Source organism: Salmo salar, unplaced genomic scaffold (genome assembly GCF_905237065.1).
Source record: "Salmo salar unplaced genomic scaffold, Ssal_v3.1, whole genome shotgun sequence".
NCBI classification, from domain to species: domain Eukaryota; kingdom Metazoa; phylum Chordata; class Actinopteri; order Salmoniformes; family Salmonidae; genus Salmo; species Salmo salar.
In genome coordinates, this window is record NW_025549738.1 from 45,144 (window position 1) to 114,775 (window position 69,632).

Below are 69,632 nucleotides of genomic sequence, written 5' to 3' on the forward strand. Positions count from 1 at the left end.
AGGCCTGTACTCTGGAGAGGGATCGATTTGGAGGTGGAAGGTCCGTCATGGTCTGGAGTGGTGTGTCACAGCATCATCGGACTGAGCTTGTTGTCACTGCAGGCAATCTCAATGCTGTGCGTTACAGGGAAGACGTCCTCCTACATCATGTGGTGCCCTTCCTGCAGGCTCATACTTACATGACCCTCCAGCATGACAATGCCACCAGCCATACTGCTCGTTCTGTGCGTGATTTCCTTCAAGACAGGAATGTCAGTGTTCTGCCATGGCCAGCGAAGAGCCTGGATCTCAATCCCATTGAGCATGTCTGGGACCTGTTGGATTAGAGGGTGAGGGCTAGGGCCATTCCCCCCAGAAATGTCAGGGAACTTGCAGGTGCCTTGGTGGAAGAGTGGGGTAACATCTCACAGCATGAACTGGCAAATCTGGTGCAGTCCGTGAGGAGGAGATGCACTGCAGTACTTAATGCAGCTGGTGGCCACACCAGATACTGACTGTTACTTTTGATGTTGACCCCCCTTTGTTCAGGGAAACATTATTCCATTTATGTTAGTCACATGTCTGTGGAACATGTTCAGTTTATGTCTGTTGTTGAATCTTATGTTCGCTGAAAATAAATGCACTTGACAGTGAGAGAACATTTCTTTTTTTAATGAGTTTATATAGATGGGCAAAAGAACACAGACACTGGATAGAAGAACTCTGCCTAGGTCAGCATCCCGGAGTTGCCTCTTCACTGTTGACGTTGAGACTAATTATATATATATATATATATATATATATATATATATATATATATATATATTATATGACATTGAGACCATTTACAGTTGAAGTCGGAAGTTTACATACACCTCAGCCAAATAGTCGTGGCCAAAAGTTTTGAGAATGACACAAATATTATTTTTCACAAAGTCTGCTGCCTCAGTTTATATGATGGCAATTTGCATATACTCCAGAATGTTATGAAGAGTGAACAGATGAATTGCAATTAATTGCAAAGTCCCTCTTTGCCATGCAAATGAACTGAATTCCCCCAAAAAAAACATTTCAGCCCTACCACAAAAGGCCAGCTGACATCATGTCAGTAATTTTCTCGCTAACACAGGTATGAGTGCTGACGAGGACAAGGCTGGAGATCACTCTGTCATGCTGATTGAGTTCAAATAACAGACCAGAAGCTTCAAAAGGAGGGTGGGTGCTTGGAATCATTGTTCTTCCTCTGTCAACCATGTTTACCTGCAAGGAAACACGTGCCGTCATCATTGCTTTGCACAAAAAGCGCTTCACAGGCAAGGATATTGCTGCCAGTAAGATTGCACCTAAATCAACCATTTATCGGATCATCAAGAACTTCAAGGAGAGCGGTTCAATTGTTGTGAAGAAGGCTTCAGGGCGCCCAAGAAAGTCCAGCAAGCGCCAGGACCGTCTCCTAAAGTTGATTCAACTGCGGGATCGGGGCACCACAAGTACAGAGCTTGCTCAGGAATGGCAGCAGGCAGGTGTGAGTGCATCTGCACGCACAGTGAGGCGAACACTTTTGGAGGATGGCCTGGTGTCAAGAATGGCAGCAAAGAAGCCACTTCTCTCCAGGAAAAACATCAGGGACAGACTGATATTCTGCAAAAGGTACAGGGATTGGACTGCTGAGGACTGGGGTAAAGTCATTTTCTCTGATGAATCCCCTTTCCGATTGTTTGGGGAATCCAGAAAAAAGCTTGTCCGGAGAAGACAAGGTGAGCGCTACCATCAGTCCTGTGTCATGCCAACATTAAAGCATCCTGAGACCATTCATGTGTGGGGTTGCTTCTCAGCCAAGGGAGTGGGCTCACTCACAATGTTGCCTAAGAACACAGCCATGAATAAAGAATGGTATCAACACATCCTCCAAGAGCAACTTCTCCCAACCATCCAGGAACAGTTTGGTGACGAACAATGCCTTTTCCAGCATGATGGAGCACCTTGCCATAAGGCAAAAGTGATAACTAAGTGGCTCAGGGAACAAAACATCAATATTTTGGGTCCATGGCCAGGAAACTCCCCAGACCTTAATCCCATTGAGAACGTGTGGTCAATCCTCAAGAGGCGGGTGGACAAACAAAAACCCACAAATTCTGACAAACTCTAAGCATTGATTATGCAAGAATGGGCTGCCATCAGTCAGGATGGGCACAGAAGTATTGACTCTTTGCATCAACTTCATGTAATTGTCAATAAAATCCTTTGACACTTATGAAATGCTTATAATTGTACTTCAGTATTCCATAGTAACATCTGACAAAAATATCTAAAGACACTGAGGCAGCAAATTCTGTGGAAATTAATATTTGTGTCATTCTCAAAACTTTTGGCCACGAATGTACATTTAAACTCAGTTTTTCACAATTCCTGAAATGTAATTCTAGTAACAATTCCCTGTCTTAGGTCAGTTAGGATTCACCACTTTATTTTAAGAATGCAAAAAGGTCAGAATGATAGTAGAGAGAATGATTTATTTGAGCTTTTATTTCTTTCATCACATTCCCAGTGGGTCAGAAGTTTACATACACTCAATTAGTATTTGGTAGCATTGCCTTTAAGCAAGGCCTTGAAATACACCCACAGGTACACCTCCAATTGACTCAAATGATGTCAATTAGCCCATCAAAAGCTTCTAAAACAATGACATCATTTTCTGGAATTTTCTAAGCTCTTTAAAGGCGCAGTCAACTTAGTGTATGTAAACTTCTGACCCACTGGAATTGTGATACAGTGAATGATAAGTGAAATAATCTGTCTGTAAACAATTGTTGGAAAAATGACTTGTGTCATGCACAAAGTAGATGTCCTAACCGACTTGCCAAAACTATAGTTTGTTAAAAAGACATTTGTGGAGTGGTTGAAAACATTGTTTTAATGAAGTTTATGTAAACTTCCGACTTCAACTGTATATATAGTCTCAACGTCAACAGTGAAGAGGCGACTCCGGGATGCTGACCTTCCAGGCAGAGTTCCTCTATCCAGTGTCTGTGTTCTTTTGCCCATCTTAATCATTTATTTTTATTGGCCAGTCTGAGATATAGCTTTTTCTTTGCAACTCTGCCTAGAAGGCCAGCATCCCGGAGTTGCCTCTTCACTGTTCACTTTGAGACTGGTGTTTTGATTTGATGACAACATTTGTTATTTGAAGATAAACAATGTAGACAGCATTTGATGAGAATCTGTGCCTCCATGTCTTAATGATGGTTCCATCACAACTTTCAGAAATTAACAACAATTACACATAAAAATTATAATGAAGATGCAGGACAATTTATTGATCAACACCAAAACCCATTGTCACATACAGGGCGATTTCGGCTTGGGCTTGAGACTGTGTCATCCCTAGTCTCTCTATACAGACTGGTTGATTCAGGCAATGTACCAATACTCCAGTTTAACATGTGTGTAGATGTTCCTGCCTCAGTTGGGACAAAGGTGACAAGTCTGAAATGGGAAGCACATCATCGGTAACGTCGCTGCCGGATCCGCTTCTTGCCCTAGCTAAACATGAGCAGAATTCTTGCCTGCATTTTGACCCCTGCCTATCCAAACTCTTGATTTGTTGAGAGTTATCTGTCTGAAGAAGATCCTCCCCTAAAATCATATGTTTTCCACATTTCGAAATGTCAGAGAGCAGCCGACATCCTCCCCAGACCTTCTGCCGTTACCTAGTTTACGTTGCCTGACGAATTTCTACTGCTCTATCTATTGCAACATACATTCTACATTCAGTCTCAACCTGCTATCCTAGAAGTCATTTTGAATATGAGCCTTACAAACTAAAGCTGTCACACCCTAAAAAATGACAGCCTAAAAAAAAACTAACATGTTCCCTTCGTCTAGCAGGTACACCAGAATTGCACACTTTACATCCATGGCATCGTTCCTTATTAGCCAAGAAGGCTCTGATTTGAACAATTAGACGGGTTGAGTCAGCCATCCCTCTCAGGGAGCATGTAGAAGTTCAGAAGTGATACATGTTGCTGGTTAGAAAGTTGAACAAAATCATTTGTTTTTAGATCAACTATTGTATTGATCACTTTTGGGCATAGTGCCCAGCTAAAGGGCACAATCTTCAAAAGCTACTGCTCCATTTTTTCCCAAGCTCAATGAACATAAGTTAGCGTTGGTTGAAAGGTATTTCTGTAGCTGTATTGAGACCACACATTCAAGGATCTTTGATAGAAAGAGCAGGTTGAAAATTAGTCTGTAATTGCGTTGGGTGTTGGGGTCAAGTCCAGGTTTTTTCAAGGTTGGTGTAATGGAGACAGTTTTCAGGGAATTAGGCACAGTACCTGAATTAAGATAGTAATTTATGATTTTGGTTATAGTTGGACTGAGAAGAGTGAGGCTGGATTTAATAAGTACTGTGGGACAGAGATGGGCATGAGTAATTTGAGTACTCGAACTAAAGTCAAAACTCCATCTAAAACCAGAGATCACATTTTCTTAAAATACTGTTAAACTATTTGGTCTAAATTTGCTTCGACTGTAGTGTTTCATTTGTAAAATATACCAAGCCAAGCCTCCCACTGTTCTGCTCCCTAAATTCCCTTTCCCCTCAGCACTAGCGGTTCTGGAGGGGGGGGGGGGCCGCAGTGCCCCTGTGAAAACAATTTTGGACCCCCTTGTGGCCCCCCCTAAATGTGGAGTATGAAATAATTTTTACATAACAAATTTTTGCTATCGTTCTTTTTTACATCCGTTATTAGACAGTGGCAACGCGGAAATCATTTAACCCACACATTTTCTAGAGGGATGGCTTTAGGCGGAACACAACAGTATCGTACCACATGCAAAACGATATGACAACAATAAAGTCTAATGTAACTGGCCCCTCTAACACTGGCCCCAGCTTGCCCCCCCAGTGTCCCACTCAATTGAGTGGGACACTGGGGGCAACCGCCACTGCCCCTCAGTGTCCCACTCAATTGAATTTCAACAAGCTACATTCCTTGCCAAATAATGACCGTTTTATCACACATTCTAAATGGACTGGTTCACTGAAGTAGAGAAATATGTGTTCTAACAATGAGCTACAGTTTTGGATTGATTGCGTCATTTTCCGCGTAGGCTACTTTGCGGTTGTCACTAGTTAACACAGCCATAAAGTCAAAATTGGCTATACCTTAATAAACATTAAATTAGCTTTTTGTTCTTAATTTAAGGTTAGGCTTAAGGTTAACAGTCTAGTTAAGGTTATGGTAAAAGTGGAACTGACAGAATTTTTGCAAAATTAAATCTTATTAAAATCTGTTCATATACCCACCCCCAGAAAGAATATGACATTTCTTTTTACATTTGCTGACAAGCACTTAGATATGGTAATTTTCACGTTTTCATAAATTCTTAGAATGTTTGCAAATTACGTATACTAAAGCATTTGTGAAAATTCTATAGCAATATAGAGTGGGAAAGGGGCTGTGCGTTTGGACAAATAATAGACCCTGAGGTAAAAAAAACCTAATAAAACATCTGTCTTTTCCAGGACCAGACTCTATGCAGACCAGTGCGCCATAGCCAATCAGAGCTATGGTAAGCCATTATGCAAACAAGCCATTTGCCACACAGGCCTGCCATCATTCACTTTGAACTGGACTGTGTGTTTACAGGCAGTTGCAACAGCGCGACTGATCCAAAAATCACAAAATACACCTGAATGGAGTTCCGCAAATATGTCAAATACCATGGGAGTCCTCTTACATTTGGACTTTACAATCTTATTGATCAAACCAACATGAAAAGCTAGGCTCTCTCTCCCTCAATTATGCACATCAACAGCCAGATCAACAACTAATGTCAGCCAGAGCAAGATGAGCTAGATAAACCTTCTTAAACTTTTTCAGCAGTTGACTGTCAAAATTGCACTAATAAACAGTGGGGAATAGTAGCCTACTCGTCCTTCTGCAGCTTGCCTTGTCCCAACAAAGCACCCAAGCCAACTGGCTAAAGTTGGCTAGCTTGCTATCTAGCGACTTCCAGGCACAAATCAGAGAACACCTCACTGACCATTTTACTCGCCCTAGCAGAGCTGGTTAGGCTGTTTACATGTTATCCAGAGCGTTCGTGACAACTATTCCTTTTTTTGCCTACGTTTATTGACTAGAGGTCGACCGATTATGATTTTTCACCGCCGATACCAATACCGATTATTGGGGGCCCAAAAGCCGATACCGATTAATCGGCCGATTTATTTATTTATTTGTAATAATGACAATTACAACAATACTGAATGAACACTTATTTTAACTTAATACATCAATGAAATCAATCTAGCCTCAAATACATGTCACCCCGCTCCTCCGCTCTCTCCACTGGCTTCCAGTTGAAGCTCGCATCCGCTACAAGACCATGGTGATTGCCTACGGAGCTGTGAAGGGAACGGCACCTCCATACCTTCAGGCTCTGATCAGGCCCTACACCCAAACAAGGGCACTGCGTTCATCCACCACTGGCCTGCTGGCCCCCCTACCTCTGAGGAAGCACAGTTCCCGCTCAGCCCAGTCAAAACTGTTCGCTGCTCTGGCACCCCAATGGTGGAACAAGCTCCCTCACGACGCCAGGACAGCGGAGTCAATCACCACCTTCCGGAGACACCTGAAACCCCACCTCTTTAAGGAATACCTAGGATAGGATAAAGTAATCCTTCTAACCCCCCCCCTTAAAAGATTTAGATGCACTATTGTAAAGTGGTTGTTCCACTGGATATCATAAGGTGAATGCACCATTTTGTAAGTCGCTCTGGATAAGAGCGTCTGCTAAATGACTTAAATGTAAATGTTAAATGTAAATGTAAATAAATAATGAAACATGTTCAGTTTGGTTTAAATAATGCAAAAACAAAGTGTTGGAGAAGAAAGTAAAAGTGCAATATGTGCCATGTAAAAAAGCTAACGTTTAAGTTCCTTGCTCAGAACATGAGAACATATGAAAGCTGGTGGTTCCTTTTAACATGAGTCTTCAATATTCCCAGGTAAGATGTTTTAGGTTGTAGTTATTATAGGAATTATAGGACTATTTCTCTCTATACGATTTGTATTTCATATACCTTTGACTATTGGATGTTCTTATAGGCACTTTAGTATTGCCAGTGTAACAGTATAGCTTCCGTCCCGAGCCTCGCTCCTACCTGGGCTCGAACCAGGAACACATCGACAACAGCCACCCTCGAAGCAGCGTTACCCATGAGAGGAAAGGGAACAACTACTCCAAGTCTCAGAGCGAGTGACGTTTGAAACGCTATTAGCGCGCACCCGCTAACTAGCTAGCCATTTCACATCGGTTACACCAGCCTAATCTTGGGAGTTGAAGGCTTGAAGTCATAAACAGCGCAATGCATTGCGAAGGGCTGTTTGAATGAATGCTTACGAGCGTGCTGCTGCCTACCATCGCTCAGTCAGACTGCTCTATCAAATCATAGACTTAATTATAACATAATAACACACAGAAATACAAGCCTTAGGTCATTAATATGGTCGAATCCGGAAACTATCATCTCGAAAACAAAACATTATTCCTGTTACATTGCACAACCTTCAATGTTATGTCATAATTACGTAAAATTCTGGCTAATTAGTTCGCAATGAGCCAGGCGGCCAAAACTGTTGCATATACCCTGACTGCATGCAATGAATGCAAAATGACACAATTTCACCTGGTTAATATTGCCTGCTAACCTGGATTTCTTTTAGCTAAATATGCAGGTTTAAAAATATATACTTCTGTGTATTGATTTTAAGAAAGGCATTGATGTTTATGGTTAGGTACAGTCGTGCAACGATTGTGCTTTTTTCACAAATGCGCTTTTGTTAAATCATCACCCGTTTGGCGAAGTCGGCTGTATTTGTTAGGAAGAAATAGTCTTCACAGTTCGCAACGAGCCAAGCGGCCCAAACTGCTGCATATACCCTGACTCTGTTTGCAAGAGAAGTGACACATTTTCCCTAGTTAAAAGAAATTCATGTTAGCAGGCAATATTAACTAAATATGCAGGTTTAAAGATATATACTTGTGTATTGATTTTAAGAAAGGCATTGATGTTTATGGTTGGAGCAACGTGTACCTAAGCGATTATATGCAACACAGGACAGGCTAGATAAACTAGTAATATCATCAACCATGTGTAGTTAACTAGTGATTATGATTGATTGATTGTTTTTTATAAGATAAGTTTAATGCTAGCTAGCAACTTACCTTGGCTTCTTACTGCATTCGTGTAACAGGCAGGCTCCACGTGGAGTGCAATGTAAAGCAGGTGGTTAGAGCGTTGGACTAGTTAACCGTAAGGTTGCAAGATTGAATCCCTGAGCTGACAAGGTAAAAATCTGTCGTTCTGCCCCTGAACAAGGCAGTTAACCCACCGTTCCTAGGCCGTCATTGAAAATAAGAATGTGTTCTTAACTGACTTGCCTAGGTAAATAAAGGTCAAAAAATATATATATATAATAAAAATAATAATAATAAATAAAAATCGGCCAAATCGGCGTCCAAAAAGATCAATTTCCGATAGTTATGAAAACTTGAAATCGGCCCTAATTAATCGCCCATTCCGATTTAATCGGTCGACCTCTATTGTTGACACCGGCCATATTCAGCAAATGTTGTGCGTTTGCTGAATTTGCGAAAGCAAGAGATATGCTAACTGTATAACAGTCATTCAAGTTCTTGCTAGCTAACCAAATGACACTTGCATCGCTAGTGGTGTACAGCCACCGAAAAATGATATTAGGGAAAAGTCAGTCACTCATCCTCCAAGCACCTACGTAGCTAACGTTAGGATCTGTGTTTTTAGCTTGTCACTTAAATAGATACACTAGCCTATTAGCCACATTATGACTGACTTGTGATCATTGCCCTTGCTAGTTTGATTGTATTGACATTCCCCGCCTTAGTTGCATTAATCCAGGTTTGTCCAAAATATTGAGTCATTGAAACAGAAACAGTGCATCCCAAATGGAGTCAGCAAACAATGTATCAGGCCAGCTGTGATTTACAACCTGATAGCAATATTTTTTGGACTAACAAGAAATGTATTGGTGAATTTTATGAATCATTCATTGAACTGCATCCATCTATTTGTGCCAACAATGCCTTAGTGTACGTCATGGAATGTTGAGTCATATAGAACCTATTTATAAACCTCTTATGAAGTTTGTTTTGTAGCATGAACTAGGAATTGTATATTTTTTTACTGATATTATGATTTTTCTGTTTGTTTCATATCTGCAAAGTATTTAAAAACGCTGCCAGTTCCACGGGTTAGGTTTGGTTTATAATCTGATTTTAAGGAGCAAAATTGCAGAAACAGGCAGGGTTTATGACTTTGTGACTGTGGCAACTAATGTTATGATGATCATACTTTGCAAACTGCCAGTGGCATTTAAAGTTAGCCTAGGTTATTACCCCCTAAACATAGACAGGACCCACACTGAAAATATACTAATACATCAGTTTGATGATGACAAAGAGCGTATTTTCATCAGGATCATTAAGCTTATGGCGACTCCCCAAACAGATGTTGTGGCCATAACTAATCCCCATGCGGTGTTCACTGTAGAATTGTTAATCAGTTTCCAAAAGGAACAAGCAAATTAAATTGAACGTCTGTATATCGAAAAGAAGACACATTTCAAATGAAATCAAATTGTATTAGTCACATGTAAAATAACAATAGCGAGACTATATACAGGGGGTACCAGTACAGGTCAATGTGCGGGGGCACCGGTTAGTCGAGGTAATTGAGGTAATATGGACATGTAGGTAGAGTTATTAAAGTGACTATGCATAGTTAATAACAGAGAGTAGCAGCAGCGTAAAAGAGGGGGTGGGGGGGTGGGCAATGCAAATAGTCTGGGTAGCCATATGATTAGATATTCAGGAGTCTTATGGCTTGGGGGTAGAAGCTGTTTAGAAGCATCTTGGACCGAGATTAGGCGCTCCGGTACCGCTTGTCGTACGGTAGCAGAGAGAACAGTCTATGACTAAGGTGGCTGGAGTCTTTGACAATTTTTAGGGCCTTCCTCTGACACCGCCTGGTATAGAGGTGCTGGATTGCAGGAAGCTTGGCCCCAGTGATGTCCTGGGACCCTCTGAAGTGTCTTGTAGTCAGAGGCCAAACAGTTGCCATACCAGGCAGTGCTGCAACCAGTCAGGATGCTCTCGATGGTGCAGCTGTAGAACCTTTTGAAGATCTGAGGAACAAAAAAACAAATCTTTTCAGTCTCTTGACGGGGAAATGGTTTTGTTGTGCCCTCTTCACGACTGTCTTGGTGTGCTTGGACCATGTTAGTTTGTTGGTGATGTGGATACCTAGGAACTTGAAGCTCTCAACATGCTCCACTACAGCCCCGTCGATGAGAATGGGGGCTTGCTCCGTCCTCCTTTTCCTGTAGTCCACAATCATCTCCTTTGTCTTGATCACGCTGAGGGAGAGGTCGTTGTCCTGGCACCACACGGCAGGGTCTCTGACCTCCTCGCTATAGGCTGTCTCGTCGTTGTCGGTGATCAGGCCTACCATTGTTGTGTCATCGGAAAACTTAACCTCTCTGGGCTAGGCGGGACGAAATCGTCCCACCAACGCAACAGCCAGTGTAATCCCTTGGCGCGATTTTCAAATACCTTAGAAATGCTATTACTTCAATTTCTCAAACATATGACTATTTTACACCAAGACAAGACTCTCGTTAATCTAACCACACTGTCTGATTTCAAAAAGGCTTTACAACGAAAGCAAAACATTAGATTATGTCAGCAGAGTACCCAGCCAGAAATAATCAGACACCCATTTTTCAAGCTAGCATATAATGTCACAAAAACCCAGAAGACAGCTAAATGCAGCACTAACCTTTGATGATCTTCATCAGATGACACACCTAGGACATTATGTTATACAATACATGCATGTTTTGTTCAATCAAGTTCATATTTATATCAAAAACCAGCTTTTTACATTAGCATGTGACGTTCAGAACTAGCATACCCCCCGCAAACCTCCGGTGAATTTGCTAAATTACTCACGATAAACGTTCACAAAAAACATAACAATCATTTTAAGAATTATAGATACAGAACTCCTCTATGCACTCGATATGTCCGATTTTAAAATAGGTTTTCGGTGAAAACACATTTTGCAATATTCTCAGTAGATAGCCCAGCCATCACGGCTAGCTATTTAGACACCCACCAAGTTTAGCCCTGACCAAAGTCAGATTTACTATTACAAAAGTTTGATTACCTTTGATGTTCTTCGTCAGAATGCACTCCCAGGACTGCTACTTCAATAACAAATGTTGGTTTGGTCCAAAATAATCCATCGTTATATCCAAATAGCGGTGTTTTGTTCGTGCGTTCAAGACACTATCCGAAGTGTAAATAAGGGTCACGAGCATGGCGCAATTCGTGACAAAAAAATTCTAAATATTCCATTACCGTACTTCGAAGCATGTCAACCGCTGTTTAAAATCAATTTTTATGCCATTTTTCTCGTAAAAAAGCGATAATATTCCGACCGGGAATCTGCGTTTAGGTAAACAGAGGAAAGAAAACAAAGCATTCGGTCGACGCGGGCACGCGCCTGAGTCTCCCAGTACTGTGACCAGCCACTACCCAAACGCGCTACTTTTTTTCAGCCAGAGCCTGCAAAGCCACGATTCAGCTTTTTGCCGCCTTCTGGGAGCCCATGGGAGCCGTAGGAAGTGTCACGTTATAGCAGAGATCCTCAGTCTTCAATAAACAGAGGCAAGAAGAACGACACCTTGTCAGACAGGCCACTTCCTGCATGAAATCTTCTCAGGTTTTTGCCTGCCATATGAGTTCTGTTATACTCACAGACACCATTCAAACAGTTTTAGAAACTTTAGGGTGTTTTCTATCAAAGCCAATAATTATATGCATATTCTAGTTACTGGGCAGGAGTAGTAACCAGATTAAATCGGGTACATTTTTTATCCAGCCGTGTCAACACTGCCCCCTAGCCCTAACAGGTTAATGATGGGGTTGGAGTTGTGCCTGGCCGTGTCTGGCCCTGCGGCCTTGTGAATGTTGACCTGTTTAAAGGTCTTACTCACATCGGCTGCGGAGAGTGTGATCACACAGTCATCCGGAACAGCTGGTGCTCTCATGCATGCTTCAGTGTTGCATGCTTCGAAGCGCGCATTAAAGTAATTTAGCTCATCTGGTGGGCTTGTGTGACTGGGCAGCTCACGGCTGGGCTTCCCTTTGTAGTTCGTAACAGTTTGCAAGCCTTGCCACATCCGACAAGTGTCGGAGCCGGTGTAGTAGGATTCAATCTTAGTCCTGTATAGGCACTTTGCCTGTTTGATGGTTCATCGGAAGGCATAGCGGTATTTGTTATAAGCGTCCAGGTTAGAGTCCCGCTCCTTGAAAGCGGCAGCTCTACCCTTTAGCTCAGTGTGGATGTTGCCTGTAATCCATGGCTTCTGGTTGGGGTATGTACGTACGGTCACTGTGGGAACGACATCATCGATACACTTATTGATGAAGCTGGTGACTGATGTGGTGTACTCCTCAATGCCATCAGATGAATCCCGGAACATATTCCAGTCTGTGCTAGCAAAACAGTCCTGGAGCTTAGCATCTGCATCATCTGTCCACTTCCGTATTGAGCAAGTCACTGGTACTTCCTGCTTCAGATTTTGCTTGTAAGCAGGAACAGGATAGAATTATGGTCAGATTTGCCAAATGGAGGGCGAGGATGAGTGCTTTGTATGCGTCTCTGTGTGTGGAGTAAAGGTAATCTGTAGTTTTTTTCCCCTCTGGTTGCACATGTAACATGCTGGTAGAAATGAGGTAGAACTGATTTATGTTTCCCTGCATTAAAGTCCCCGGCCACTAGGAGCGCCGCCTCTGGATGAGCATTTTCTTTCTTTCTTTTTTTTTAGGGGGTGGTCAGCTTTAATATTTCGGATAGATTGTTGCTTCCATCAATGTAATTTTCTGCATCATTTCCAATTCCCCATATATTTTGAGGGGTAAATGTATATATCTACATACATACATAGATACATACATACATACATACCTACATACATACATACATACATGTTGTCAGGCGGTGGGTGTAGTTGGTGCATGAAGTCAGGCGCAGGAGAGCAGGGATGAGTGAACAACGCACTTTACTTCAGAAATAGCACACAGTAAACATACCAATGTGCGAACAATAACGGATGAAAACAGCACCCGGAAAAAAACAGCCGGCTAGAAGCTTGGCGATGTCGACTGCCGAGCGTCACCCGAACAAGGAGAGGAACCGACTTTGAAGAAGCGCACCCCGTGCATTGACTCAATCGCTGGGGCGATGAGCGGCAGCGGGTAACTGTACCTCACCGTGATCTGGTTGAGACCTCGATAGTCAATACACGGGCGCAGACCTACCTCCTCCTTCTTTACAAAAAATAAACTTGAGGAGGCAGGTGAAGTGGAAGACCGAATGTACCCCTGACGTAGGGATTCGGAGACATATGTCTCCATAGTCGCCGTCTCCGCTTGTGACGGGATACACGTGACTCCTGGGAAGTGCGGCTGTCACGTCCTGACCAGTATAAGGGTTAATTGTTATTGTAGTTTGGTCAGGACGTGGCAGAGGGTATTTGTTTGATGTGGTTCGGGGTGGTGGTTGATTTAGTAGGGCATTTGATTTATGTATTCCGGGGGTTTTGGGCACTGTGTTATGTTTATGTATTTCTATGTTTAGTCTAGTGAATCTGTTTCTATGTTTAGTTAACCTGTTGGGGCTAGGGGGCAGTATTTTCACGGCTGGATAAAAAAACGTACCCGATTTAATCTGGTTACTAATCCTACCCAGTAACTAGAATATGCATATACTTATTATATATGGATAGAAAACACCCTAAAGTTTCTAAAACTGTTTGAATGGTGTCTGTGAGTATAACAGAACTCATTTGGCAGGCAACACCCTGAGACATTTTCTGACAGGAAGTGGATACCTGATGTGTTGAATTACCTTTAAGCCTATGCCATTGAAACACACAGGGGTTGATTAATGTTTTGGCACTTCCTATTGCTTCCACTAGATGTCACCAGCCTTTACAAAGTGTTTTGAGTCTTTTACTGTGAGATCTGACCGAATAAGAGCCATGGAACGGTGATGGCCGATTAGACTCTGGCGCGCGAGTTCATGTTGGGTACCCTCGTTCCAATACGTTATAAAAGAGAATGCATTCGTCCACCTTGAATATTATTCATGTTCTGGTTAAAAAAGGCACTAATGATTTATGCTATACAACGTTTGACATGTTTGAACGAACGTAAATATATTTTTTCCCTCGTTCATGACGAGAAGTCCGGCTGGCTTAGATCATGTGCTAACAACACGGAGCTTTTTGGATATAAATGATGAGCTTTTTTGAACAAAACTACATTCGTTATGGACCTGGGATTCCTGGAAGTGACATCTGATGAAGAGAATCAAAGGTAATGGATTATTTACATAGTATTTTCGATTTTAGATCTCTCCAACATGGCCGTTTGTCTGTATAGCAAAGCATATTTTTCTGGGCGCAGTGCTCAGATTATTGCAAAGTGTGATTTCCCAGTAAGGTTATTTTTAAATCTGGCAAGTTGATTGCGTTCAAGAGATGTAAATCTATAATTCTTTAAATGACAATATAATATTTTACCAATGTTTTCTAATTTTAATTATTTAATTTGTGGTGCTGACTTGACTGCCGGTTATTGGAGGGAAACGATTTCCTCAACATCAATGCCATAGTAAAACACTGTTTTTGGATATAAATATGAACTTGATAGAACTAAAAATGCATGCATTGTCTAACATAATGTCCTAGGAGTGTCATCTGATGGAGATTGTAAAAGGTTAGTGCATAATTTTAGCTGGTTTTATGGTTTTGGTGACCCTGTCTTTGAATTGACAAAACATTACACACAGCTATTGTCAATGTACTCTCCTAACATAATCTAACTTTATGCTTTCGCCGTAAAACCTTTTTGAAATTGGACAACGTGGTTAGATTAAGGAGATGTTTATCTTTCAAAGGGTGTAAGATAGTTGTATGTTTGAAAAATTTGAATTTTTACATTTATTTGGTTTCAAATTTGCCGCTCTTGAAATGCACCTGCTGTTGATAGGGTGCACCACAGGTGGCACGCTAGCGTCCCACATAGTCCCAAGAAGTTAATTGGGGTAGGGACTCTCAATTGAAGGCAGGTGTTGTCTATTTGCCTTTGATTGAGAGTCCTATATATTAGGGTGTGTTTGTGTTTGTAGTTGTGGGAGATTGTTTCTTGTTTAGCGTGTGTGAGCCTGACAAGACTGTTTTGTTGATCGTGAGTTCGTTGTGTTTATTATTTTGGTGTTCACTTTTGAGTTAAAATAAACTTCAAGATGAGCATCCTCAATCCTGCTGCATTTTGGTCCTCCTTTCCCGACGACAACCGTGACAGCGGCGTCTACCAGGAGATTTATCGCACATTCCCCTGTCGATGGGGTGGTAATTGAGTCGCCTTCTTCTTACAGAAGGCGAGAGCCAAATCGGCATATTCAGGGGGAATGCGCACGGTGGAGACCTGGTCTGGACCATAGTAGCACCAACGGAAACCCCTAAACACCTCCCCGAGCACTCTCGTGACCACCCCGTGAGAGCCCTCCGTTGCCACGAAACAGTGGGATCATGACAGACTAACCAGGGTAGGCCTAGCACCACGGGAAATGCAGGAGAATCAATAAGGAAGAGACTGATTCTCTCCTTATGAACCTCCTGCGTCACCATGCCCAGGGGCGCGGTGACCTCCGTAATCAACCCGGACCCTAATGGTCGACTGTCTAGGGCGTGAACTGGGAACGGCATATCTACAGGAACAATGGGGATCCCTAATTTATGAGCAAATGATCTGTCAATGAAACTCCCAGCTGCTTCCCGAATCGACGAGCGCCTTATGCTGGGAATGCGGGAAAAACTCAGGAAAAGTAATGTTCAAAAACTTGTGGACAACAGAGAGCTATGGGTGAGCATGGTGCCGGCTCACCTGGGGTGACACGAGAGTGCCCTGCCTGCTGCCTCGACTCCCAGAGGAACCTCCCCAGCATTGACCGGCAGTGTGCCCTCTGCGGCCACAGATGGTGCATGAAACGGAACCTCCTCCGGTCTCCCTAAGCGCAGCACCTCCCAGCTCCATGGGCGTCGGAGCGGTGGTGCTAGGGGATGGAACCGACAGACCCCGATCTGGATGTCCGCGGGTAGCCAGCAGGTTATCCAACCGAATGGACAGGTCCACCAACTGGTCGAAAGTGAGGGTGGTGTCCCTGCAGGCCAACTCCCGACGGACGTCCTCTCGCAAACAGCAACGATAGTGGTCATTCAGGGCCTTGTCGTTCCATCCCACGCCAGCGGCCAGGGTCCGGAAGTCCAGAGCGAACTCCTTGGCGCTCCTCGTCCCCTGCCTCAGATGTACGAGGCGTTCTCTCGCTCTACCCTCAGGCGGGTGGTCGAAGACTGCCCGGAAGCGGCGGGTGAAATCTTCGAAGTGGTCCATCGCCACATCTCCTACCCCCACACGGCGTTGGCCCACTCCAGGGCTCTCCCTGAGAGGCATGAGATGAGGGCGGACACGCTCTCTCGGTCCCGTAGGCGCCAGGTGGACGGTTGCTAGGTAGAGCTCCAGCTGTAATAGGAAACCTTGACATTGTGCAGCCGTCCCATCATACTCCCTAGGAGGGCAAGACGAATCCCACTGGGACCGGGTGAAAGAGGGGCGAGTAGTGGAGACCTTGGTGGAGCTGGCGGAGGCGCTGGAGGACCTCCCTTTCTCTCCCAGTGATCCATAGTCTGTATGACGCGGTCCATGGTGGCGCCGAGATGATGGAGCATCGCCTCTTGATCCTGGACGCGCTCCTCGACCCCAATAACAGGGGTACCTGCTCCTGCTGAGTCTATGACGTTTCTTGGTGTGTGATTCTGTCAGGCGGTGGGTGTAGCTGGTGCATGAAGTCAGGCGCAGGAAAGCAGACATGAGTGAAAAACGCACTTTACTTCAGAAATCGCACACAGTAAACAAACCAATGTGCGAACAATAACGGTTGCCACAAAACACGGGTGAAAACAGCACCCGGAAGAAAACATCCGTAAACGTACCGACCTGAACAATAAACAATCACACACAAAGACATGGGGGAAACAGAGGGTTAAATACATGACCAGTAATTGGGAAATGAAAACCAGGTGTGTGGGAAACAAAGACAAAACCAATGGAAAATGAAAAGGATCGGCGATGGCTAGATGACCGTCGACGTCGACCGCCGAGCACCGCCCGAACAAGGAGAGGAACCGACTTTGGCGGAAGTCGTGACACGTCACACTTTTTTTAGAATATGCCTTCATTATTCCCCGTAAACCCAACCACCCCACCCCTAATTGGAGTAAACTAATAAACAATAACACTTAGGCTTCTACCTTCAGTTTATACATGCTATACACATTTTACAGACACAATATATTTTACAATAGTTATATTTTGTTTGTTTTTAGTCCTGGCCTTCCTCTATTTCTGATGTCCATCCAGTTTGTTATTTGTAACTTCAATTTCACAAAATTTCTGAACCTATATACATTTTACAGACCCAACATGTTTTACATTTCTTATCTTGTTGTTATTAGTCCCAATCTTCAGCTCCATTCAACCCATCCCATCTATCTCTTAACACCATACATTTTGGATTTCTATTTGCCATATATTTTTCAACTGTGCTGTGATGCTTCACAAAAGTATTGAATCTTTCTATTCTCATAGCTTCTATAGATTGTAAATGAAAGAAACATTTTTGCTAAAACAATTATTATATTATTGATCGATTGACTATCACTTTTCAAATCATCCAGTTTTGCTATCTGCAGTGTTAGTTCTAGGTAAATGTTGCAATTCTTCAACCATTCTGTTAGGTATACGTAAATGGCTGTAAGGGAGTCAGGCGCAGGAGAGCAGTTATTGGGTAGCAAACGGAGCCTTTTTAGGTGAACCAAAAACACACGGCACAACGAACACGAAATACAATACGGGTTGACATAACCCAGCGCAACCAGCCTATCGTGCACATACATGAAACAATAAACAATCCCACACAAAGACATGGGGGGAACAGAGGGTTAAATACACAACAAGTGATTGAGGGGATTGTAACCAGGTGTGAGGAAAACAAGACAAAACAAATGGAAAATGAAAAGTGGATCGATGATGGCTAGAAGACCGGCACCGCCGAGCGCCACCCGAACAAGGAGAGGATCCAACTTCGGCGGAAGTCGTGACACATTCCTGGACCTGTGACCAAAAAGGAGCTACACATGGACAGTACCAAAATAAATGTTCCTCGCAGCAACATCTGCAGAGCTGGGAAGATTGTATCCCCCATATATATAACATTCTATTGGTTGCAAATTCAAAGTTTTGAAGCACTTTCTTGTTTTCTTCTGGCCTTGTACAGTCTTTGTCCAGTTCGAGGTGAGCAATCATTTTTCTGATATCCAGAATCTCTTTTCGGTCATAATAGAGCTCGTAAGAAGCCCGTAAAATGGCAGCCATCTCCTCCGGCGTGTGATAGCTGCACTTTGTTTCGTTTTACCTTTTTCAACTGACATTTCTTTGTATATATCCATAAAAATATTCCAGCTGATTCATGATTTAGACTGGCTGAGAAATGCTTCCTGTCTGTCTCCTCCCAACAAGTTCATTACTATCGGACAGCTGGAGATTGAATTTGAATATTGAAACAAGGTTGCAAATGTCGGAGAGACAGACAGCAAGGTTTATACAAATCTCCGCTGTTGAAAAGTGATATAATGTCTAGATGCTTCTTATAGTGGAGATTATAAAAGTTTATAAAATGTTTGGCTGGGCTGATGACAGTGGATTGCGCAGTCAGATGGAACAGAGTAAATAGGCATTTTAATGTCATATATTTAACTTGTGGAATAGACACTGGCTGGAATGCGGTTTTAACCAATCAGCATTCAGGATTAGAACCACCCATTATATAAAGTTAACTCTAATGAGGACCCGTTAAAATTCAATTGTGTATTAAAGTGGTAAAAGGTTAAGTATTTGGTCCCATATTTGGTCCCATGCAATGATTACATCAGGCTTGTGACTACAAATTTGTTGGATGCATTTTCTGTTTGTTTTGGCTGTGTTTTAGATTATTTGTTGCCCAATAGAAATTCATGGTAAATAATGCATTGTGTAATTAGAGTCACTTTTATTGTAAATAAGAATAGAATAATAGAAAAAGCTTGATGTAGTCATTGCGTGCTATGAATATGGGACCAAATATTAACTTTTTCCTAGTTAATACACAAGTGAATTTGGCCCAATAACAATGGTTCCCTAAAATGGGGGGACTATGTACAAAAAGTGGTTCACCTGATATGGATAAATATACCCTCAAATTAAAGCTGACAATTTGCCCTAACCTCATAGTCATTGTATCATTTCATATCCAAAGTGCTGGAGTACAGAGCCAAAAGAACTAAATTGTCACTGTCCCAATGACTATCCTACTGATCCTTGACTTCGGCGATGTCATTTACAAAATAGCCTCCAAAACTCTACTCAGCAAATTGGATGCAGTCTATCACAGTGCCGTCCGTTTTGTCACCAAAGCCCCATATACTACCCACCACTGCGAACTGTATGCTCTCGTTAGCTGGCCCTCGCTTCATATTTGTCGCCAAACCCACTGGCTACAGATCATCTATAAGTCTTTGTTAGGTAAAGCCCCTCCTTATCTGAGCTCACTGGTCACCATAGCAGCACCCACCCGTAGCACGCGCTCCAGCAGGTATATTTCACTGGTCACCCCCAAAGCCAATTCCTCAGTTGGTCGCCTTTCCTTCCAGGTCCCTGCTGCCAATGACTGGAACGAATTGCAAAAATCCCTGAAGCTGGAGACTCATATCTCCCTCTCTAACTTTAAGCACCAGCTGTCAGAGCAGCTCACAGATCACTGCACCTGTACATAGCCTATCTTTGCAGCCCAGTATCTCTACTTGCACATTCATCTTCTGCACATCTATCACTCCTGTGTTTAATTGCTAAATTGTAATTATTTCGCCACTATGGCCTATTTATTGCCTTACCTCCCTTATCTTACCTCATTTGAATACACTGTATATAGACTTTTCTATTGTGTTATTGACTGTATGTTTGTTTATTCCATGTGTAACTCTGCGTTGTTGTTTGTTTCGCACTGCTTTGCTTTATCTTGGCCAGGTCTCAGTTGTAAATAAGAACTTGTTCTCAACTGGCCTGCCTGGTTAAATAAAGGTAAAAAAATCTATATATAAAAAAAAAAGAATACTTTTGGAGCTCACTGTATAGGCCCAGGACCAATTACTAAGATAATGCATTCTTACATGTCTGAATTGATGAAAATTAACATTACATGTTTTGTCCATTGTGTACCATTATGTAGAGTGTAACGCTTGCAATGTCACGGTTGTCGTTGGTTTGGTTCCCGCTGGGGTCAGCCACGCAAAAATGTATGCATTCTCTACTGTATGTTGCTTTGATAAAAGCATCTACTAAATGATAATATAAACTAAGCACTAAAACCATCTCCATGTCATACCATGGCATTCAAACATATAACAAGGAGGATGTTCCTTGTTATGGATGTAGAGGTATGTTCAATAGAACAGATTCTAAAAGAAACTCAAACACCTTTCAACGTCATACGAGACGTCAGGGAGACGTCAGGGAGTGATACAACTCTTTAAAAAAACATGCCATCTTATGATATGTCATCTGATGACAAACCAGACCGGTGTTTAATCAACCATGATCTCTTAGGGTGTGGCTAGTCACAGAACAGTGTAGTTATTGGTGGACAACAACACCAAAGACAACAATAAATCATCAGAAACACAGTTCAAACATCCAAATAGGGTCAAGTGTAAGAGTAAGTTGTACAATTCACATCTGATAAATATAAGTTGTTATGATTGGGTCAATGCAAATCTTTAGTTGGAATGTGTCAAAAAATCCCTGGTCAAAACAGTGACACTCGAGGCATCTTGCCAAAATGCTCTGACTGGTGATTCTGCCCTCTGCAAGATGACCTTAAGTTTTCTCTAAACTGAATACATTTGTACCAGTACATGTCTTAGTTTAGTTTACAATGGCAAGTAGCCATTGAATAAGCAGGATGGAGTTCTATGGAAATAATTCACTTCACAGAGGTGTAAAGGAATGCATCAGGCCAAGTTTGATATTTGAATAGTATAAATAAAGGTAATAAATGCACCTGATTGGTTAAGTTTAAGGAAGAATCCTGTATATCCTGTATATATCCTATATTTGATTCTGACTCCAATTCTGGATGGGCTAAAGTTGTAAAACCTATAAAGTGCTTTTCACATTGCTGAGCTGAACAGAGCTGCACTCACAGCACTGTCTCTGTGAATAGGCTGGTGGAAAATGAGTCTTAAAGCTAGTCACAACCTAAAGAAAAAAATCACACCTTTGACGATTAACATACTGTGATGTGTTTACACCTAGCGAGTATAACTGAAAAGCACACGCATACATCCAGGGCAACATACCTTATTAGTCAAGAAGGCGTGAGATAGTAACAATTGGACATCAATTGGCATCACTCTCGGGAACGTACATATTCACAAGTGATACTCACATGTTGCTGGTTAGAATGAAGCTCCTCACCCAAATTTCGTAAATAAATAGTTTGGGTAACACTTTGTGAATGTTGAAAATGTCATCATGTTTAACAACCTTCATATTTTAACATTATTCATAAGGAACCTTCAAAATAAGTTTTTTTTTTCATTACAGTAATTTATTAAGTTATTATTAAGTTAAGTTGAAATAATCTGGTCTGAGTGAACAGTATTGTTGCTGGTGTCACTGACTGGATTAGTCCTGTGCACCACAAGGCTGTATTAGTCTTTGCTGAGCTAAATCCACTGCATAAGCTTCTGGCTCGATGGGGTTTATGTCAGTATCAGTAAAGCAACTCCTGACCACCGCTGATGTAAAAAGTGCTTTATAAATTAAATGTGATTGATTGATTTGATTGGAGCTAATACATATCTTCAGGTATCAGGAAAAGTTACTCAACACGTTACAATGCCATCAACTGCTCTGACCTGGGTTCAAATAGTATTGAGCCTGTCTGGAGTGAGTGCCAGAGGGGCCAACGTATTGGGATCAGACAGTGAGGTATTGGAGGGGGTCAGGCCACACCTCCTTGTTCTTCTCTCTGTACACTGTGACACATGGCATACAAGAACACTGCTGCACATCAACACTGTGTTCTTTTGGGACTACGACAATAGTTTCTTTGTGCCAGGCAAGCTAAATCATCAACTACAGCTAGTTAAAGTATTTGAAATATACTATTTACAGCCAGTTCTGGTTCCAACCCTTTTGCCCTTGTGGCCTTGAGCAAGGCACATAAACCCTTAAACTGCTACCTGGGTATTGCTCTGAGGCTTACCTGGTGCTTCCAGACTGTTGTGTGAATAGTGTGTCAGAGGGTTGGGTACTTTGACAAAAGAAATAAACATGTTTGTTGTACTGATAAAGAAATAGCTTTTCGAGGGGACTTATATTTAGCATATTCCTCAAGAATGATGTTGAATAAATGTGTCATAGTTGTTATGAATGATACTGGAACACTCATCAAGGTGTTATGTATACCCCGCTTTGTTTTAGATTAGCTAATACAACATTGGGATGCAGAAGATTCCCCTTAGTTGAGATTCCTGAAGAAAAAGAGGAACTCCCTGGGAAAGACAGGAAAACTGTGCATCAAGGTTTAACCCTGAATAAAGTGATACTGACAGTCAGCTGGAGAGGGAAAACCTGCATACTTCAGATGCACATTAGTGTTGCCATGAACCTTGCAGACGTTAAATATGCACCCAGAAATAGGTCAATACTGTTATGAAACTGCATTCAGATGCACTGTAATTCTTTTACAAAAAGGTAGTGATCTGAGCTTACATCTTCAATCTAGCAGGTCTACAAATATTTCACTCTGTAACGGCGTTCGTCGGAAGAAGGGGACCAAAGTGCAGCGTGGTAAGTGCTCATGATTTTATTTAACTATGAAACACACAAACAAAACAAAAAGCCAAACCGTTCCATCAGGTAGCGAATACAAAACAGAAAACACCTACCCACAAACACAGGTGGGAAAAAGGCTGCCTAAGTATGATTCCCAATCAGAGACAAAGAGAAACAGCTGCCTCTGATTGGAAACCATACTCGGCCAAAACAAAGAAATAGAATGCATAGAATGCCCACCCCACACCCTGACCTAACCAAATACAGAAAAAACACGGCTCTCTAAGGTCAGGGCGTGACACACTCTATAAAATGAATAGGGTTGGTAAGATTGAGATGCAATTAGCTGTGCAGGTGTTACAAAAATAAATTGATAATCATGACAACCTTAACTTTTTGATAGCTTTAATAAAGATTTCAGTTCTTAGACCCTGAGTCCTTAAAGGGGCAATCTGGGATTCAAACAACAACAAAGCAGACACCCCCCCCACCACTTTAGTAAACTTAACCACTCTCAAATTCATAGATGTAACTATGAATGTAAGGACTGACCATCATGATATCAAAATGATGAGGACCAAGGCACCCTTCAAAATACTGAAACACTATTGTAGGTTCATGTTAATGTGAAGTAGAAAAGATTTTAAAAACCTGAACACATTTCATTATTATAGAGAGATACAAGTCCTTAAATACAAAGTTTTTTTAATTCAGCCACAAGATACACATTTTTATTCATTTCTCCAAAATATATTAACTGTGAAGTCCGATATGGATAATAATTCCTTCAAATTAAAGCTGACAATCTGCTCTAACCTCATAGTCATTGTATCATTTCATATCCAATGTGCTGTAGTACAGAGCCAAAACAACAAAATTGTCACTGTCCCAATAGTTTTGTACCTCACTGTATAGGCCCGGTCCAAATACTTTGAAAAGGCATTCTAACATGTCTGAATTGATGAAAGCTAGCATTAAAAGTTTTCAAAGGGCCATTATGTACCATTATGTAGAGTTAGTGCTTGCAATGCCACGGTTGTCGTTGGTTTGGTTCCCACTGGGGTCAGCCACGCAAAAATGCATGCATGCTCTACTGTATGTTGCTTTGATAAAAGCATCTACTAAATTATAATATAAACTAAGCACTAACACCATCTCCATGTCATACCATGGCATTCAAACATATAACAAGGAGGATGTTCCTTGTTATGGATGTAGAGGTATGTTCAATAGAACAGATTCTAAAAGAAACTCGAACACCTTTCAACGTCATACGAGACGTCAGGGAGACGTCAGGGAGTGATACAACTCTTTAAAAAAACATGCCATCTTATCATATGTCATCTAATGACAAACCAGACCAGTGTTTAATCAACCATGATCTCTTAGGGTGTGGCTAGTCACAGAACAGTGTAGTTATTGGTGGACGGCAACACCAAAGACAACAATAAATCATCAGAAACACAGTTCAAACATCCAAATAGGGTCAAGTGTAAGAGTAAGTTGTACAATTCACATCTGATAAATATAAGTTGTTAAGATTGGGTCAATGCAAATCGTTAGTTGGGATATGTGCCAAAAAAAATCACTGATCAAAACACTGACATGGGAAGCAACTTGCCAACACTTTCTGACTGGGGATTTTTGCCTCTGCAAGATGACAATAAGTTTTCTCTAAACTGAATACATTTATACCAATACATGTGTTAGTTTAGTTGACTATAGCAAGTAGCCAATATATTAACAGGATGGAGTTCTATGGAAATAATTCACTTCACAGAGGTGTAACGGAACGCATCATGCCAATTTTGTTAGTTGAATAGTATAAATAAAGGTTATAAATGCACCTGACTGGTTAAGTTTAAGGAAAAATCCTTTATATCCTGTATATATCATATATTTTTTTGATTCTTACTCCAATTCTGGATGGGCTTTTCACATTGCTGAGCTGAACAGAGCCGCATTCACACCACTGTCTCTGTGAATAGGCTGGTGGAAAATGAGTCTTAAAGCTAGTCACACACTAAAGAAGAAAATCACACTTTTGACGATAAACATACTCTCTAAAACCTGTGATGTGTTTACACCTAGCAGTTATAACTGAAAAGCGCATGCATACATTCATGGCAGTCAGTGGTTATTATTCAAGAAAGCGTAAGATAGTAACAATAGGTCATGTTGAGTCAGGCATCACACCGAGGAATGTACATGTTCACAAGTGATACCCACATGTTGCTGGTTAGAAATAAGCTCCTCGCACAAGTTGCGTAAATAAATAGTTTGGGTAACACTTTGTGAATGTTAAAAGTATCATCATGCATAACAACCTTAATATTTTAACATCATTCACAAGGAACCTTCATTAGTTATTTTTTAATTCCAGTAAGTTATTATTAAGTTAAGTAAAATTATTTTAAACCAGTATTGTGAACAGTATTGTTGCTGGTGTTACTGACTGGATTAGTCCTGTGCACCACAAGGCTGTATTAGTCTTTGCTGAGCTAAATCCAAGCCATAAGCTTCTGACTCGATGGGGTTTATGTCGGTATCAGCAAAGCGATTCCTGACCACCGCTGATGTAAAAAGGGCTTTATAAAGTAAATGTGATTGATTGATTTGATTGGAGCTAATGCATGTCTTCAGGTATCAGGAAAAGTTACTCAACACGTTACAATGCCATAAATTGCTCTGACCTGGGTTCAAATAGTATTGGGCCTGTCTGGATTGAGTACCAGAAAGATGGGGTTTGCTCTTATGGGACTACGACAACATTTCCATTGTGCCGGTCAAGCTCAATCACCGACCACAGTCCCTTAGAGTATTTGAAATATAGTATTTACAGCCAGGTCTGGTTCCAAACCTTCTGGCCTTGTTGTCTTGAGCAAGGCACATAAACCCCTAAACTGCTACCTGGGTACTGCTCTGAGACTTACCTGGTGCTTCCAGACTGAATCGTATGTCAGAGGGTTGGGTACTGTGCCAGGAGAAATAAACATGTTGTTGTACTGATAAATAAATATCTTTTCGAGGGGACTTATATTTAACATATTCCTCAAGAATGATGTTGAATAAATGTGTCATAGTTGTTATGAATGATACTGGAACACTCATCAAGGTGTTATGTATACCCCCCTTTGTTTTAGATTAGCTAATAAAACATTGGGATGCAGAAGATTCCCCTTAGTTGAGATTCCTGAAGAAAAAGAGGAACACCCTGGGGAAGACAGGAAAACTGTGCATCATGGTTTAACCCTGAATAAAGTGATACTGACAGTCAGCTGGAGAAGGAAAACCTGCATACTTCAGAAAAGTCAATTAAGTACAATGAAGCACGTTTCTGATTAATTGTATTTGTCACCTAATCAGTTTTCAATAAAATAAGGTCAGTACATAACTGTTATAATACTCTCAAACAGATTCTTTGCCCCTCCCTTTCTTTCAATAATTTCTTGTCCATCACAAATATTTTGCCAGAACACCAAACCAGTTTTCCATACCACGTCAGTACCTGGGGATATTTTTTTTTTAAGCTACGTACCTCTCACATGCATTCCTCTGTCCCTCCCTTTTTCATCACCTTTATCTTGTTAACTTTGGTGCCTCCCAAAATATTACGTCACCTGAAATATAGTAATAGAAGCTAGAATTACATTTTCATGACAGTATGCCTACTGTATCAACAATTGTAAGCTACCTCATCCCCATATTGTTATTTATATATATATTTATTTTTTTTTTTTTTTGTTGCTCTTTTGCACCCCATTATCTCTACTTGCACATCGTCATCTGCACATCTATCACTCCAGTGTTAATGCTAAATTGTAGTTATTTCGCCTCTATGGCCTATTTATTGCCTTACCTACCTAATCTTACTACATTTGCACACACTGTATATAGATTTTTCTATTGTGTTATTGATTATCAGTTTGTTTATTCCATGTGCAACTCTGTTGTTGTTTTTGTCGCACTGCTTTGCTTTATCTTGACCAGGTCGCAGTTGTAAATGAGAACTTGTTCTCAACTAGCCTACCTGGTTAAATTAAGGTGAAATAAAAAAGATATATATAAAAAAAAGCTTGAAATAGTTAACAGAAAAAGAAAGATAATGAGATTTTAGAGTAGATAAGGTAGATATTGTGATTGTTTATTGTCTTCACCAAGACCTTCCTCAATTGCTATTTGGAGAAATTACAGAAATAGGAGGCTGGCATTGAAGTGTTTGCTGTAGGAAAGTAATAACCTTTACTGTATAATGGAATATATACATGGAAAAGCTTTGATACATTTAAAAAAGAAACTGCACACAGTACAAAAAAAAGAAATACATACAAATATAACAAGGTAAAATGGTCTCATACTTTCTCCTTTTTGAAGTAACAGTTACATGATTTACAGTGCCTTCAGAAAGTATTGATACCTCTTGACTTATTCCACATTTTGTTGTGTTACAGCCTGAATTCAAAATTGATTAAATGAGAGATTTTACAACATTCTCAAACAGAGAATTAGTGAACATAAAAGTTCAATCAGGAGAAACAACAGGGATTATCCAGTCGCAGTACATTTTAATGATCTACCTTTACATTTTGAGGCATAGAGAAAGTCAAGATATCAGACCAGGGAGTTGATATAAATAATACTCTGAGCAAAAGAGAATGTTTTGGGATTTTCACCCTCCAGACATGATGAAATGCCCATGCATGTTATGTAAATGTAAACATGAGTTAATGCCGCCACTTCAGATCACTCTGACGTTTTTTCTTGTACAGTACCCATTGATTTATGAAAACTTACTTGATAGGTCGATGTCCTCATTGTGGTTTCACTGTCTTGTTTAATACGTTTTATGTATACACTTTATTAGAATTATAAGAATACTTATGAAATGCACATTGTTATGTTTGGTAACATATGCTTGTTTTCCTTATACTCCAATCCCATTCAATGCATTGAACGGATGTGGGTGGAGCAATGTCTACATAAGGGTTCAAATCAAAAATCTCTGACGAAGGCCTCGAGGCCTATATGTAAAGCTTAATACAGAGCAGTGATATTATCAAGAGCAGTGTGTGGGTTTCTTATTTTTTATCATCTTTTGAAGAATATAGAAATTGGATTGGTAAACTTTTGATAGCCAAGATTAAATACTTATGTTTTTTAAGCAGTAAAATGCTGATTTCTCCTGAAAAATTGCAACGCTAATGTGGATTATAATATATTATTTTATGTATTATATTTTATATTACAAAAAATATCCACTTTTGATGAACTACACGAATTACTTTCACAGAATATGTATAGAATTCAGAATGAATTGCTGGGCGGTGGCAGACCATTTGAAAATTTGAAATTACTTTTCCTCTTTTATGAAGTAACATGATTGACGTGATGCAGTAATAGGCTGATTTCTCATGGAAAAAATGCAATGCTGATCTGGATTTTACTGTGTAATTTCACTACGGTGTATAAATCCATGTTCACAGCAGTTATAGTGCCTATTGCGAAATTATTCACACCCTTGAAAACTTATTCACCGAGATGTCTAGCATGCGTAGTTATTCACACCTCTTGATCTGGCACACATAAATGAGTTCAAATCCATTTAGTTGCTTAAAAAGTTACAGATAAAGTTGAAAAGTGTCTACCGTTGCACATTAATAGTGGTTCAAATTACCTGTCAATAAAATTGATATTTTTCTTTCCATTCAGAAAACTGCATCAACTGAGTCCAAAAAAAGACACAGAAAATGACAGCTACTTTTTTTTTTACCATGGTTAAGTAGTACACTGAATTTCATTCTGTGTTTATGTTTCTAACTCATTTTTTACTAAGTGCAAACATCATGCCAACTCGTGTATTAATCCTGAATCAAAATATTAGCAACCAAAAATGCTAGATGGTGACAGAATAGACCATATACATTTGGATAATGTAATCATAATAATGAGCAATGATGTACATATTCTTTGCATATGATGTTACAATGCCTATGATTTTTTTTAAATATGTTTATTCTGACATTTCATTGGGGCAATTTTACATTTTGCCTTGTCTACTGTCAAAAGTCTCACCTCGATTAAATACATTTGCAAAATACAAAAAAGGAAAATGACTAAGTTGTTAGCGGTATTGTCAGGCGGTGGGTGTAGCTGGTGCATGAAGTCAGGCGCAGAAGAGCAGAGATGAGTGAACAACGCACTTTACTTGAGAAAACAGCACAAAGTAACAATACCAATGTGCGAACAATAACGGTTGCCATAAAACACGGGCGTTACGAATCCCTTTGGCCCAGCAGTCTAGGGGGGATGGATACGAGACCCGTAACATAAATCATGCAAATTATAGTGATAAAGAACAGTGAGAACCAAAAACCACAGACAACTGAAATCTACTGTCAAACTCAAAAGGTTTATTTTAAACACACGGTAAAGGGGTGTGAGAAAAGGGGCTGAGCTGGACCCAAGCAAAGAAACAATAATCAAAAACACCCCTAAGCTAGACTAGCCTATTTCCACAACAGCTAGCTAACTAACAGGATACACACCACACACAAATACAGGATACACACTACCTGTATCCGTAACAACGGGTGAAAACAGCACCCGGAAAAAAACAGCCGGAAACGTACCAACCTTAACAATAAACAATCACACACAAAGACATGGGGGAAACAGAGGGTTAAATACATGACCAGTAATTGGGAAATGAAAACAAAGGTGTGTGGGAAACAAAGACAAAACCAATGGAAAATGAAAAGTGGATCGGCGATGGCTAGAAGACCGGCGACGTCGACCGCCGAGCGCCGCCCGGGCAAGGAGAGGAACCAACTTCGGCGGAAGTCGTGACAGGTAAACATTATCACACTGCTGTAACGTCTATTAGTTGAATTATATTACTGTAAAAAAAATACAACTCAGGTGTGGTAATCTCAAAAAGGTATTATAGGTAACATTATTAACAATCAAGGGAATTATTTATGTAGCTATAAATTATAATTGTTTATTGTATATAATAAAGATGTCAAAAACTGCACCATGTTGATGAAAGGTAATCTTGGAAATAATGATATTGTGCGCAATGAACATATTAACCATTCATCTCATAAACCACAGTGTTTTTATGGTGGATTGTCCTTGGAGTTCCGACCACAACTGCAGTTTACACAACTGCAGCTCCTACTACAATGACCACAACTGAAGCTCCTACGACAACTGTAGCTACAACTACAACAACAACTATAGCTCCTACTACAACAACTATAGCTCTTATGACAACCACAACAACACCTTCTACAACAACCACTGCAGATCCTACTACAACAACGGTAGCTCCAATGACCACTATGAATACAGTACCTACTATGACAACTACAACTGCAGCTCCGGCGACAACGACAACTGCAGGACCTACAATGACAACTGCAGGTCCTACAATGACAACTGCAGGTCCTACAATGACAACTGCAGCTCCTACAACAACTACAACTGCAGCATCTACTACGACCACTACAACTTCAGCATGTACAACAACAACTGTAGCTCTTACTACTACAATGACAACTGTAGCTCCTACGACTTCTCCAACTGAATCACTTACCACGACAACTGCAACTTTAGCTCCTATGGCAACCACAACTGTAGCTCCTTTTACAACAACTTTAAATCCTACGACCACGAAAACAGAAGCACCTACAACGCCATCTGTAGCTCATACGGCCACTACAACTGCAGCACCTACGTCAACAACCACTGCAGCTCCTACGACCACACAAACAGTAGGCCCTACAATGACAACTACAAGTGAAAATCCTACGACAACCACAACTGCCACACCTGCTACGAAAACTAGAACTGAAGCTCAAACGACCACTACAACATCAGCACCTACTCCTACAATGATAACTGTGGCTCCGACAACAACTACAACTGCAGTACCTACTACAACCACTAAAACTGCAGCACCTACTACTACAATGACAACTATAGCTCCTTCAACAACTACAACTGCAGCACCTACAATGGCCACTACAACTGCAGCACCTACAACAACAACTGTAGCTCCTACTACTACAATGAAAACTGTAGCTCCTACGACTTCTACAAATGAATCACCTACTACGACAACTGCAACTTCAGCTCCTACAACAACCACAACTGCAGCTTCTTTTACAACAACTTTTAATCCAACGACAACTGTAGCTCGTACAACAACCGCTGAAGCTCCTACGACCACTACAACTTCGTCACCTACTTCAACAACCAGTGCAGCTCCTACGACCACTACAACAGTAGGACCTACAATGACAACTACAAGTGAAAATCCTATGACAACCACAACCGCCGCACCTGCTACGAAAACTAGAACTGTAGCTCCTACAACAACTACAACTGTAGCTCCTACGACAAGAACTGTAGATACTACAACAACTACAACTGCAGCACCTACTTCAACAACCACTGCAGCACCTACTACTACAATGAGAACTGCAGCTCCTCCTACAACAACTTTAGATCCTAAAACCACTACAACCAAAGCAGTTACAACGACAACTGTAGCTCATACGACAACAAATATAGCTACTACTACAACAACCATAGCTCTTACGACCACTACGACTGTAGCACCTACTACGACAACTACAAATGTAGCTCCTACGACAACCGCAATTTTGGCTGAAGCTACAACCACAACTATAGCTCTTACTACAACCACAACAGCAGCACCTACATCAACCACTGCAGCTCTGACTACAACAACTGTAGGTACTACGACAACTACAACCACTGCAGCTACTTCGACCACCACTACAGCTTCTAATACAACAACTGCAGCTCCTATGACAACCGTAACTGCAGCTCCGACTATAACAACTGTAGCTCCTACGTCAACTGTTGTGCCTATGACCACTACATCTACCGTACCTACAACAACTACAGCTCTTACTACAATAACTGTAGCTCCTACAACCAGCACAACAACAGCTGCTATGACAATCAATGAATCTCTTACTACAACAACTGTAGGTCCTAATACTGCTACAACTGCAGAATCTACTATGACAACTACAACTGCAGCTCTTACGACAATCACAATTGCAGCTCCTATGATAACTACAGCTCTTACATCTGTAGCTCCTTTGACAATAAGTGCATTTCCTGCGACAACCACAACAGCAGCTTCTACGACAACCAAAACTGCAGCTCCTACGACAACATACAACTGCAGCTCTGACGATGACAATAACTGCAGCTTCTGCAACTACCACAGCTCCTACTACAACAACCACATTATCATCCCTTGTGGCATCGCTATCATTCTGGTACCCCTGTGGAACCTGCTATGTGTTCGTATAGGCATGTGTTCACTTGCGTACTGTGTATACTGTTTACATATTTTACAGTGTATTTATTAAAAAAATATGCTAAATCTCTGCAATGATTTGATTTTACATGTGCATCATACTTCTCCATCTTTGTTCTGCAGTGCATTTTATGTGGCTGCTGTGCAGCTTTAAGGAAACGCTGGCACAGACGCAGATCTTACAATGTACAGTACACCAGAAGAAACGGTCTCTTCTGAGGTGACAATGCTAACATCTGTGGCCAATTGTAATCACAAGAACAGCCAATCATCTATATCTGCTAATCACGGGACTTTAATGCATGGAAAATCACTTGACTACATAGGACTGCATCTGAGAAGATCAAGTGAAAATTGATAATAGGCTTAAAAGGCCACATGTTTTTGTGCAATGTACTACTTTTTATATTATGCATCTGATTGTTAATCAAAGTTACAGCTGAGCTGAAAAAAGTATTTTTTTATATTTATAAGTTATGTCATTTGTGGTTTCAAGCTGTGCTGTCCACTTACTAAAACAGTTATCATTTATTTATTTCATGTATAATAAGCTTCATTCCAATATTTATTTTTTGTTTGTTATTTCCTCTCTTGATTAACTATGAACTAATTTATTTTAAACTTCAATACAGTACATGTTTCTTCAACTTATAGTTTGACAAATGTAATGAAAATACAAACCAGTATTACGATCAAATTTTATGAAAAGGTTTGACTCCAGGGTGATTATAGACAGCACATCTACACATCAAAAGTAGTCAAAATTGTTCGACCTGGCACCTTGAAAATCTATTTAAAGCCCCAGGGCTATCTTCTATTTACCACCCCTACCTTGTCACAAGACAACAGATTGGCTCAAACGCATTAAGAAGGAAAGATCTTCCACAATTTAACTTTTTACAAGGCACACCTGTTAATTGAAATGCATTCCAGGTGACTATATCATGAATCTGGTGGAGAGAATGCCAAGAGTTTTTAAAGCTGTCATCAAGGCAAAGGGTGGCTTCTTTGAAGAATTTCAATTATACGTTTTTGGTTACCACATGATTCCATATGTGTTATTTCATAGTTGTGATGTCTTCACTATTAGTCTACAATGTAGAAAATAGTAAAAATAAAGAAAACCCGGGAATGAGTAGATTCTGTATATTACTGTTCTGTACTTTGTCATGTATATGTACATTTTATGTGGACCCCAGGAAGAGTAGCTTCTGCATGCGCAGTAGCTAATGGGGATCCTTATAAACTAAACCAAGAAGACAGTGAATATTCCTGAGTGGTCAAGTGACTTAAATCTGCTTGAAAATCCATGGCAAGACCTGAAAGTGGTTGTCTAATAGTGATCAACAATCAATTTGACAGAGTTTGAAACATTTAGAAAATAATCAAGGGCAAATGTTGCACAATCCAGGTGTGGAAAGCTCTTAGACTTACCCAAGACTCACAGCTGTGATCGCTGCTGCCAAATGTGATTCTAATGTATTGACTCAGGGGGTTGAATACTTATGTAATCAAGATATAATTGTGTTTTATTTTTCATACCATATAGAGTATTTTGGTAGATATTTCACAAAAAATGACATTTGAATCCATTTGAATTCCAATATGGAAGACAATAAAATGTGGAAAAAGTCAAAACTGACACATTTTGATGGGGATTTTTTGTAGTGTAACTTATTTTGACGGACTGGTGCATCAACTGACTCTAGAGGTTAACTATTTAGCAGTCTTATGGATAGGGGGTAGAAGCTGATCAGGGTCCGGTTGGTACAGACTTGGTGCATCGGTACCGCTTGCTGTCAGGTAGAGGAGAAAATAGTCTCTGACTTGGGTGGCTTCAGTCTTTGACAATCTTTAGGGCCTTCCACTGTTCTGACACCGCCTTTTTGTAGAGGTCCTGGATGGCAGGGAGTTTGGCTCCAGTGTTGTACTGGGCCGTACGCACTACCCTCTGTAGCGCCTTGTTGTCGGATGCCAAGCAGGTACTATATCAAGCTGTGATGCAGCCAGTCAAAATGCTCTCAGTGGTACAGCTGTAGAACCTTTTGAGGATCTGCCAAATATTTTTGAGGGGGAAGAGGCACTGCCATGCCATCTTCATGACTGCGTTGGTGTGTGTGGACCACATTAATTCTTCAGTGATGTGGACACTGAGGAACTTGAAGCTCTCAACCCATTCCACTACAGCCCTGTCGATGTGGATGGAGTCATGCCTGGCCCTCCGCTTCGTGTAGTCCACGATCAGCACCCCTTGTCTTGCTGAAGTTGAGGGAGAGGTTGTTGTCCTGGCACCACACTGCCAAATCACTGACCTCCTTTTTATAAGCGGTCTCATTGTCTTTGGTGATTAGTTACTAATGGGTAAAAAGTATACAAGAAGGACCAAAGTAAGAATCTATTTAAAGTAAAGAAAACTGTGGCTCTGCCACTTGGTAAATAGCTGAGGGGTGAGGGAAATGTAACCTCTCTCAGGCATTTTGTCTAGTGCAAGGACTGACAGTCCAAAGATGAAAATTATATTTAACTGGTTTAAGATATCAATTATTTACAAACAATGGAGTTAAACAAGCTTCATTTGAAGTGTAATGAAGACAATAGTGAATATAGCAGAATGTTTATTAGTGATGCAAACTATATCATAATATATATAAATATGGGTCTTTTATATTTATATTTTCAAAAATATTTCGGACAAACGTTGAAAAAAAGCTGTGAGTTTGTGAGATTATGTTAGCTTCAAATGTCATGACGAAGTTGTTTATTTCTCTCAGACATAACAAAATGTAGTGTAAACTAAATATCCAATCTGTATCCAGCTATCAATCCAAAACGATTTGGATCGGACTCTACAATGCATTCTTTCACACAGGATTGTGACATTTTTAACTCAAGTGATGCATTTCTCTTCAGAGGGGAATATCTTTCTCTGTGAGAGGTACAATCACACTGTTTTACATCATGAATGCTTATAGATTTAAGAGAGTCACTGAATATTTTTACGATGTCTAAAATCCCTGATGTAATTCTGGATTGGAAGACCAAGCTTTAACTTCCTGACTGATGTTTTGAGATGTTGCTTCAATATATCCACATCATTTTCCTACCTCATCATGCCATCTAGTTTGTGAAGTGCACCAGTCCCTCCTGCAGCAAAGCACCCCCACAACATGATGCTGCCACCCCCATGCTTCACAGTTGGGATGGTGATCTTCGGCTTGCAAGCCTCCCCCTTTTCCCCCAAACATAACGATGGTTATTATGGCCATAAAGTTCTATTTATGTTTCATCAGACCAGAGGACATTTCTCCAAAAAGTCCGATCATTGTTCACATGTGCAGTTGCAAACCGTAGTCTGGCTTTTTTTATGGCAGTTTTGGAGCAGTGGCTTCTTCCTTGCTAAGCAGCCTTTCAGGTTATGTCGATATAGGACTAATTTTACTGTGGATATAGATACTTTTGTACCTGTTTCCTCCAGCATCTTCACAAGGTCCTTTGCTGTTGTTCTGGGATTGATTTGCACTTTTCGCACCAAAGTACGTTCATCTCTAGGAGACAGAACGCATCTCCTTCCTGAGCGGTATGACGGCTGCGTGGTCCCATGGTGTTTTACACTTGCGTACTATTGTTCGTACAGATGAACATGGTACTTTCAGGCGTTTGTAAATTGCTCCCAAGGATGAACCAGACTTGTGGAGGTCTACAATTATTTTTCTGAGGTCTTGGCTGATTTCTTTAGATTTTCCCATGATGTCAAGCAAAGAGGCACTGAGTTTGAAGGTAGGCCTTGAAATACATCCACAGGTACACCTCCAATTGACTCAAATGATGTCAATTAACCTATCAGATGCTTCTAAAGCCATAACATCATTTTCGGGAATTTTCCAAGCTGTTTAAAGGCGCAGTCAACATAGTGTATGTAAACTTCTGACCCACTGGAATTGTGATACAGTGAATTATAAGTGAAATAATCTGTCTGTAAACAATTGTTGGAAATTCCTGATTTGGAGGTATCTGAAAAAATGTGTTGTTGGCATGTTAAACTTACCCTGTAATTATTGAAATGAAGCTAAATAACCATCAATGTATAAGTTACCAATTGTTGTGAGCCCCTTCTCCCTCCACTGTGAAAACACCATATCATCCAATACAGGGTGAAAAGCATGATTCAGGCAAATCGGGCTGTCAATGTATATAGTGGGTATGTTACGAAAATACCTAATCTGTTTCTAGATCCTAAGAGTATGAGAAATGACTGGTTTAGAGTCATACGTGGCTTTTTTCACATATGCTAGACTATTAACAAGTGCAGGGAGTGAGGAACGTTGACAGGAGGCCTGCTCAATCAAAAGCCATGAAGGCATATCATTCTGTCGCATCCCAGGTAAACTTTCCCTCCAGAAAGACACAATGTTCAGATTAGCAGCCCAATAATACAGTTTAAAGTGAGGAAGGCCAAAGCCCCCCCTCTATCTTGTACTTGCATAAATGCTTTTTTGAAATTCTGGCTGCCTTGTTATCCCATAAAAATGGAATTACTATTGAATCCAGTTTCTTAAAATAGCTTTGTGGTATGAAATTGGGTTGATATTGGAAGAGGTAAAGAAACCTGGGTAGGACAACCATTTTAATAGCGTTTATACGACCAACCAAGGAGATAGGCAGAGTATTCCAAAAATCTATATTTTGTTTAAGCTGATAAATGTTCATTTCCAAATTCGCTTTCAATAGCTGATCAAGTTCTCTTGTCACCGCAATGCCAAGGCTTGTGAACTTGTCCATCACTGTTTTAAATGGGGTAGATTGCAGAAATTGCATATCCACAGTCCGTGATATCGGCATCAATTCAGTTTTTTGTCCCTCTTTGTTTCTTGGGACCTAGAACAAGCATCTCAGTTTTCTCTGAGTTTAAAAGTCGAAAATTTGCCGCCATCTACTTCCTTGTCTGAAACACAGGCTTCCAGGGAGGGCAATTTTGGGGCTTCACCATGTTTCATCGACATGTACAGCTGGGTGTCATCCACATAGTAATGAAAGTTAACATTATGTTTCTGAATGACATCACCAAGAGGTAAAATATATAGTGAAAACAAGAGTGGTCCTAAAACTGAGCCTTAAAGGACCACCTGAAATTTACAGTTGATTTGAGGACAAACCATCTATAGAGACAAACTGATATCTTTCCGACAGATAAGATCTAAACCAGGCCAGAACTTGTCCGTGTAGACCAATTTGGGTTTCCAATCTCTCCAAAAGAATGTGGTGTTAAGAAGACATCACCATGGAATGTCTACAGTGAGGGAAAAAAGTATTTGATCACCTGCTGATTTTGTACATTTGCCCACTGACAAAGAAATGATCAGTCTATAATTTTAATGGTAGGTTTATTTGAACAGTGAGAGACAGAATAACAACAAAAAATCCAGAAAAACGCATGTCAAAAACGTTATAAAATGAGCTGTGAGCTGTGAGGGGAACGGCACCTCCGTACCTTCAGGCTCTGATCAGGCCCTACACCCAAACAAGGGCACTGTGTTCATCCACCTCTGGCCTGCTCGCCTCCCTACCTCTGAGGAAGCACAGCTCCCGCTCAGCCCAGTCAAAACTGTTCGCTGCTCTGGCACCCCAATGGTGGAACAAGCTCCCACACGACACCAGGACAGCGGAGTCAATCACCACCTTCTGGAGACACCTGAAACCCCACCTCTTTAAGGAATACCTAGGATAGGAAAAAGTAATCCTTCTAACCCCCCCCTTAAAAGATTTAGATGCACTATTGTAAAGTGGTTGTTCCACTGGATATCATAAGGTGAATGCACCAATTTGTAAGTCGCTGGATAAGAGCGTCTGCTAAATGACTTAAATGTAAATGTAAATGTTATTAGTCAAGGCGGCATGAGATAGTAACAATTAGACTTTTTTATTTTACCTTTATTTAACTAGGCAAGTCAGTTAAGAACAAATTCTTATTTTCAATGACGGCCTAGGACATGTTGAGTCAGGCATCACACTCCAAATCTACATGTTCACAAGTGATACCCACATGTTGCTGGTTAGAATGAAGCTCCTCGCCCAAAATGCTAAATAAGTAGTTTGGGTAACACTTTGTCAATGTTAAAAGTATCATGCATAACAACCTTCATATTTTAACATCATTCGTAAGGAACCTTCAAAATAAGTTTTTTTTCATTACAGAAAGTTATTAAGATATTATGAAGTTAAATTATTTTAGTTTAAATAATCTGGTCTGAGTGAACAGTATTGTTGCTGGTGTTACTGACTGGGTTAGTCCTGTGCACCACAAGGCTGTATTAGTCTTTGCTGAGCTAAAGCCAAGGCATAAGCTTCTGGCTCGATGGGGTTTATGTCGGTATCAGTAAAGCAATTCCTGACCAACACTAATTTATAAAGCTCTTTTTACATCAAATGTGATTGATTGATTTGATCTAATACATGTTTTCAGATATCAGGCAAAGTTACTCAACACGTTACATTGCCATCAATTGCTCTGACCTGGGTTCAAATACTATTGAGCCTGTCTGGAGTGACTGCCAGAAAGATGGGGTTTGCTATTTTGGGACTACTGCAATGGTTCCATTGTGCCAGGCAAGCTAAATCATCGACCACAGCTCTTCTGGCCTTGAGAAAGTTACATAACCCCTAATCTGCTACCTGGGTACTGCTCTGAGGTTTACCTGGTGCTCCCAGATTGTTGTGTGATTAGTATGTCAGAGGGTTGGGTACTTTGACAGAATAAATAAAATATTTATCAAATTCCTCATGAATGACGTTGAATAAATGTGTTCTAAAAGTTGTTATGAATGATACTGGAACACTCATCAAGATTTTATGTATACCCCCATTTGTTTTAGATCAACTAATGCAACATTGGCATGCAGAATATTCCCCTTGCTTGACAGGAACTCCCTGAGGAAGACAGGAAAACTGTGCATCAATGTTTAACCTTAAATAAAGTGATACTGACAGTCAGCTGGAGAGGGAAAACCTGCATACTTCAGATGCACGTTTGTGTTGCCATGAACCTTGCAGAGGTTAAATATGCGCCCAGAAATAGGTCAATACTATTATGCATTTACTTTTTGATAGCTTTAATAAAGATTTTAGTCCTTAGACCCTGAGTCTTTAAAGGGGAAATCTGGGATTCAAACAACAACAAAGCAGACACCCCACCACTTAAGTAAACGTAACCACTCTCAAATTCATAGATGTAGCTATGGATGCAAGGACTGACCATCCATGATATCAAAATGATGAGGACCAAGGCACTCTTCAAAATACTGAAACACTATTGTAGAAAATATTTAAAAATAACTTTAACAGTCTTAAAATATGTATTTTTTTTTTTATCCAGCCACAAGATACACATTTTTATAAATTTCTCCAAATATATCAACTGTAGTCCAAAAAATATAAGGTATTTCGCACATAATATTTTATCAGAAATTAATTTTTTGTTATATTGTTAAACATTTATTTATTGCTTTTCAGCAGGTACACACATATGTTTAGGTGTCAACATTCTTCATTGTAAGCAATCATTTTTGTAAAATTATTTTAGCATCTGGAAAATGCTCCCCATAAAAGCAGAAATCCAAGATGATTTCCTCCATTGTTGGGCTCACCATGTGGGGTCATTGTGACCCTCAATCATATTTACCAGCTGATTACAACCTATCTTGACACCACTTTTGTTAGAGATTCATAAACTGAATCTACTGTTAAAAGAAATAAAATAAAATGTATTTATATAGCCCTTCTTACATCAGCTGATATCTCAAAGTGCTGTACAGAAACCCAGCCTAAAACCCCAAACAGCAAGCAATGCAGGTGTAGAAGCACGGTGGCTAGGAAAAACTCCCTAGAAAGGCCAAAACCTAGGAAAAAACCTAGAGAGGAACCAGGCTATGAGGGGTGGCCAGTCCTCTTCTGGCTGTGCCGGGTGGAGATTATAACAGAACATGGCCAAAATGTTCAAATGTTCATAAATGACCAGCATGGTCAAATAATAATAATCACAGTAGTTGTCGAAGGTGCAACTAGTCAGCACCTCAAGAGTAAATGTCAGTTGGCTTTTCATAGCCGATCATTGAGAGTATCTCTACCGCTCCTGCTGTCTTTAGAGAGTTGAAAACAGCAGGTCTGGGACAGGTAGCACGTCCGGTGACCAGGTCAGGGTTCCATAGCCGCAGGCAGAACAGTTGAAACTGGAGCAGCAGCACGGCCAGGTGGACGGGGGACAGCAAGGAGTCATCATGTCAGGTAGTCCTGAGGCATGGTCCTAGGGCTCAGGTCCTCCGAGAGAGAGAGAGAGAGAAAGAAAGAAAGAAAGAAAGAAAGAAAGAGAGAATTAGAGAGAGCATACTTAAATTCACACAGGACACCGGATGAGACAGGAGAAATACTCCAGATATAACAGACTGACCATAGCCCCCGACACATAAACAACTGCAGCATAAATACTGGAGGCTGAGACAGGAGGGGTCAGGAGACACTGTGGCCCCATCCGATGATACCCCCGGACAGGGCCAAACAGGAAGGATATAATCCCACCCACTTTGCCAAAGCACAGCCTCCACACCACTTGAGGGATATCTTCATCCACCAACTTACCATCCTGAGACAAGGCCGAGTATAGCCCACAAAGATTAAATAAGGAAACAACAATGTTTTTAAAAAGATATGGGAAGTAGCACATGTGTGAATGTAGAACTGTTAAATAGAAAAAGGCTGACTGCTTACTTTAGGCCACTGACTAAATTAAATGAATGGCTCCAAAGTTAAGTCAATTAAGCACAATTATACAAGTTTCTAGCTACAGAAAATCTTTTACAAAATGTATTTGTCACCTAAACAGTTTACAATAAATTAAGGTCAGTACATAACTGTTATTATACTCTCAAACAGATTCTTTGCCCCTCCCTATTTTAAAAAAAAAATTGTCCACCCCAAATTGTTTGTCCCGAACACCTAACCAGTTTCCTATACCACGTCAGTACCTGGGGGAAAAAATGAAAGCATTATTAGGCTAAGAACCTTCCACTTGCATTCCTCTGTCCCTCCCTTTTTCGTCACCTTTATCTTATTATCTTTGGTGCCTCCCAAAATATTACGTCACCTGAAAGACAGACTATTTGGCATCAAACCAGCCCTATAGTAATATAAATACAGACTAGGAATACATTGGCATGACAGTATACACAGGAACAGTTCAATTGTAAGCTTGAAATGGTTAACAGAACTAGACAGATAATGAGATTTTAGAGTTGATATAAGCTAGATATTGTGATTGTTTATTGTCATTAACCAAGACCTTCATCAATTGATATTGGGAGAAATTACAGAAATAGGTGGCTGGCATTGAGGTGTTTGCTGTAGGTAAGTAATAACCTTTACTGTATAATGGAATATATAAATGGAAAATATTTGATACATTTTTTTCAAATAAATTGCACACAGCACAAAAAATGTAAATACATACAAATATAACAAGGTAAAATGGTCTTATAAGAAAAGATCAAAATCCAAAATGGATAATGTAAAGCAAAAACATTGAAACTATGAAGATGATGGTTATTATGTACATGTTATATGTAAACACCCATACACTTTTGATTAACTACTAAGCTGTCACAGAATATGTATAGGAACATGTAGTTAATTGCTGGCAGACCATTTGAAAACTTTAAATTTACATAATTTACAGTGCCTTCAGAAAGTATTCATGCTTCTTGATTTATTCCACATTTTGTTGTGTTACAGCCTGGTCTTAATGATGAAATGCCCATGCATGTTATGTAAATGTGAACATGAGTTAATGCCGCCACTTCAGATCACTCTGACGTTTTTTGTTGTACAGTACCCAATGATTTATGACAACTTCCTTGATAGGTCAATGTCCTCATTGTGGTTTCACTGTCTTGTTTAAAATGTTTTATGTACACACTTTATTATAATTATTATGAAATGCACATTGTTATATTATAGGGGTGTCAGGTAGCCTAGTGGTTAGAATATTGGGCCAGTAACCAAAAGGTTGCTAGATTGAATCCCTGAGCTGAGAAGGTAAAAATCTGTTGTTTTGCCCCTGAACAAGGCAGTTAACCCAATGTTCCTAGGCTGTCATTGTAAGTAAGAATTTGTTCTTAACTGACTTGCCTAGTTAAAGGAAGGTTAAATAAAAAATATAAATATTTGTAACATATGCTTGTTTTCCTTATACTCCAGGATTTTGTGAGTGTTTTTATTTTGCACACTTATGTAGACATTGCTCCAGCCACATCCGTTCAACGTGTTTAATGCTTGAGGCCTATATGTGAAGCTTAATAGAGCACTGATATTAGCAAGAGCAGTGTGCAGGTTTCCTATTTCTCTCATCTTTTTAAGAATATAGAAAATGGATTGGTCAACTTTTGATAGCCAAGTTTAAATACTTGTGTTTTTTAAGCAGCAAAATGCGGATTTCTCCTGAAAAATTGCAACGCTAATGTGGATTTTACTATTTCATGTATTATATTTTATATTTGAAAAAACATCCACTTTTGATGAACTACGCCGATTACTTTCACAGAATATGTGTGAATTGCTGGTCGCTGGCAGACCATTTGCAAATTTGAAATGCCCATTCCTCTTTTATGAAGTAACATGATTGGTGGGATGAGGTAATAGGCTGATTTCTCATGGGAAAAAATGCAATGCTAATCTGGATTTTACTGTGTAATTTCACTAAAGTATATAAATCCATGTTCACAGCAGTTATAGTGACTGTTGTGAAATTATTCACACCCTTGCAAAAGTTTTCACATTTTGTTTCCTTATTTTTAACATTATTCTTCACAAGCTACTTTTATTCACAGAGATGTCTTGAATTAATAATTATTCACACCTCTTGATCTGGCACACCTAAATGAGTTGCATAAATTTGCTTAACAAGTTGCAGATTAAGTTGATAAGTGTCCACCGCTGCACATTAATAGTGGTTTATGACCTGTCAATAAAATGTATATATTTTTCTTTCTATTCAGAAAACAACTGCATCAACTAAGTCCAAAATGAAGACACAGAAACTGACAGCTACATTTTTTACCATGGGTATGTAGTACACTGAATTTTAATCCGTGATCATGTTTCTAACTAATTATTTACTATTTGCTAACTTCATGCCAACTCGTGTATTAATCCTGAATCAAAATATTAACAACCAAAAAGGCAAGATGGTGACAAAATAGACCATATACATGTAGATCATGTAATTATAATAATGAGTAATTATGTACATAGTCTTTGCATATGATGTTACAATGCTTATGATTTTTTTCTAAATATGTTTATTTTGACATTTCATGGGGGCAATTTTACATTTTGCCTAGTCTAATGTCAAATGTCTCACCTCGATTAAATACATTTCAAAATATAAAAAGGAAAATGACTCAATTGTAAGCGCTAAATATTATCACACTGCTGTATCCTCTATTACTTGAATTATATTACCACACTACTGTAATGAAAAATGTACCATCTTTTCAACAACAAAAAAATGCAACTCAAGTAGCTCCTAATCTCAATAAGGTATTATAGGTAATATTATTAACAATCAAGGGAATCATTTCCGTATTTAATTAATGTAGCTATAAATTATAATTGAATATTGTATATAATAAAGATGTCAAAAACTGCACCATGCTGATGAAGGGAAATCTTGGAAATGTTGATAGTGTGCGCAATAAACATATTAACCATTCATCTCATAAACCACAGTGTTTTTATGCTGGAATATCCATGGAGTTCCGACCACAACTGCAGTTAACACAACTGAAGCTCCTACGACAACTGCAGCTCCTACGACAACTGCAGCTCCTACGACAACAACTGTAGCTCCTATAACAATAACTGCAGCTCCTACTACAACAACTGTAGCTCCTATGACAATAACTGTAGCTCCTACTACAACTGTAGCTCTTACAACCACTACAACTGCAGCACCTACTTCAACAACTACAACTGAAGCTCCTACGATAACCACAACTGCAGCACCTGCTTCGACAACTACAAGTGAAGCTGCTACGACAACCACAACTTCAGCGCCTACAACGACAACTACAACGACAACTACAACACCTACTACGACAACTACAACACCAACTACGACAACCACAACACCTACTACAACAACCACAGCTGTATCTCCTACGACAACATCTGTAGCTCCTATGACGACTACAACTGCAGCACCTACTTCAACAACCACTGCAGCTCTTACAACCACTACATATGCAGTTCCTACAACAACGACAACTGAAGCTCCTACGACAACCACAACGGCAGCTCTAACTACAACATCTGTAGCTCCTACGTCCACTACAACAGCAGCACCTACTACAACAACTACAAATGCAGCTCCTACGACAACCACAACTGCAGCTCCTACTACAACTTTAGATCCCACGACCATTACAACAGAAGCACCCACTACGACCACTACAAACGCAGCTCTTACGACAACCGCAACTGATACTCCTACTACAACTTTAGATACTACGACCACTACAACAGCAGCACCTACAACGACAACTGTAGCTCCAACGACAACCACAACTGTAGCTCCAAGTACAACTGTAGCTCCTACCACCACAACTACACCGCATACTTCGACAACCGTAGCACCTACGACCACAACTACACCACCTACTTCGACAACCGCTGCATCTGCTAAAATAACTACAACTGACGCTCCTACAACACCATCTGTAGCTCTTACAACCACTACAACTTCAGCACCTACTTCAACAACTACAACTGAAGCTCCTACGATAACCACAACTGCAGCACCTGCTACGACAACTACAACTGAAGCTGCTACGACAACCACAACTTCAGCGCCTACTACGACAACTACAACACCTACTACGACAACACCTACTACGACAACCACAACTGTAGCACCTACGACAACATCTGTAGCTCCTATGACCACTACAAATGCAGCACCTACTTCGACAACTACAAATGCAGTTCCTACAACAACGACAACTGAAGCTCCTACGACAACCACAACTGCAGCTCCAACTACAACATCTGTAGCTCCTACGACCACTACAAAAGCAGCACCTACTACAACAACTACAAATGCAGCTCCTACGATAACCACAACTGCAGCACCTGCTACGACAACTACAACTGAAGCTGCTACGACAACCACAACTTCAGCGCCTACTACGACAACTACAATACCTACCACGACAACTACAACACCTACTACGACAACCACAACTGTAGCTCCTACGACAACATCTGAAGCTCCTATGACCACTACAACTGCAGCACCTACTTCAACAACCACTGCAGCTCTTACAACCACTACATCAGCAGCACCTACTTCGACAACTACAAATGCAGTTCCTACAACAACGACAACTGAAGCTCCTACGACAACCACAACTGTAGCTCCAAGTACAACCGTAGCACCTACGACCACAACTACACCATCTACTTCGACAACCGCTGCATCTGCTAAAATAACTACAACTGACGCACCTACAACACCATCTGTAGCTCTTACAACCACTACAACTGCAGCACCTACTTCAACAACTACAACTGAAGCTTCTACGATAACCACAACTGCAGCACCTGCTACGACAACTACAACTGAAGCTGCTACGACAACCACAACTTCAGCGCCTACTACGACAACTACAACACCTACTACGACAACTACAACACCTACTACCACAACCACAACTGTAGCTCCTACGACAACATCTGTAGCTCCTATTACCACTACAACTGCAGCATCTACTTCAACAACCACTGCAGCTCTTACAACCCCTACATCAGCAGCACCTACTTCAACAACTACAAATGCAGTTCCTACAACAACGACAACTGAAGCTCCTATGACAACCACAACTGCAGCTCCAACTGCAACATCTGTAGCTCCTACGACCACTACAACAGCAGCATCTACTACAACAACTACAAATGCAGCTCCTACGACAACCACAACTGCAGCTCCTACTACAACTTTAGATCCCACGACCATTACAACAGAAGCACCCACTACGACCACTACAAACGCAGCTCTTACGACAACCGCAACTGATACTCCTACTACAACTTTAGATACTACGACCACTACAACAGCAGCACCTACAACGACAACTGTAGCTCCTACGACAACCACAACTGTAGCTCCAAGTACAACTGTAGCTCCTACCACCACAACTACACCACCTACTTCAACAACTACAACTGAAGCTCCTACGATAACCACAACTGCAGCACCTGCTACGACAACTACAACTGAAGCTGCTACGACAACCACAACTTCAGTGCCTACTACGACAACTACAACACCTACTACAACACCTACTACGACAACTACAACACCTACTACGACAACTACAACACCTACTATGACAACCACAACTGTAGCTCCTACGACATCATCTGTAGCTCCTTTGACCACTACAACTGCAGCACCTACTTCAACAACCACTGCAGCTCTTACAACCACTACATCAGCAGCACCTACTTCGACAACTACAAATGCAGTTCCTACAACAACGACAACTGAAGCTCCTACGACAACCACAACTGCAGCTCCAACTACAATATCTGTAGCTCCTACGTCCACTACAACAGCAGGATCTACTACAACAACTACAAATGCAGCTCCTACGACAACCACAACTGCAGCTCTTACTACAACTTTAGATCCCACGACCATTACAACAGAAGCACCCACGACGACCATTACAAACACAGCTCCTACGACAACCGCAACTGATACTCCTACTAAAACTTTAGATACTACGACCACTACAACAGTAGCACCTACAACGACAACTGTAGCTCCTACGACAACCACAACTGTAGCTCCAAGTACAACTGTAGCTCCTACCACCACAACTACACCACCTACTTCAACAACTACAACTGAAGCTCCTACGATAACCACAACTGCAGCACCTGCTACGACAACTACAACTGAAGCTGCTACGACAACCACAACTTCAGTGCCTACTACGACAACTACAACACCTACTACAACACCTACTACGACAACTACAACACCTACTACGACAACTACAACACCTACTATGACAACCACAACTGTAGCTCCTACGACAACATCTGTAGCTCCTTTGACCACTACAACTGCAGCACCTACTTCAACAACCACTGCAGCTCTTACAACCACTACATCAGCAGCACCTACTTCGACAACTACAAATGCAGTTCCTACAACAACGACAACTGAAGCTCCTACGACAACCACAACTGCAGCTCCAACTACAATATCTGTAGCTCCTACGTCCACTACAACAGCAGGATCTACTACAACAACTACAAATGCAGCTCCTACGACAACCACAACTGCAGCTCCTACTACAACTTTAGATCCCACGACCATTACAACAGAAGCACCCACGACGACCACTACAAACGCAGCTCTTACGACAACCGCAACTGATACTCCTACTACAACTTTAGATACTACGACCACTACAACAGTAGCACCTACAACGACAACTGTAGCTCCTACGACAACCACAACTGTAGCTCCAAGTACAACTGTAGCTCCTACCACCACAACTACACCACCTACTTCAACAACTACAACTGAAGCTCCTACGATAACCACAACTGCAGCACCTGCTACGACAACTACAACTGAAGCTGCTACGACAACCACAACTTCAGTGCCTACTACGACAACTACAACACCTACTACGACAACACCTACTACGACAACCACAACTGTAGCTCCTACGACACCATCTGTAGCTCCTATGACCACTACAACTGCAGCACCTACTTCAACAACCACTGCAGCTCTTACAACCACTACATCAGCAGCACCTACTTCGACAACTACAAATGCAGTTCCTACAACAACGACAACTGAAGCTCCTATGACAACCACAACGGCAGCTCTAACTACAACATCTGTAGCTCCTACGACCACAAAAGCAGCATCTACTACAACAAATACAAATGCAGCTCCTACGACAACCACAACTGCAGCTCCTACTACAACTTGAGATCCCACGACCATTAGCAACAGAAGCACCCACTACGACCACTACAAACGCAGCTACTACGACAACCTCAACTGATACTCCTACTACAACTTTAGATACTACGACCACTACAACAGCAGCACCTACAACGACAACTGTAGCTCCTACGACAACCACAACTGTAGCTCCAAGTACAACTGTAGCTCCTACCACCACAACTACACCACACTTACTTCGACAACCGTAGCAACTACGACCACAACTACACCACCTACTTCGACAACCGCTGCATCTGCTAAAATAACTACAACTGATGCTCCTACAACACCATCTGTAGCTCTTACAACCACTACAACTGCAGCACCTACTTCAACAACTACAACTGAAGCTCCTACGATAACCACAACTGCAGCACCTGCTACAAAAACTACAACTGAAGCAGCTATGACAACCACAACTTCAGCGCCTACTACGACAACTACAACACCTACTACGACACCTACTACGACAACCACAACTGTAGCTCCTACGACAACATCTGTAGCTCCTATGACCACTACAACTGCAGCATCTACTTCAACAACCACTGCAGCTCTTACAACCCCTACATCAGCAGCACCTACTTCAACAACTACAAATGCAGTTCCTACAACAACGACAACTGAAGCTCCTATGACAACCACAACTGCAGCTCCAACTGCAACATCTGTAGCTCCTACGACCACTACAACAGCAGCATCTACTACAACAACTACAAATGCAGCTCCTACGACAACCACAACTGCAGCTCCTACTACAACTTTAGATCCCACGACCATTACAACAGAAGCACCCACTACGACCACTACAAACGCAGCTCTTACGACAACCGCAACTGATACTCCTACTACAACTTTAGATACTACGACCACTACAACAGCAGCACCTACAACGACAACTGTAGCTCCTACGACAACCACAACTGTAGCTCCAAGTACAACTGTAGCTCCTACCACCACAACTACACCACCTACTTCAACAACTACAACAGAAGCTCCTACGATAACCACAACTGCAGCACCTGCTACGACAACTACAACTGAAGCTGCTACGACAACCACAACTTCAGTGCCTACTACGACAACTACAACACCTACTACAACACCTACTACGACAACTACAACACCTACTACGACAACTACAACACCTACTATGACAACCACAACTGTAGCTCCTACGACATCATCTGTAGCTCCTTTGACCACTACAACTGCAGCACCTACTTCAACAACCACTGCAGCTCTTACAACCACTACATCAGCAGCACCTACTTCGACAACTACAAATGCAGTTCCTACAACAACGACAACTGAAGCTCCTACGACAACCACAACTGCAGCTCCAACTACAATATCTGTAGCTCCTACGTCCACTACAACAGCAGGATCTACTACAACAACTACAAATGCAGCTCCTACGACAACCACAACTGCAGCTCTTACTACAACTTTAGATCCCACGACCATTACAACAGAAGCACCCACGACGACCATTACAAACACAGCTCCTACGACAACCGCAACTGATACTCCTACTAAAACTTTAGATACTACGACCACTACAACAGTAGCACCTACAACGACAACTGTAGCTCCTACGACAACCACAACTGTAGCTCCAAGTACAACTGTAGCTCCTACCACCACAACTACACCACCTACTTCAACAACTACAACTGAAGCTCCTACGATAACCACAACTGCAGCACCTGCTACGACAACTACAACTGAAGCTGCTACGACAACCACAACTTCAGTGCCTACTACGACAACTACAACACCTACTACGACAACACCTACTACGACAACCACAACTGTAGCTCCTACGACACCATCTGTAGCTCCTATGACCACTACAACTGCAGCACCTACTTCAACAACCACTGCAGCTCTTACAACCACTACATCAGCAGCACCTACTTCGACAACTACAAATGCAGTTCCTACAACAACGACAACTGAAGCTCCTATGACAACCACAACGGCAGCTCTAACTACAACATCTGTAGCTCCTACGACCACAACAGCAGCATCTACTACAACAAATACAAATGCAGCTCCTACGACAACCACAACTGCAGCTCCTACTACAACTTTAGATCCCACGACCATTACAACAGAAGCACCCACTACGACCACTACAAACGCAGCTACTACGACAACCTCAACTGATACTCCTACTGCAACTTTAGATACTACGACCACTACAACAGCAGCACCTACAACGACAACTGTAGCTCCTACGACAACCACAACTGTAGCTCCAAGTACAACTGTAGCTCCTACCACCACAACTACACCACCTACTTCGACAACCGTAGCAACTACGACCACAACTACACCACCTACTTCGACAACCGCTGCATCTGCTAAAATAACTACAACTGACGCTCCTACAACACCATCTGTAGCTCTTACAACCACTACAACTGCAGCACCTACTTCAACAACTACAACTGAAGCTCCTACGATAACCACAACTGCAGCACCTGCTACAAAAACTACAACTGAAGCTGCTATGACAACCACAACTTCAGCGCCTACTACGACAACTACAACACCTACTACGACACCTACTACGACAACCACAACTGAAGCTCCTACGACATCATCTGTAGCTCCTATGACCACTACAACTGCAGCACCTACTTCAACAACCACTGCAGCTCTTACAACAACTACATCAGCAGTTCCTACAACAATGACAACTGAAGCTCCTACGACAACCACAACTGCAGCTCCAACTACAACATCTGTAGCTCCTACAACCACTACAACAGCAGCACCTACTACAACAACTACAAATGCAGCTCCTACGACAACCACATCTGCAGCTCCTACTACAACTTTAGATCCCACGACCATTACAACAGAAGCACCCACGACGACCATTACAAACGCAGCTCCTACGACAACCGCAACTGATACTCCTACTACAACTTTAGATACTACGACCACTACAACAGCAGCACCTACAACGACAACCACAACAGCAGCACCTACAACAACAACTGTAGCTTTTACGACAACAAATATGTCCCCAACCACTACAACGTCAGCAGCTACAGCGAAAATCACTTCAGCTCCTACTACAACAACTGTAGCTCTTACAACCACTACGACTGCAGCACATACTACAACAACTACAACTGAAGCGCCTATGATAACCACAACTGCAGCACCTACTACGACAATTATAACTGAAGCTGCTACGACAACCACAATTGCAGCACCTATTACGACAACTGCAGCACCTACTACGACAACTGCAGCACCTACTACGACAACCACACCACCTACTACGACAACCACAACACCTACTACGACAACCACAACACCTACTACGACAACCACAACTGTAGCTCCTACGACAACCACAACTGTAGCTCCAAGTGCAACAACTGTAGCTCCTACGACCACAACTACACCACCTACTTCGACAACCGCTGCAGCATCTGCTAAAATAACTGCAACTGACGCTCCTACACCATATGTAGCTCTTACAACCACTACAACTGCAGCACCTACTTTAACAACTACAACTGAAGCTCCTACGATAACCACAACTGCAGCACCTACAACAACAACTGTAGCTTCTATGACAACAAATATATCCCCAACCACTACAACGTCAGCAGCTACAGCAAAAATCACTTCAGCTCCTACTACAACAACTGTAGCTCTTACAACCACTACGACTGCAACACATTCTACAACTACAACTAAAGCTACTACGACAACCACAACTGCAGCACCTACTACGACAACGACAACTGCAGCACCTACTACGACAATGACAAATGCAGTTCCTATGACAACCACAACTGCAGCTCCTACTACAACAACTTTAGATCGTACGACCACAACAACAGAAGCACCTACAACGACAACTGAAGGTCCTACGATAACCACAACAACATCTGTAGCTCCTTCGCCAACAACTGTAGCTCCTACGACCACTACAACTGCATCATCTACTTTGACAACCACTGCAGCACCTGCTACAATAACTACAACTGAAGCCCCTATGACAACCACAACACCTACTATGGCCATTACAACAGCAGCACCCATAACAAGAACTGTAGCTCCTATGATCAATACAACTTCAGCACCTACTTCGACAACCACTGCAGCACCTGCTACAATAACTACAACTGCAGCTCTTACAACAACCACAACTGCAGCTAAAGCTACAACCATAACTGCACCTCCTACTATAACATTTTTAGCTCTTATGACCCCTACATCAGCCGCACCTACAATGAAATCTGTTGCTCCTACAGCAACTGTTGCGCCTACAACCACTACATCTACCATACCTACAACAACAACTAAAGCTCTTACTCCAATAACTGTAGCTCCTTCAACCAGCACCACAAAAGCTGCTATGACAATCAATTCAGCTCTTACTAAAACAACCATTGGTCCTACCACCCCTACAACTGCAGCATCTACTACGACAACAACTACAGCTCTTACAACAACCACAATTGCAGCTACTATGATAACTGCAGCTCCTACAAGTGCAACTGCAGCTCCTACAGATGCAACTGCAGCTCCTACAGCTGCAACTCTTACAACTGCATCTGCAGCTCCTACAACTGCAGATGATAATGCTGCATTAATTAAAACAGCTGTAGCTCCTACAACCACTACAATGGCAGGTCCTTCAACAACCACAACTCCAGCTCCTTCGACAACCACAACGAAAGCTGCTACAACAACCACAAATATAGCTGCTACAACCACCACAACAGCAGCACCCACAACGACAACTGTAGAAGCTACCACACCACCTCCTACTCTTTTGCTGACCACTCCTTTCAATACCACAAGTGGAGGTTTTCCTGGCTGGGCTCTGGCCATTATCATCCCTTGTGGCATCGCTATCATTCTGGTACCCCTGTGGATCCTGCTATGTGTACGTATAGGCTTGTGTTCACTTGTGTACTGTTTACATATTTATTCAAAAAATATGCTAAATCTCTGCAATGATTTAATTTTACATGTGAATCATACTTCTCCATCTTGTTTTGCAGTGCATTTTATGTGGCGGATGTGTAGCTATAAGGAGACGCTGGCACAGACGCAGATCTTACAATGTACAGTACAGCAGAAGAAACGGTCTCTTCTGAGGTGACAACGCTAACATCTCTGGCCTATTGTAATCACAAGAACAGCCAATCATCTATATCTGCTAATCATGGCACTTTAATGCATGGAAAAATTACTTGACTACACAGCATTGCATCTGAGAAGATCAAGTGAAAATGTATAATAGGCTTAAAAGGCCACATGTTTTTTGTGCAATGTACTACTTTATATATTATGCATCTGAATGTTAATCAAAGTTACAGCTGAGCTGAACATAGTATGTTAATATATTTATTAGTTATGTCATTTGTGGTTTCAAGCTGTGCTGTCCACTTACTAAAACAGTTATCATTTATTTATTTCATGTATAATAAGCTTCATTCCAATATTTATTTTTTGTTTGTTATTTCCTCTCTTGATTAACTATGAACTAATTTATTTTAAACTTCAATACAGTACATGTTTCTTCAACTTATAGTTTGACAAATGTAATGAAAATACAAACCAGTATTATGATCAAATTTTATGTAAAGGTTTGACTGCAGGGTGATTATAGACAGCACATGTACACATCAAAAGTAGTCAAAATTGTCCGACCTGGCACCTTAATCTATGCAAAACTTATTAAAGACCAAGTTCAGTCAAAAACGTGATTTTCTTATGTTTTGTATTCAGTGCCTTCAAAACGTATTCACACCCCTTGACTTAAAAATAATAATAATTGTGTTACAGCCTGAATTTGAAATGGATTAAATTGAGATTTTGTGACAATGGCCTACACACAATACCCCATACTGTCAAAGTGGTATTATGTTTTTAGAATTTTTTACAAATTAATTTAAAAAGTAAATATGTATTCAACCCTTTTGTTATGGCAAGCTTACAAAAGTTCACATAACAAGTCACATAATAAGTTGCATGGACAATCTGTGTTAAAAAGTAGAATTTAACATGATTTTGGAATGACTTCCTCATCTCTGTACAACCACAAACACCAGGGAGGTTTTCCAATGCCTCGCAAAGAAGGGCACTTATTGGTAGATGGGTTAAAGAAAAAAAACAGACATTGAATAGCCCTTTGAGCATGGTTAAGTTATGAATTACACTTTATGTGGTGTATCAGTGCACCCAGTCACTACCAAGATACTGCTTCCTAACTCAGTTGCTACAGTGGAAGGAAACCGCTCAGGAATTTCACCATGAGGCCAATGGTGACTTTAAATCAGTTACAAAGTTTATTGGCTGTGATAGGAGAAAACTTAGGGTGGACCAACAACATTGCAGTTATTCCACAACACTAACTAAGAGTGAAAAGAGTGAAAAGAAGAATGCCCATATAAAATGTAGCAAAGGCATTCACCTTTTGTCCTAAATACAAGGTGTTATGTTTTGGGCAAATCCAATACAACACATTACGCCAAGGACTTGGGAGTTTTTCAGGATAAAACATAAATGGAATGGAGCTAAGCACAGGTAAAATCCTAGAGGAAAACCTGGTTCAGTCTGCTTTCCACCAGACATTGGGAGATGAATTCACCTTTCTACAGGACAATAACCGAAAACACAAGGCCAAATCTACACTGTCTCTTGGTGTCTTTCACACATACATAAACATATACATATGTATTTAAACGCAGCAAAAAAGAAACGTCCCTTTTCAGGACCCTGTCTTTCAAAGATCATTCGTAAAAATCCAAATAACTTCATAGATCTTCATTGTAAAGGGTTTAAACACTGTTGCCCATGCTTGTTCAATGAACGATAAACAATTAGCTTCTCTAGGGTAGGGGCAGTATTCGGAATTGTGGATGAAAGGTGTGCCCAAATTAAACTGCCTGTTACTCGGGCCCAGAAGTTAGGATATGCATATTATTAGTAGATTTGGATAGAAAACACGCTGAAGTTTCTAAAACTGTTTGAATGATGTCTGTGAGTATAACTCATATGGCAGGCAAAAATGGAGAAAAATCCAACCAGGAAGTGTGGAAATCTGAGGTTGTAGTTTTACTGGCCTATCCTGGCCTATCCAGTATACAGTGACTTAGGGTTCATTTGGCACTTCCTAAGGCTTCCACTAGATGTCAACAGTCTTTAGAATGTTGTTTGAGGCTTCTACAGTGAATCTTGAGCAAACAAGAGCTCCTGGAAGTTGACTCAGAAAATGACATGAGTTCAGTGGCGCGCATTCACGTGAGCGTTAGCTGTGTTCCAGTTCATTTTGAAGACATTTGAATCATCCGGTTGGAATATTAATGAAGATTTATGTTATACATCGTTTGAATTGTTTCTACGAACGTAAATATAACTTTCTTTTACTTTTCGTCGTGACATTTCGGTGCGCTTCCTAGATTTGGAGTAGTGGACTGAATGCACGAACAAAAAGGAGGTATTTGGACATAAATTATGGACTTTATCGAACAAAACAAACATTTATTGTGGACCTGGGATTCCTGGGAGTGCATTCTGATGAAGATCATCAAAGGTAAGTGAATATTTATAATGCTATTTATGATTTTATTATCTGTATTGTTTGATGTTGTTGTCTGAGCGCAGTACTCAGATTATTGCAAAGTGTGCTTTTGCCATAAAGCTTTTTTGAAATCTGACATTGCGGTTGCATTAAGGAGAAGTTTATCTATAATTCTTTGAATAACAGTTTAATATCTTATCAACGTTTTACGATGAGTATTTCTGTAAATTCATGTGCTCATTCACCGGAGGTTTTTGGAGGCAAAATATTTCGGAACATTATTGGCCAATGTAAAATGTTTTTTTTGGATATAAATATGAACTTTATCGAGCAAAACATACATGTATTGTGTAACATGAAGTCCTATGAGTGCCATCTGATGAAGATCAAAGATTAGTGCTTAATTTTAGCTGTATTTCTGTTTTTTGTGACGCCTCTCCTTGCTTCGAAAATGGCTGTGTGGTTTTTCTTGTTTCTGCGCTGTCCTAACATAATCTAACTTTATGCTTTCGCCATAAAGACTTTTTGAAATCGGACAATGTGGTTGGATTAACGAGAAGTGTATCTTTAAAATGGGTTATAATTGTTGTATGTTTGAGAAATATGAATTATGAGGTTTCTGTTGTTTTGAATTTGGCGCCCTGTTATTTCCCTGGCTGTTGAATAGTGTGTCCCGCAGGTGGGACGGTAGCGTCCCACATACCCCAGAGAGGTTGAACATGCAGCAGTGGAATGGTCGTTACGACACTAACAGCTTACAGACAGTAGGCAATTAAGGTCACAGTTATGAAAACTTAGGACACTAAAGAGGCCTTTCTACTGACTCTGAAAAACACCAAAAGAGATGCCCAGGGTCCCTGCTCATCTGCGTGAATGTGCCTTAGGCATAATGCAAGGAGACATGGGGACTGCAGATGTGGCCAGGACTGGCAAAAAGTGCTCTTCACTGATGAGTCGCGGTTTTGTCTCACCGGGGTGATGGTCGGATTCGTGTTTATCGTCGAAGGAATTAGCGTTACACCGAGGCCTGTACTCTGGAGAGGGATCGATTTGGAGGTGGAAGGTCCGTCATGGTCTGGAGTGGTGTGTCACAGCATCATCGGACTGAGCTTGTTGTCACTGCAGGCAATCTCAATGCTGTGCGTTACAGGGAAGACGTCCTCCTACATCATGTGGTGCCCTTCCTGCAGGCTCATACTTACATGACCCTCCAGCATGACAATGCCACCAGCCATACTGCTCGTTCTGTGCGTGATTTCCTTCAAGACAGGAATGTCAGTGTTCTGCCATGGCCAGCGAAGAGCCTGGATCTCAATCCCATTGAGCATGTCTGGGACCTGTTGGATTAGAGGGTGAGGGCTAGGGCCATTCCCCCCAGAAATGTCAGGGAACTTGCAGGTGCCTTGGTGGAAGAGTGGGGTAACATCTCACAGCATGAACTGGCAAATCTGGTGCAGTCCGTGAGGAGGAGATGCACTGCAGTACTTAATGCAGCTGGTGGCCACACCAGATACTGACTGTTACTTTTGATGTTGACCCCCCTTTGTTCAGGGAAACATTATTCCATTTATGTTAGTCACATGTCTGTGGAACATGTTCAGTTTATGTCTGTTGTTGAATCTTATGTTCGCTGAAAATAAATGCACTTGACAGTGAGAGAACATTTCTTTTTTAATGAGTTTATATAGATGGGCAAAAGAACACAGACACTGGATAGAAGAACTCTGCCTAGGTCAGCATCCCGGAGTTGCCTCTTCACTGTTGACGTTGAGACTAATATATATATATATATATATATATATATATATATATATATATATATATATATATATATTATATGACATTGAGACCATTTACAGTTGAAGTCGGAAGTTTACATACACCTTAGCCAAATAGTCGTGGCCAAAAGTTTTGAGAATGACACAAATATTATTTTTCACAAAGTCTGCTGCCTCAGTTTATATGATGGCAATTTGCATATACTCCAGAATGTTATGAAGAGTGATCAGATGAATTGCAATTAATTGCAAAGTCCCTCTTTGCCATGCAAATGAACTGAATTCCCCCAAAAAACATTTCAGCCCTACCACAAAAGGCCAGCTGACATCATGTCAGTAATTTTCTCGCTAACACAGGTATGAGTGCTGACGAGGACAAGGCTGGAGATCACTCTGTCATGCTGATTGAGTTCAAATAACAGACCAGAAGCTTCAAAAGGAGGGTGGGTGCTTGGAATCATTGTTCTTCCTCTGTCAACCATGTTTACCTGCAAGGAAACACGTGCCGTCATCATTGCTTTGCACAAAAAGCGCTTCACAGGCAAGGATATTGCTGCCAGTAAGATTGCACCTAAATCAACCATTTATCGGATCATCAAGAACTTCAAGGAGAGCGGTTCAATTGTTGTGAAGAAGGCTTCAGGGCGCCCAAGAAAGTCCAGCAAGCGCCAGGACCGTCTCCTAAAGTTGATTCAACTGCGGGATCGGGGCACCACAAGTACAGAGCTTGCTCAGGAATGGCAGCAGGCAGGTGTGAGTGCATCTGCACGCACAGTGAGGCGAACACTTTTGGAGGATGGCCTGGTGTCAAGAATGGCAGCAAAGAAGCCACTTCTCTCCAGGAAAAACATCAGGGACAGACTGATATTCTGCAAAAGGTACAGGGATTGGACTGCTGAGGACTGGGGTAAAGTCATTTTCTCTGATGAATCCCCTTTCCGATTGTTTGGGGAATCCAGAAAAAAGCTTGTCCGGAGAAGACAAGGTGAGCGCTACCATCAGTCCTGTGTCATGCCAACATTAAAGCATCCTGAGACCATTCATGTGTGGGGTTGCTTCTCAGCCAAGGGAGTGGGCTCACTCACAATGTTGCCTAAGAACACAGCCATGAATAAAGAATGGTATCAACACATCCTCCAAGAGCAACTTCTCCCAACCATCCAGGAACAGTTTGGTGACGAACAATGCCTTTTCCAGCATGATGGAGCACCTTGCCATAAGGCAAAAGTGATAACTAAGTGGCTCAGGGAACAAAACATCAATATTTTGGGTCCATGGCCAGGAAACTCCCCAGACCTTAATCCCATTGAGAACGTGTGGTCAATCCTCAAGAGGCGGGTGGACAAACAAAAACCCACAAATTCTGACAAACTCTAAGCATTGATTATGCAAGAATGGGCTGCCATCAGTCAGGATGGGCACAGAAGTATTGACTCTTTGCATCAACTTCATGTAATGTCAATAAAATCTTTGACACTTATGAAATGTTATAATTGTACTTCAGTATTCCATAGTAACATCTGACAAAAATATCTAAAGACACTGAGGCAGCAAATTCTGTGGAAATTAATATTTGTGTCATTCTCAAAACTTTTGGCCACGAATGTACATTTAAACTCAGTTTTTCACAATTCCTGAAATGTAATTCTAGTAACAATTCCCTGTCTTAGGTCAGTTAGGATTCACCACTTTATTTTAAGAATGCAAAAAGGTCAGAATGATAGTAGAGAGAATGATTTATTTGAGCTTTTATTTCTTTCATCACATTCCCAGTGGGTCAGAAGTTTACATACACTCAATTAGTATTTGGTAGCATTGCCTTTAAGCAAGGCCTTGAAATACACCCACAGGTACACCTCCAATTGACTCAAATGATGTCAATTAGCCCATCAAAAGCTTCTAAAACAATGACATCATTTTCTGGAATTTTCTAAGCTCTTTAAAGGCGCAGTCAACTTAGTGTATGTAAACTTCTGACCCACTGGAATTGTGATACAGTGAATGATAAGTGAAATAATCTGTCTGTAAACAATTGTTGGAAAAATGACTTGTGTCATGCACAAAGTAGATGTCCTAACCGACTTGCCAAAACTATAGTTTGTTAAAAAGACATTTGTGGAGTGGTTGAAAACATTGTTTTAATGAAGTTTATGTAAACTTCCGACTTCAACTGTATATATAGTCTCAACGTCAACAGTGAAGAGGCGACTCCGGGATGCTGACCTTCCAGGCAGAGTTCCTCTATCCAGTGTCTGTGTTCTTTTGCCCATCTTAATCATTTATTTTTATTGGCCAGTCTGAGATATAGCTTTTTCTTTGCAACTCTGCCTAGAAGGCCAGCATCCCGGAGTTGCCTCTTCACTGTTCACTTTGAGACTGGTGTTTTGATTTGATGACAACATTTGTTATTTGAAGATAAACAATGTAGACAGCATTTGATGAGAATCTGTGCCTCCATGTCTTAATGATGGTTCCATCACAACTTTCAGAAATTAACAACAATTACACATAAAAATTATAATGAAGATGCAGGACAATTTATTGATCAACACCAAAACCCATTGTCACATACAGGGCGATTTCGGCTTGGGCTTGAGACTGTGTCATCCCTAGTCTCTCTATACAGACTGGTTGATTCAGGCAATGTACCAATACTCCAGTTTAACATGTGTGTAGATGTTCCTGCCTCAGTTGGGACAAAGGTGACAAGTCTGAAATGGGAAGCACATCATCGGTAACGTCGCTGCCGGATCCGCTTCTTGCCCTAGCTAAACATGAGCAGAATTCTTGCCTGCATTTTGACCCCTGCCTATCCAAACTCTTGATTTGTTGAGAGTTATCTGTCTGAAGAAGATCCTCCCCTAAAATCATATGTTTTCCACATTTCGAAATGTCAGAGAGCAGCCGACATCCTCCCCAGACCTTCTGCCGTTACCTAGTTTACGTTGCCTGACGAATTTCTACTGCTCTATCTATTGCAACATACATTCTACATTCAGTCTCAACCTGCTATCCTAGAAGTCATTTTGAATATGAGCCTTACAAACTAAAGCTGTCACACCCTAAAAAATGACAGCCTAAAAAAAACTAACATGTTCCCTTCGTCTAGCAGGTACACCAGAATTGCACACTTTACATCCATGGCATCGTTCCTTATTAGCCAAGAAGGCTCTGATTTGAACAATTAGACGGGTTGAGTCAGCCATCCCTCTCAGGGAGCATGTAGAAGTTCAGAAGTGATACATGTTGCTGGTTAGAAAGTTGAACAAAATCATTTGTTTTTAGATCAACTATTGTATTGATCACTTTTGGGCATAGTGCCCAGCTAAAGGGCACAATCTTCAAAAGCTACTGCTCCATTTTTTCCCAAGCTCAATGAACATAAGTTAGCGTTGGTTGAAAGGTATTTCTGTAGCTGTATTGAGACCACACATTCAAGGATCTTTGATAGAAAGAGCAGGTTGAAAATTAGTCTGTAATTGCGTTGGGTGTTGGGGTCAAGTCCAGGTTTTTTCAAGGTTGGTGTAATGGAGACAGTTTTCAGGGAATTAGGCACAGTACCTGAATTAAGATAGTAATTTATGATTTTGGTTATAGTTGGACTGAGAAGAGTGAGGCTGGATTTAATAAGTACTGTGGGACAGAGATGGGCATGAGTAATTTGAGTACTCGAACTAAAGTCAAAACTCCATCTAAAACCAGAGATCACATTTTCTTAAAATACTGTTAAACTATTTGGTCTAAATTTGCTTCGACTGTAGTGTTTCATTTGTAAAATATACCAAGCCAAGCCTCCCACTGTTCTGCTCCCTAAATTCCCTTTCCCCTCAGCACTAGCGGTTCTGGAGGGGGGGGGGGGCCGCAGTGCCCCTGTGAAAACAATTTTGGACCCCCTTGTGGCCCCCCTAAATGTGGAGTATGAAATAATTTTTACATAACAAATTTTTGCTATCGTTCTTTTTTACATCCGTTATTAGACAGTGGCAACGCGGAACACTCATTTAACCCACACATTTTCTAGAGGGATGGCTTTAGGCGGAACACAACAGTATCGTACCACATGCAAAACGATATGACAACAAGAAAGTCTAATGTAACTGGCCCCTCTAACACTGGCCCCAGCTTGCCCCCCCCCAGTTGAAGTTCTAGAACCGCCACTGCCCCTCAGTGTCCCACTCAATTGAATTTCAACAAGCTACATTCCTTGCCAAATAATGACAGTTTTATCACACATTCTAAATGGACTGGTTCACTGAAGTAGAGAAATATGTGTTCTAACAATGAGCTACAGTTTTGGATTGATTGCGTCATTTTCCGCGTAGGCTACTTTGCGGTTGTCACTAGTTAACACAGCCATAAAGTCAAAATTGGCTATACCTTAATAAACATTAAATTAGCTTTTTGTTCTTAATTTAAGGTTAGGCTTAAGGTTAACAGTCTAGTTAAGGTTATGGTAAAAGTGGAACTGACAGAATTTTAGCAAAATTAAATCTTATTAAAATCTGTTCATATACCCACCCCCAGAAAGAATATGACACTTCTTTTTACATTTGCTGACAAGCACTTAGATATGGTAATTTTCACGTTTTCATAAATTCTTAGAATGTTTGCAAATTACGTATACTAAAGCATTTGTGAAAATTCTATAGCAATATAGAGTGGGAAAGGGGCTGTGCGTTTGGACAAATAATAGACCCTGAGGTAAAAAAAAACTAATAAAACATCTGTCTTTTCCAGGACCAGACTCTATGCAGACCAGTGCGCCATAGCCAATCAGAGCTATGGTAAGCCATTATGCAAACAAGCCATTTGCCACACAGGCCTGCCATCATTCACTTTGAACTGGACTGTGTGTTTACAGGCAGTTGCAACAGCGCGACTGATCCAAAAATCACAAAATACACCTGAATGGAGTTCCGCAAATATGTCAAATACCATGGGAGTCCTCTTACATTTGGACTTTACAATCTTATTGATCAAACCAACATGAAAAGCTAGGCTCTCTCTCCCTCAATTATGCACATCAACAGCCAGATCAACAACTAATGTCAGCCAGAGCAAGATGAGCTAGATAAACCTTCTTAAACTTTTTCAGCAGTTGACTGTCAAAATTGCACTAATAAACAGTGGGGAATAGTAGCCTACTCGTCCTTCTGCAGCTTGCCTTGTCCCAACAAAGCACCCAAGCCAACTGGCTAAAGTTGGCTAGCTTGCTATCTAGCGACTTCCAGGCACAAATCAGAGAACACCTCACTGACCATTTTACTCGCCCTAGCAGAGCTGGTTAGGCTGTTTACATGTTATCCAGAGCGTTCGTGACAACTATTCCTTTTTTTGCCTACGTTTATTGACTAGAGGTCGACCGATTATGATTTTTCACCGCCGATACCAATACCGATTATTGGGGCCCAAAAAGCCGATACCGATTAATCGGCCGATTTATTTATTTATTTGTAATAATGACAATTACAACAATACTGAATGAACACTTATTTTAACTTAATACATCAATGAAATCAATCTAGCCTCAAATACATGTCACCCCGCTCCTCCGCTCTCTCCACTGGCTTCCAGTTGAAGCTCGCATCCGCTACAAGACCATGGTGATTGCCTACGGAGCTGTGAAGGGAACGGCACCTCCATACCTTCAGGCTCTGATCAGGCCCTACACCCAAACAAGGGCACTGCGTTCATCCACCACTGGCCTGCTGGCCCCCCTACCTCTGAGGAAGCACAGTTCCCGCTCAGCCCAGTCAAAACTGTTCGCTGCTCTGGCACCCCAATGGTGGAACAAGCTCCCTCACGACGCCAGGACAGCGGAGTCAATCACCACCTTCCGGAGACACCTGAAACCCCACCTCTTTAAGGAATACCTAGGATAGGATAAAGTAATCCTTCTAACCCCCCCCTTAAAAGATTTAGATGGACTATTGTAAAGTGGTTGTTCCACTGGATATCATAAGGTGAATGCACCATTTTGTAAGTCGCTCTGGATAAGAGCGTCTGCTAAATGACTTAAATGTAAATGTTAAATGTAAATGTAAATAAATAATGAAACATGTTCAGTTTGGTTTAAATAATGCAAAAACAAAGTGTTGGAGAAGAAAGTAAAAGTGCAATATGTGCCATGTAAAAAAGCTAACGTTTAAGTTCCTTGCTCAGAACATGAGAACATATGAAAGCTGGTGGTTCCTTTTAACATGAGTCTTCAATATTCCCAGGTAAGATGTTTTAGGTTGTAGTTATTATAGGAATTATAGGACTATTTCTCTCTATACGATTTGTATTTCATATACCTTTGACTATTGGATGTTCTTATAGGCACTTTAGTATTGCCAGTGTAACAGTATAGCTTCCGTCCCGAGCCTCGCTCCTACCTGGGCTCGAACCAGGAACACATCGACAACAGCCACCCTCGAAGCAGCGTTACCCATGAGAGGAAAGGGAACAACTACTCCAAGTCTCAGAGCGAGTGACGTTTGAAACGCTATTAGCGCGCACCCGCTAACTAGCTAGCCATTTCACATCGGTTACACCAGCCTAATCTTGGGAGTTGAAGGCTTGAAGTCATAAACAGCGCAATGCATTGCGAAGGGCTGTTTGAATGAATGCTTACGAGCGTGCTGCTGCCTACCATCGCTCAGTCAGACTGCTCTATCAAATCATAGACTTAATTATAACATAATAACACACAGAAATACAAGCCTTAGGTCATTAATATGGTCGAATCCGGAAACTATCATCTCGAAAACAAAACATTATTCCTGTTACATTGCACAACCTTCAATGTTATGTCATAATTACGTAAAATTCTGGCTAATTAGTTCGCAATGAGCCAGGCGGCCAAAACTGTTGCATATACCCTGACTGCATGCAATGAATGCAAAATGACACAATTTCACCTGGTTAATATTGCCTGCTAACCTGGATTTCTTTTAGCTAAATATGCAGGTTTAAAAATATATACTTCTGTGTATTGATTTTAAGAAAGGCATTGATGTTTATGGTTAGGTACAGTCGTGCAACGATTGTGCTTTTTTCACAAATGCGCTTTTGTTAAATCATCACCCGTTTGGCGAAGTCGGCTGTATTTGTTAGGAAGAAATAGTCTTCACAGTTCGCAACGAGCCAAGCGGCCCAAACTGCTGCATATACCCTGACTCTGTTTGCAAGAGAAGTGACACATTTTCCCTAGTTAAAAGAAATTCATGTTAGCAGGCAATATTAACTAAATATGCAGGTTTAAAGATATATACTTGTGTATTGATTTTAAGAAAGGCATTGATGTTTATGGTTGGAGCAACGTGTACCTAAGCGATTATATGCAACACAGGACAGGCTAGATAAACTAGTAATATCATCAACCATGTGTAGTTAACTAGTGATTATGATTGATTGATTGTTTTTTATAAGATAAGTTTAATGCTAGCTAGCAACTTACCTTGGCTTCTTACTGCATTCGTGTAACAGGCAGGCTCCACGTGGAGTGCAATGTAAAGCAGGTGGTTAGAGCGTTGGACTAGTTAACCGTAAGGTTGCAAGATTGAATCCCTGAGCTGACAAGGTAAAAATCTGTCGTTCTGCCCCTGAACAAGGCAGTTAACCCACCGTTCCTAGGCCGTCATTGAAAATAAGAATGTGTTCTTAACTGACTTGCCTAGGTAAATAAAGGTCAAAAAATATATATATATAATAAAAATAATAATAATAAATAAAAATCGGCCAAATCGGCGTCCAAAAAGATCAATTTCCGATAGTTATGAAAACTTGAAATCGGCCCTAATTAATCGCCCATTCCGATTTAATCGGTCGACCTCTATTGTTGACACCGGCCATATTCAGCAAATGTTGTGCGTTTGCTGAATTTGCGAAAGCAAGAGATATGCTAACTGTATAACAGTCATTCAAGTTCTTGCTAGCTAACCAAATGACACTTGCATCGCTAGTGGTGTACAGCCACCGAAAAATGATATTAGGGAAAAGTCAGTCACTCATCCTCCAAGCACCTACGTAGCTAACGTTAGGATCTGTGTTTTTAGCTTGTCACTTAAATAGATACACTAGCCTATTAGCCACATTATGACTGACTTGTGATCATTGCCCTTGCTAGTTTGATTGTATTGACATTCCCCGCCTTAGTTGCATTAATCCAGGTTTGTCCAAAATATTGAGTCATTGAAACAGAAACAGTGCATCCCAAATGGAGTCAGCAAACAATGTATCAGGCCAGCTGTGATTTACAACCTGATAGCAATATTTTTTGGACTAACAAGAAATGTATTGGTGAATTTTATGAATCATTCATTGAACTGCATCCATCTATTTGTGCCGACAATGCCTTAGTGTACGTCATGGAATGTTGAGTCATATAGAACCTATTTATAAACCTCTTATGAAGTTTGTTTTGTAGCATGAACTAGGAATTGTATATTTTTTTACTGATATTATGATTTTTCTGTTTGTTTCATATCTGCAAAGTATTTAAAACGCTGCCAGTTCCACGGGTTAGGTTTGGTTTATAATCTGATTTTAAGGAGCAAAATTGCAGAAACAGGCAGGGTTTATGACTTTGTGACTGTGGCAACTAATGTTATGATGATCATACTTTGCAAACTGCCAGTGGCATTTAAAGTTAGCCTAGGTTATTACCCCTAAACATAGACAGGACCCACACTGAAAATATACTAATACATCAGTTTGATGATGACAAAGAGCGTATTTTCATCAGGATCATTAAGCTTATGGCGACTCCCCAAACAGATGTTGTGGCCATAACTAATCCCCATGCGGTGTTCACTGTAGAATTGTTAATCAGTTTCCAAAAGGAACAAGCAAATTAAATTGAACGTCTGTATATCGAAAAGAAGACACATTTCAAATGAAATCAAATTGTATTAGTCACATGTAAAATAACAATAGCGAGACTATATACAGGGGGTACCAGTACAGGTCAATGTGCGGGGGCACCGGTTAGTCGAGGTAATTGAGGTAATATGGACATGTAGGTAGAGTTATTAAAGTGACTATGCATAGTTAATAACAGAGAGTAGCAGCAGCGTAAAAGAGGGGTGGGGGGGTGGGCAATGCAAATAGTCTGGGTAGCCATATGATTAGATATTCAGGAGTCTTATGGCTTGGGGGTAGAAGCTGTTTAGAAGCATCTTGGACCGAGATTAGGCGCTCCGGTACCGCTTGTCGTACGGTAGCAGAGAGAACAGTCTATGACTAAGGTGGCTGGAGTCTTTGACAATTTTTATGGCCTTCCTCTGACACCGCCTGGTATAGAGGTGCTGGATTGCAGGAAGCTTGGCCCCAGTGATGTCCTGGGACATACGCACTACCCTCTGAAGTGTCTTGCAGTCAGAGGCCAAACAGTTGCCATACCAGGCAGTGCTGCAACCAGTCAGGATGCTCTCGATGGTGCAGCTGTAGAACCTTTTGAAGATCTGAGGAACAAAAAAACAAATCTTTTCAGTCTCTTGACGGGGAAATGGTTTTGTTGTGCCCTCTTCACGACTGTCTTGGTGTGCTTGGACCATGTTAGTTTGTTGGTGATGTGGATACCTAGGAACTTGAAGCTCTCAACATGCTCCACTACAGCCCCGTCGATGAGAATGGGGGCTTGCTCCGTCCTCCTTTTCCTGTAGTCCACAATCATCTCCTTTGTCTTGATCACGCTGAGGGAGAGGTCGTTGTCCTGGCACCACACGGCAGGGTCTCTGACCTCCTCGCTATAGGCTGTCTCGTCGTTGTCGGTGATCAGGCCTACCATTGTTGTGTCATCGGAAAACTTAATGATGGGGTTGGAGTTGTGCCTGGCCGTGTCTGGCCCTACGGCCTTGTGAATGTTGACCTGTTTAAAGGTCTTACTCACATCGGCTGCGGAGAGTGTGATCACACAGTCATCCAGAACAGCTGGTGCTCTCATGCATGCTTCAGTGTTGCATGCTTCGAAGCGCGCATTAAAGTAATTTAGCTCATCTGGTGGGCTTGTGTGACTGGGCAGCTCACGGCTGGGCTTCCCTTTGTAGTTCGTAACAGTTTGCAAGCCTTGCCACATCCGACAAGTGTCGGAGCCGGTGTAGTAGGATTCAATCTTAGTCCTGTATAGGCACTTTGCCTGTTTGATGGTTCATCGGAAGGCATAGCGGTATTTGTTATAAGCGTCCAGGTTAGAGTCCCGCTCCTTGAAAGCGGCAGCTCTACCCTTTAGCTCAGTGTGGATGTTGCCTGTAATCCATGGCTTCTGGTTGGGGTATGTACGTACGGTCACTGTGGGAACGACATCATCGATACACTTATTGATAAAGCTGGTGACTGATGTGGTGTACTCCTCAATGCCATCAGATGAATCCCGGAACATATTCCAGTCTGTGCTAGCAAAACAGTCCTGGAGCTTAGCATCTGCATCATCTGTCCACTTCCGTATTGAGCAAGTCACTGGTACTTCCTGCTTCAGATTTTGCTTGTAAGCAGGAACAGGATAGAATTATGGTCAGATTTGCCAAATGGAGGGCGAGGATGAGTGCTTTGTATGCGTCTCTGTGTGTGGAGTAAAGGTAATCTGTAGTTTTTTTCCCCTCTGGTTGCACATGTAACATGCTGGTAGAAATGAGGTAGAACTGATTTATGTTTCCCTGCATTAAAGTCCCCGGCCTCTGGATGAGCATTTTCTTTCTTTCTTTTTTTTTAGGGGTGGTCAGCTTTAATATTTCGGATAGATTGTTGCTTCCATCAATGTAATTTTCTGCATCATTTCCAATTCCCCATATATTTTGAGGGGTAAATGTATATATCTACATACATACATACATACATACATACATACATACATACATACATACATACATACATACATACATACATACATACATGTTGTCAGGCGGTGGGTGTAGTTGGTGCATGAAGTCAGGCGCAGGAGAGCAGGGATGAGTGAACAACGCACTTTACTTCAGAAATAGCACACAGTAAACATACCAATGTGCGAACAATAACAGATGAAAACAGCACCCGGAAAAAAACAGCCGGCTAGAAGCCCGGCGATGTCGACTGCCGAGCGCCACCCGAACAAGGAGAGGAACCGACTTTGAAGAAGCGCACCCGTGCATTGACTCAATCGCTGGGGCGATGAGCGGCAGCGGGTAACTGTACCTCACCGTGATCTGGTTGAGACCTCGATAGTCAATACACGGGCGCAGACCTACCTCCTCCTTCTTTACAAAAAATAAACTTGAGGAGGCAGGTGAAGTGGAAGACCGAATGTACCCCTGACGTAGGGATTCGGAGACATATGTCTCCATAGTCGCCGTCTCCGCTTGTGACGGGATACACGTGACTCCTGGGAAGTGCGGCTGTCACGTCCTGACCAGTATAAGGGTTAATTGTTATTGTAGTTTGGTCAGGACGTGGCAGAGGGTATTTGTTTGATGTGGTTCGGGGTGGTGGTTGATTTAGTAGGGCATTTGATTTATGTATTCCGGGGTTTTGGGCACTGTGTTATGTTTATGTATTTCTATGTTTAGTCTAGTGAATCTGTTTCTATGTTTAGTTAACCTGTTGGGGCTAGGGGGCAGTATTTTCACGGCTGGATAAAAAAACGTACCCGATTTAATCTGGTTACTAATCCTACCCAGTAACTAGAATATGCATATACTTATTATATATGGATAGAAAACACCCTAAAGTTTCTAAAACTGTTTGAATGGTGTCTGTGAGTATAACAGAACTCATTTGGCAGGCAACACCCTGAGACATTTT

The 69,632-nt window shown here is 41.2% G+C and overlaps 1 protein-coding gene across 1 annotated transcript; it reads left to right on the top strand.

Moving 5' to 3' along the window:
* Window positions 1–44,430: 44,430 nt before the first annotated feature.
* Window positions 44,431–54,275, top strand: LOC123738737 (mucin-2-like). Its single transcript, XM_045713489.1, has 5 exons — window positions 44,431–45,519; window positions 45,918–45,969; window positions 46,235–47,499; window positions 48,685–53,454; window positions 53,573–54,275. Exons 1-5 carry the CDS (start codon window positions 44,677–44,679, stop codon window positions 53,666–53,668), a joined length of 7,026 nt encoding a protein of 2,341 aa, XP_045569445.1. The 5' UTR covers window positions 44,431–44,676; the 3' UTR covers window positions 53,669–54,275.
* The last annotated feature ends 15,357 nt before the right edge of the window (window positions 54,276–69,632 follow it).

Coding starts and splice junctions, on each gene's coding strand:
- LOC123738737 (XM_045713489.1), top strand. CDS start 44,677: ATGACGACTACAACTGCAGCACCTACTTCAACAACCACTGCAGCTCTT. Junction 45,520..45,917: donor AAGCTCCTACGACAACCACA/ACTGCAGCTCCA, acceptor TGTAGCTCCAAG/TACAACCGTAGCACCTACGA. Junction 45,970..46,234: donor CATCTACTTCGACAACCGCT/GCATCTGCTAAA, acceptor CAACATCTGTAG/CTCCTATTACCACTACAACT.